This window comes from Gossypium hirsutum, chromosome D04, assembly GCF_007990345.1.
Source record: "Gossypium hirsutum isolate 1008001.06 chromosome D04, Gossypium_hirsutum_v2.1, whole genome shotgun sequence".
Classification (NCBI taxonomy): Eukaryota; Viridiplantae; Streptophyta; class Magnoliopsida; order Malvales; family Malvaceae; genus Gossypium; species Gossypium hirsutum.
In genome coordinates, this window is record NC_053440.1 from 49,949,068 (window position 1) to 50,021,156 (window position 72,089).

The 72,089-nt window shown below is 34.1% G+C and overlaps 1 protein-coding gene across 1 annotated transcript; it reads right to left on the bottom strand.

Moving 5' to 3' along the window:
• Window positions 1-12,400: 12,400 nt before the first annotated feature.
• LOC107899614 (acyl-acyl carrier protein thioesterase ATL3, chloroplastic) lies at window positions 12,401-15,213 on the bottom strand. The gene is made up of 5 exons (XM_016825379.2): window positions 14,842-15,213; window positions 14,467-14,567; window positions 13,653-13,762; window positions 12,960-13,055; window positions 12,401-12,874 (listed from the first exon to the last, which is right to left on the bottom strand). The coding sequence occupies exons 1-5, from the start codon at window positions 15,033-15,035 to the stop codon at window positions 12,755-12,757; spliced, it is 621 nt and encodes a 206-aa protein (XP_016680868.1). The 5' UTR covers window positions 15,036-15,213; the 3' UTR covers window positions 12,401-12,754.
• Between the last annotated feature and the right edge of the window lie 56,876 nt (window positions 15,214-72,089).

Below are 72,089 nucleotides of genomic sequence, written 5' to 3' on the forward strand. Positions count from 1 at the left end.
GATCTCCAATCTTCACCAAACAAAGGACAAGTATATAAGGGTTGTAAGTAAACTTAGTTCTGGTTTTGGTTCCCCAACCAAATAATCTCTTCCCCGGGAAAGCATCTGTAGCATATGCTAACCAAAAGATGCTCATATGGCTGAAAGGCAATACCAAAGGTTGAAGAGGGATTGAATACTTGATTTAGGGGAGATGATTTTTGTTAGAAATATATTTCAGCACTGTTTGAGAAATCTAAGTCCAAATGGTTACAGCCCAACTTTTTCACCAGCCAAAGAAACGACCTGTTAGTGCCATCTGCCTTCAAAGCTTGGTCATCCAACACAGACAGTGAAATGGCGCACATTTTGATAGCGCATCTGAGAGCCTCTATCTTACCTTTATCGTATATGTAATCTACACCTAGGAAATTAGATAATTATATCTTTAGATCTAGCTAATTCACCTATTAATGGTGCAAGATCTTCATCTCGTTCCCACCATTAAGACATGGACATTTCCTCAATTCTTAAAATGACCCGTGGCAATGAGAAGACCACTATTACTTCGCCATAAAAAATAACAACAAGGGAAAGAGCCAGATCAAATGAGGGTACTCAAGAATCTGATAGCAGTGAATGCCCTCCCTTAGTGAGGCATAAGCCAAACAAGGATCATGTTGCAATCATCACTCATTCTCCCCTAGTGCCTATTCTTCCCGAGATCCCTTCAGTGCCTGAAGGCTCCACCCCACCAATAGGCTCTCTTAGGCATTTTTCTGATCCCCCATATTAGACAACCCCTCAGAGATAATTCCTCCTATCTAGTCAACTATTCTTCCCTCTCAAGGACATGATGCTCCCCTAGCTAAACCAAGTAGCAACTTTCCTTGGCGTGGTCTTATAGAGCTAGTGCCATCTCCTTCACCTCTCAGTTCTATTTTTCAGCAACAACTAAGCTTGCTACCCCAATAGTTAAGAGAAGCCTTCACCTCTTACCTTGCATCCAATCTCTCAGAGGATCCTCTATCCCACATGGATCGAATCTCAGATATCTCGTCTTTTGAACATGGTCTTTGGAGCGGAGCTTTCAGAAAGGCTAGTAGGTATTACAACAACATACTAGTAGATATAGAGAAATCTATGGAATTTGGCGAATACGCTTTGGCTGTACTTCGCCAAAAATGTCAAGACTCATGTAGTTTGATCACAAGGTTGTCTACCCATATCACAACTTTAAAAAACAAGTATGGGTATGTTCAAACCAAAAATAATTAGCTGAAATACGATATCAACCACTTGAGGGGTGAAAAATCTATCTTCGAGGAGATCCCACGATGAGACCTTCAAGAAATATCAAAAGGATACTTAAAAGAATCTCATTGAGGCTCTACCAAAATGGAGATCGAATTTGATCCTTTGTACCCAGGTGGTTGCGGATCATCTTGATCTTAGCAAGGTAAACTTCGAGTATCTGAAGGACATCATCACAGAGTCACTTAACTTTGATGTCTACCATCCTATGGGCGAAGAGTGGGAAGCCTTTCAAGGGGAATGGAAACAATCAGTCACATTTTCCCTTCCTACCACGCCAAGAGCTAAAGATAACGAGGAGAACATAGAAGATGTAGACCAAAAACCTGAAGGTCATCCTAGGACAGATGAGGATTCTATTGAGCCTGTAGATCAACCCAACGAAGAGGATAATTAAGCATTCCTTTTCATTTTCCTTGTACCTCTCTTTCTTTTATTTATGTAACATTTTACCCATTTTCATAAATGAAGCATCATTTTGTTTTACCATTCTTATCTTAATATCTTTAAACATAACTAAACAAAATACATACAAGCACGAGTTTATGCACTTGAGAGACAAAGCCAAGTTCGCGTACTATGCATACAAGGCTTCCTTATCTTCGTAATCTTAGAATCGACTAAACTGAGCTCTGATACCAAACTTGTAATGCCCTAAACCCAATTCGATGAACCGAATTTGAATCTCAGGGGTTACCAATCAAACACATATGTAACTTAATTCTACTTATACAAATTACATTCAATTACAACTACTTAATTACAAAACTTCTTGACAAAGTACGTAACTGTAAACAATAGAGAACCAAAATTGTTATACCTAGAGAATTTAACCATAAATGAATTGAAGTCCTGGTCTAATAGTTATCCCATGTAAATGATTTCTATAAATCAACTCATATACGACCCCGCCAACAAAATTACTCTATATGCATGATAGCCCAATACGCCACTCCCTCAACATAGTCTTGGCGTCATCCATCCTGATGCAAATCTTTAAAAGCTTACTTGAAACATAATACACAGAGGTAAGTTTTAAAGAACTTGGTGAGGCAAACACCCATTACCTGAATTATACTTGTACATCGCATCAGACAGTTCAATAACTATCTTGTTGCTCTTATCTTCCAGTTTATCTCTGACGAATACTTCATTGAATTCTATTCTTTTACACATGTTCATTACCACACATTACTCTAAGACCATTTCCATCTCTTCGGTGCCTTTAAGACCTTACTTACGTTCTTCAATCATTAAGCCATAACGTCATTGAGTTTCAGAAAGAGACCTTTACATGGTAACTGATACATCCTTTCAAGCGTACAATGTTTATTTCCATTTTCAGTATATATTCTTATTATCTTGCCATCTCTCTTTAATTCCTTATTTCTATGCGAATCTTAGACAAGCAAAATACCTTTCCATAATATCCATATATGCATTTTACACTTGCTGATTTCACCATTTTAGTTTAGAAGCCATATGGAATGTGCTGAGCACTTAGCATAGAGTCTGTTGTAAGAGTGCCCTTCATGGTTCATCATTGAGAGCCTTCTAGAGCACACCATAAGAGCAGCACATCCTGAGTACGCCATAAAACTTTCCTTTTAGGATTCACCATAAAGGTTGTTCCTTTACAATCCGTCGTAAAGGCATTTCCTTTCGTATTTTATAATGAAAACTTGCGCTTCAGAGTTTTCCATACATACCGTTTCTTAAAAGTTCACCAAGAATTCCATTCCCTTAAAGTTCGCCATAGAGGCATTTCATTCATTTGGTTACAACAATGGCCATTCTTTAGAGCATGCCACGAAGGCATTCCTTACAGAGTTTGCCACAAAGGCATCTCCTTTTATCATGTGCCATAAGGGTTTTCCTTTCCTACGTGTTTATGGCATGTATTTTCCTAGACTTACTTTTCATGAGGTTTGTCCATCACCATCTTGGGACATGCAAGGAACCCCATTAGGTAATCACTTTCCTTTGGTTCTTTTTAGAAATTGTCATGGCCATGGGCTTTTCCTTTCAAAGATTGTGTTTAAAGTCCCAATGGACCCATTTAAACTCCATTGCGGTGTATAGACACAAACTTACTCGACAAACTCTTTAAACATTGCATCATTTCGTATTCAATACTCGATTCATATAGATACCCAAATTGTTTCACATAGCATCGCATATTTCTAGACATACCCATACAACCATGCTTTCACTATAGAATTTATACCATCCACTTAACTCATCGGATTTCATACATGCTATACATACAAGGACCACCAAACATACATACAATAGCAGTAGCATCATACCATACATTTTTAAGTTTAATTTCATAGTTTAATCACCTAACACAGAAGCTTTCACATGAATATTGTACAAGCAAGAGTCGACTTAGGGACTCACTTGATTCTCACCTTCTATATCTCCAAACTCCAAATCCAGGTTTTCGTCGTGCAAACAGTAACAACTACTGGTACAGGACATGGAAACTAATTAGGATCTATTTGATTGGAAATCCCCAAGCAGGGTCTTACATCTGTTACCTTATTGATTTACCAAATCTAATATATCGACTTTTTCCCACCATAAAATGCAGAGCCATAAATTTACTTTGACAAAGAGTAATCACCGGAAAAGATCCAGATCTACAATTAAAGCTCCAGTGAATGATGGAAATACTCTAGGTTCCTTAATATCTAGACATAAATATTTCTTGAAGAAGGAAGAAGAAAAGTTCCCCTTTCCTATCCTAAAACAACTTTTGTCCTTATGGAAAATTGACATACACCATAATCCTCTTTAATATGTCGTATAAGTGGTTTACAACTGTAAAGAAACATGTACAAAAATCTAATATTTTATATTTATATATATTTGGGTTAATTCCATTATTCGTTCCTAACCACCCTATTAGAACGTAACCAACACCGTAACTAACTAAACTTGGCGTACAATACTATTCAACAATAACTCAATTACCCAAAATTTCCTTAATACTTTACAAAGCTCCTCTTCTTGACAAATCCTCAAAATATTCCAAAGCTTGCTATGCACCCACTTCAACATGCCAAGAGCATTAGTTGGTACTATATTTATAATAAAGAGTAAAGCTGTCGGAGTTGGTGTCATCAACCCTACCATTTTTCTAGGTTCATAAATTTGTTAATTTTTACCTTTTCTTTTTATAGGTTTTAATTAGGCATTTAAGATTAAGAATGTAGCAAAATAAAAATGGCACTAAATTAAAAGAGATTGAATAAAAAATAGCTTTAATTTCTGGATATTTTCACATGTTCAAGTGATGAATATATGAGAATAGTTGACGAGAAAAAATAAATATATATTATAAAAAATTAAATATAAATTTTAAAAATTTTAAGAAGTAAATATAAATGTTTTAAAGATTTTTTCTAAATATATTTGATAATTTTTATAATTTTGTAAAGATTGAGAGCTAATTTTTTTAATTTTTAAATTTAAGATAAAATTAATAGAAATATAAATATTGGAGGTCTAAATTTATTCTTAGGCCAATAAGAAAACTCGCGTTAAACTTCTATTAATAAGTTCATGAAAAGAGTGACAAAAATATTTAGTTTCAAAAAGTTGAGTGACTAAATTAGAAAAGTTAATAGTTGGATGACCAAAATAGGATGAACTAGATAGTTAGGTGACTATTCTTGTTCTTTACCCTTTTTCTGTGACAAGTAAACAATAAATATCTAGTTACAAGACCCTAAGACCTTCCCCCAAATGGGGAAGTCTCAAACATACGCAACTCGTAACTTCTTTCATGAACCATTTTTACCAATCTATCAGCATCTTGATTATCTTCTCTATGTATGTGGCAAATAATCTAGTGACCAAGACATAACAACAGTTGATGAATTCTCTTGACCGGTGCAGAGTTAAATCCCTCCACGAAACCCTCTTGGATGTCCTTGATCGCCTCAAGACAATCAGACTGGATTATTACATTATCATAACCCAGATCAACTAGACAAGTCAACCCATCCAAATGCCCTATAATTCCGCGTCAAAAAAATGAACAACTTCTCAAATACCTATTAAAGCCAAATAACCACTTCCCATCATGATCCCGAACAATTCCTCCTACTGGAAAAAAGCCATTATCATGTCTAACTGAACCATCAGTATTCAAACAAACCCCATTCTTGCTCATAATTGAGCAAGGTGTCACTCCACACGCCTTGTGCACATGTCTTTTACTTTCTGATATATACTAATTAGCCCAACTGTAGGAAGCTTTAATGATGTCTCTGGTACTCCAAGATTTTTCTTGAAAAATGAAGTTTCGATTCTTCCAAATATACCGTGTAAAAATCCCGAAAAGATACTGTCAATCGACATCCCCTAGGCAATTAAACTGATAATTCTGTAAGATGACATTAAGCCATTCCTGCAAATTCCCACCATAGAACCAATCATGCTCTTCAACAGGATTTAACTAATTCCAAATATCCTGCATTGCAAGGCAATCTTGAATGGCATGAATTACATCTTTCGAAATATGTCCACAAACCCTACAAATCGAATTGTGTCCAAGGCCTTGAAGAACTCTCTCTATATTAGTAAGCAACCGCTGTTTGGAAACGAGCCAAAGAAAGAAACAAACTTGTTGGAGGCCTTTGATATTTCCATAGAAGATGCCACATCGCCTCATTCAGCTTCCAAGACCTTTCTCGAAGTTTTCTATAAGCACTCTTGACAGAGGAAGAGCCTGTCTAAGTACCACCCGAAATAACTCTATCAATCCCTATTGTCGTATGGGGAGGGGGAATCCCTACTATCCTTCTGATCAACTCCTCTGGAAGCCAAAGCGAAAAAGATCAATATTCCAATCTCCACCATCTGTAACCATATCATTAAGCAAACAGTCTAGATCAAGAAAAGAATGCCGAGGAATCAAATTGACTAGGGGACCTATATTTGGCACCCAAGGATCACGCCATCACTTGGTACTCCTCCTATTACCCACTGACCAAAGAAGGTTCTCCCGGATAAGCAACCAAGCTTTCGCTAGGGCTCTCCACAAAAAAGAGCATCTACCACGAGCAATTGCCTCTGGCAGACCACTAGCTCGTTTTTGGCATGAAGTACTTGGACCTAAAAAGCCTTAGAAACCAACACAAGATTAAAGCCCAGCTTCATCATGAAAAACGTATTATGATCCTGCAGCTTCCGAAAACCAAGACCACCATGCTCCCGAGGCTGACAAATATTCTCCTAGCTTAGTAGTTATCCCTTTAACACTATCTTCAAGGTTCGAACCAACCTAATTTTTTTATCATCTTTTCTAAATTTTTTAACTTTTATGAATTTTTAAAAAAAATTAAAAATATTTTTTTTAATGGTTGAACCTACAATGTAGCGACCTGATATTTGATAATGTCGTTAAATTCAATTTTGGATCGAATTTCTTAAACGGAGCCATTCTAAAAAGCTAAATCGAGAGGTTTCCGAGAATGATTACGATAGTAGATTAGGGTGCCATTAGTAAGTAATTAGTTATTAAATTGAATTATTAAGGGGTTAATTTAGAGACTTTAATAATTAAGGCTTATGGACAACATGGCAATGTTAGCAAAATTAAAGGGGTTAATATGTGAATATTAAAAAATATGATTTAGCACGTTAGAGATCCTTATCTAGCATTTGCTAGAAAAATACCCATTTTTGAATAAATGCAAGAGAGGGAACGGTTAAGGGGTGTTTTCCACGATCATTTTCCTTATTTCTTGCAAAATATCCTCTCTAGCTTTTCTTTCAAAAAATTTTATCTCTTTGGTTTCTTTAGAGTTTGGTAACTAATTTTCATGAAAACTTTTCATTTTAACAGGAATTCAAGAACAAATTTCAACATTTTTCATTGTCATACTAGCTCTCCTTGAAATTTTTGGAAGAGTAAAAGAGTTTAGTTTTCTTTAATTTCTTTGCTTCATTTTGATCTTTCCCGAAAGGTAGGTGTTTTTCAACCTTGAACTATGACTTGAAAATTAATTTTAGTTTCATTTTTCTAGTTTTTTTTTCCATGCTGGAAGCTTTCTTTTCTTTTCTTTTTGTTATTTTTAAGCTTAATTCTACTTAGAAATGAGTGTAGAACACAGTGGAATAATGATGAGCCCACGGATAAAAAAATCACTGGAAGAAATGTTTAAAAACAATTACAACTCAAAATAAATGAAAATGAAAAAAAAAAAGCCTGGCAGTCTTGGTTGATAAAGAAAGTCCGCCACAAACAATAACAAGTAAGTTTGATTCGCCACACTATTAAAAAAGGAAGAAGGTAAAGTGATAAAAATCGGAGTTGCTTGCCACTAAATAAGAAAACTTGCTTAGATAAGAGTGGATGAGAATTGCAATAAGCAAATTCTTAAATTTAGAATATTCAACATATCATGTTTCATTACTAAAAAGGATATTTATAGGAACTTGGGATATCCCCCAACATAAGTAACTTAAAGTCCAAGAACATGATTAATAATTACATTAATGACCAAATACATGCATTTAATCCTACCTGCATAATTACAAAATTCATACTTAATTAATGGCTTAAACAACAAAATGGTACCTAAATTATACTAGTTTTCTCAAATTGGTACCAAAACTTTTTTTTGGGTCTGAATTGGTACCTAAACTATTAAACCGTTATCCATTCTACCCCAACTGTTAGTTCCGTTAGAAAATAAATTCAGCCAAACATAATTTGCCACGTAGACTTCTATTTATTTTACTTATTTTCTTATATTTTCTTCTTATCAAACAATTTTTGTGAGATTTTCTTACATTTTCATATCAACCAAACACCCAAAAAATTTTGTTTGCTTCCTTGTGCAAAGCTTCCACCATTTTATCATCTTCCAGCTTCTACTGTTTCTACTATCTTCAAGCTTCCAGTTCCAATCTTTTTCTTTCTTCACCCGATTCTTTCCTTATACAATGATATGGAAAACTCAAAAGTCTTCAAGATTTCACTAAAAAAAATATAAAAAAAATTATCTAAGAAAATAGAGTTTGTATTGATAATCTATGTTGAAGGAATAAAAATATAAGAGCCAACAGAGGACTAAACAAAACTGGATAGAGGGAGGAGGATTAATAAGGAAGGATTTGAGGTAGAAAAGATAGCTGATATAAAACAGTGTAGGCATTGTTGGTTAATAGGCAAAAACATGGAGGAGGATCATTATAAAAAGAAAAGGAAATATTTAAGATTAGTTATTGAGTTTTCATAATAAAATCACACCAAAAATCAGAAAATCAGGAAGCTTTAGTCCTGGCACTTATTTCCTTATTTTCTTATTTTTTTCAATATTTTCTGGGTCTTCAATATAAACTTTATTTCCCTAGATAATTTTTTATATTTTTTTTAGAGTGAAATCTGAAAAATCTTTCTGGGTTTTTAATATCATTGTATAAGAAAAGAATCGGGTGAAGAAAGAAGAATATTGGAAGCTTGAAGATGATAAAATGGTGGAAGCTTTGCACAAGGAAGCAAACAATTTTATTGAGTGTTTGATTCATGAGAAAATGTACAAAAATCTGTTAAAAATTGTTTGATGAGAAGAAAATATAAGAAAATAAGTAAAATAAATAGGTACTAATTTGAGAAAACTAGTATAGTTTAGATACCATTTTATTATTTAATCCTACATGCATAATTACAAAATTCATACTTAATTAATTAAATACATGCAATTAATGTTCATTCATTCAAGCACAAACTTCCTAATCCATGGATTCTAATTTATTTACTGAAAGCATACTCTGAAGTCAATTAGGAAACTTTAGTGCCTTGCAAACTAGAAATAAAATGAACTCCAACTTGCTTTCAATGGGTTTCGATTCATTTTCTTTGGGCTTCTCTAACTGAGCTAAAAATTCTTGCAAATATAATGCAATTTCAACTTGCATTTGATAGGCCTTAGTACGAGTTATTAACCCAAAATTATTCACTTGAACTAGGACAATTTAGAGCCCTTTTGGATGGGTGTTTATTTCTAATGCGGTGCATTTAACTTTTTTTTTTGTCTTACACTACAATATTGCTATAGTATCTAGGGTCAATTTAGCATTATTTCTCAAAAGCACTTTTGAAATAAAAGCATTACAAACAAGATGCTTTTTAATTTTTCAAAAATGCTTTTGGGACAAAAAAATGCTTTAAAAAACACTTTTTTTTGCCAAAAGTTAGCAGAAGCAAAAAATTTTAACTTTCGCTCAAAAGTGCTTTTTGACCAAAAATACTTTTGAAAAGCATTGCTAAACTAGCCCCTAATCTCACTAGCACTATTATTTTCACACTAATTACAAGTAAACGCACCACCCATCAAAATGGCCCTTAGTCTACTTCGTGATTCTCATCATAAGATTTCCCCTCAAATTAAAGCTTCCTTGCTATCTTCCAAAAAAGTAGACAAGTCTCGGACGTTGAGAGTAGAGAAAACATTATAATCTTTAGGCAACTGAATTTTGAAAGCATTATCATTCACCTTTTCCAACACCTTGAAAGGGCCATCAGCTCTTGGCATAAGTTTAAACTTCCTTCTAATTGAAAATCGACCTTTACGAAGATGGATCCATACAACGTCATCTGGACCAAACTGGATCATCTTTTGCCCTTTGTTGGCTGCCTTTTTATACGCTTCATTTTTCTTCTCAATTTTGTTTAACTCGTTTGTGCAAAGACCTGATTCTTTTATCTTTCCTTTTTCCATCTAAGCAAACTCTCTCAATGGTAATTTATTATTATTAACTATTAAAAATTTTAAAAATATTTATAATTTCAAATAATTTTTAATTACTTTTAAATAACTTTTTTATAATTTTTAATAATTGTTTAAGAAACCACTTTAGACTGAACTTACGCAAACGTGTTCATGCTCATTTGAACCTAAACATCAGTTTACTTAAATTCATTTTGTACGCCATTTTAAATAATTTTAATATTTTCTTATAATATTTGATAATTTTTAAAAAAAATCTCATATTTATTTATAATTATTTAAAAACCACGTCCAATATGAACATGACAATTATTTGTTTTTGTTCATTTGAATTTGAATAACTATTTGTTCAAGTTCATCATTAACATGATTTTTAAATAATTATAAGATAATTTATTTTTTTAAGATTTTAAAATTTTAAAATATTTGTTAATGTGATAAAATGTCATGTCAACATTAAGTACATGTGGGACACCATGTGTTGCTTTATGGCTATTCTATCAGCCACAACATCAGTTCATAGTAGAAATTGATAGAATTTTTAATATAAGGACGAGTTTGTTTTTTGATCCAAAATAGAGAGACTAATTTATCAATGTCCTGAGTAAGATGAGCAAAATATAATCATACTCTATATAAATGACTCCATGGTGCTTTTACCCAATTCTGCTCATTGTTTTTATTTTTTGGGGGATGAGAAATTCAACTCATTCTTTAATTCCACATCACTTATATGATTTTTAAAAAAAAAAGCCAAAAATTACTTAACAACACAAATAGATAGAATTTTTAACAGAATGACCAATTTGCACTTTCTTCTAGCGTATAAGGTCTAATTTGTATTTTTTTTTTGTTGAAGAGACAAAAATGCAATCTAATTCCTAGTATAAGAGCTTTCGTAGTACTGTTATCAATAGTTTTATCATTATACTAATTTAGAAGTGTTCATGGTTGGACTATGTCAGGCCTAAGCATGATATTAACATATTTTATGCTTGCCTCAACCCAACTCAAAATATGGGCTTAAAATTTTACTCAAGCCAGCTTATATTTACAAAAAATTAACCTAAGTTCATTTTAAGTCCACCTATTTTTTAAAAAATATTAATATTATTTCAATTTAGTATTTAATAATTTTTTATATTTATTGAGTTTTTTTACATAATCATCTTAACATTATTGTTTAAAAGTATTATGAACTTAAAAACGGGTCAAACCAAGCTAGGCTCAAGCCTTGAATATTCAAACTCAAGCTTGACCCATATTTTAAATAGGCCTAATTTTTTTGTCCAAGCCTATTTTTCGGGCTTATGACATTTAACAACTCTCCCAAATTTCGAACAGGGCTAGGCAAGTAGCCCAGCCCACGACCAGTCTATTTGGTACCAATACCTTGCCTGTACTCTCTTGCATTCACCTTTGCGGTTTATGAGGCAGCACATTTTCATAAACAAGGCCTATGGACCTAGTTTCCAAGTAAACATCTTGTTATCTAACTCACAAAAAAAAAGTCAACATCTAATTAAACAATTAAAACTTGAAAACTCATATTGTCAGCCTCGGCCTCACTAACTTATCCTGTTGAAGAAAACTAACCTCTACTAGCTAAAAACTAAAATCCATATGTAATGTAGAAAGAGAAATGGAACCATAAACACTAGTACTCAAATTTAAGTATCCCACCATTGAATTAAATTAAATGTTGTCGTATCAAATCCTAACCAGCCCAGCACCATTTGGAGCATCCGCCAAAGGGCTCTCCAACACAAAGGTTCACCCAACTCAGAATCCACCCATATATTTCCTAAAGATCTATCCCATCACATCCATCATATCTCAAATGGCATGACTTGCTGCCATCAACCACCCACTGAATGACCTCTCTCATCCAATCACGCCGCCCAAAACCTTACACAAGAGGAAGGGCCCGCCTACAGAGTCCTCAAGGCCTTTTGCCTATAAAAAGACCCTCTTCCTGAGGAAGAGGGGATGAGCTATTCTTTTCTCTAAGACTCACGCATCAGGTCTCTCGGTACCTTAACCACAGTGTGAGCTGCCTTTAGCCACCAACTGCCAAACCATTTGTTGATGTGTATTTCAGCCCAACCAATTTACTCTAGCTACTATTCGCATACATCTAAAGATGCCATAACTTGTTAGAATCCGTCTACTTCTCAAACATAATTTCCTGTTTTTTCATTAGAACTGAATTCTGGATAAGCAATCATCAACTAGTATTGTATGCTATTAATCAACATTCAAATTTGTTGGCATATAGATCTCAAAAGATATTGTATGATGCTAGTTTCATATGTCATAAAGAAACAATAATTCAGGCATGCAGTATAGTTCAAGTGTTGGCTCAAGAAACACAATTATATTTTTAAGAACACATTTTGCCTTTCTACAATCCACTTGGCATTTGTCCCTTAATATTTGTAAATGAATGGTGTGTAAAATAGGCATAACACTTTAATCTGAAGTGGTATGTAAAAGACTGATTTTAAGGGATATGATCCTTCTCTTTCTTGCAATTCTGTAAGGGATAACTAAAATTAACTTCAATTTTTCTCTGTTTTAATCCCCCCCCCCAAGGATATCAATCAAACAAAAAGTTGTAAAAGAAATACCTACTCGATTTGGTTTCCAATCTAGAATCATATTCTTCATTCCTTGCCCAAATGAAAGAATATCCCATGTCCATGAACAACTCAACTAGGTTCCTCACAACGAAGGAATTGAACAAATTTTGATCTGAATTCTGGAGGGATACGAGCAGGACGATAATTTTTGTCAAGCCATACAGCTGTGGCCTTTGCCTCCAGAATAGGCTGCACATCAAATCATCAGGTTACTAACGAAAACACCAAATCCTTGACTTGAAGAAGAAGAGTTGCAGGTTCGATAATAACAAACCACTTCATTTGGCATCTTAAAGATGAAATGCTCAAAGTACAGGCGAGCCCCTGAGGAGTTGGAAACCCTCACCTTAACAACAAAATTGTCTCCACTCTGGTTTCCAGAATGTACATGAGAAGTAGACATAAGTAAGATTACTGAAGGGCTCAGCTCACATTGAGAAAAGCTAATCATGCTATAAAAAGTTGAAGCAGACATGCTGAACTGGCACAAGCTAACATTTCTAATGAAGTTTGCTGAGTTCAATTCTAGAATGATGCAAACATAACTGCATGTATGATATACCAACCTCCTCAAATTCAAATCCAATTTTAGTACTGTGTCAAGTATTTAGTTTCTAATCTTTTTAATAAAACTCAATTAACACTTTCAGAAAAGCAGTTCTGCATATCCTAGCACTGCATTTAGTTAAGTGTACAGAAGAGTCTTAAGTAGATTCATAGAAGATTATTAGATTGAACTATTTAATTTCTATAGCTGCTGGAAAAGAATTTAGAAGGACTTGTACTCTTATAGAACCCCAGCTAACATATCAATTGCTTTAGACTTAGAAGTATTATTAAGCTCTACCTTGCGCTTTTAAACTAAAGAAATTAAGAAACAAGAAATTCAAAAGATAGCAAGAACTTTCATCTCTTTTCACATAAGTTGTTAAACAGTCAGGTAAAGTGATTAAAGAAAGTGGCCTACCCTTAAAGGTCCAAGAAATTTGAGCGACAACTCTGACAGTGCTAATGAATCACCAGTGCGGGCAACTTCATCACAGCTGATACCAATACTTTCAAGTAGTTCATGGCGACCTAACTACCGAAGCAAGAGTATGGGTCTGAATCAACAAATTATGATATATATATATATATAGCAATCAGAACACAATGAACATGCAAGAGCTGAATCAACTGTCAGGGTAAACTGCAAGGAAAGCATCACTGTCAGAACCTCTATCATCCACTTCATCATCTGCGACTGCCAACGGAATAATTCTAGCAGCATGAAGTCCTTTTTCATTATAGTTTTAGACATGAAAGAGAACAAACCATTCAAAATAAAACCTCTCCCTGGTGATCCTAGACTCAATTCATGGACCTCCACCATTAGAAGTCCCAGCATTTTAGAAGGTTTTTGTTTCATAAATAAATTGGATGTGAATTACAGAGAACATACTTTATACTTCAGCAACTAGAGCAGTTAATGATCAAGTGCAGACTTCAATAAATAGAAATGCTAAAATGCATAGTCTGCCCTCTGAGTCTGGCCTATATAGGAATTGAACAGTGAGACCAAAAAGCTGAAATTTAAGGCATTCAACCAAGTAATAGTTCGTAATAGAATTAAATAGACCAGAAACTAAACTCTAAGGTTATGTTTAAATTCTAGCCAAAAAAGAAAGAAAGTCACATCAATGTTTGAGGGCTCAAGGCACCTCTAATGAGCTACAAGATTAAATTAAGCAATGATAAACAAATAGAAAATAAATAAAAGAACCAAACAATTTGTGACTCACCGTGTTGACAATAACTTGCATAAACAGCATTATTAACAACTCCATACTGATCCAGTTCGTAGTCACGGACTTTGAGCTCAACCTCATGGAACGAAGTCATTCTGCAATTAGGAAAACCAATAAAATTTTATTCACTTCTCCCTTTTAGCATACCACCATTCCCCAATTTTAAAAAGTGAACTCAAATTGACGAAAAAGTGATTCCTTTCAGCTCGAAGTTGTGCAAATGGGCTAATTCCGATCCTGGCTTTTTCTAATCCTTACCAAATACACAATATCCATAAGTATTCTGAACATAGATTACTTCAAATCTTCTCGATTTTATTGTAGTAAAGCAAAATTAACCAAAAGCAAATTATTAAGACTGGAAAGTACCCTTGGCCGCCTTTGAGATCAAAAAGTGCTCCGACAGTGAAGCTCCTTGAGGTGGAGAGCGTAGGGACACGCAGCGGCATCAACAGCGGAGAGATTGGAAAGGATGAAGATGGACGGTGAAGATTGAGAAAAGTAGCATTTGGACGAGGGGAAGGCAAGGCGGCGTGCGCCGGGAAAACCGAAGCCTGGAGCATCTGGTTGGATCTTGCTGCAAGGTTGCCCAAGAAAGTCTAATGATTTGAAGGTTTTCTCAGTATTGAATGGCGAGAGTTCCCAAGCACGCTGCTTAAGTAACACTGTCCTTTTGGCGACTAGGCTGTAAATGAATAATGAATTATTCATTAAAAAGTGGGTTTCGGTGAACAATATTTTGAAGATGGGTTTAACTTAAGTATTAATAAATTGACTTGATATTTGGATGATGAGTAAGACACACGGTTTTTTACACAAATAGGGTGAAAAAAAAAACTGAAATAAGATGATATAATTAAATATTTTTCAGGGTTAGTATATAACCCGTATAATACATAGTATTGGTGCCTATCTGGGAGGCGCCAATGGTGGTGCCTATCTGGGAGGCGCCATTATTGGTGCCATACTGAGAGGCGCCAATGGTCTGATTTTTCCCTATAAATACCCCCAGCACAGACATAAATTTTACTAGAGAAACGGAAGAAATAAGAAAGAAGGAAGCAAAAGAAAAGAAGGAAGGAAAAGAAGAAAAAAATAAGGTATTTTGGTTTATTTCTTTTTAAATAGAATGTAGAGTCTTGTTAGTAATTTTATTATTTGAAAGTTATTTTGTCAGGTTATTAATTTTGTTAGCTTCTGAATGAAAAATTCTGCATTAAAATTTTTATGTAATTTGTTTACATTTTGAAACTGTTTTAAGAAATTTAAAATTCTTTTTAACAGATCTAGTATTGAAAATGGAGAATCAGTTTTTTGTATGCGTTTATTTCAATGGAGAAATTTTGACAACAACTGTGGGATGTATATTTGAATGTCGCAAACAAGTAGCAATGAGATTTGATAGAAATATCTCGTTTGATGATATGAAGGAAAAAATTAGTGAAAAAATTTATAGACGTTGTGGGAGAAGGATATCAAAAGTTTTCTACAAGTTTCCAGTTTCAACAGATCCAATAAAATTTACCGAAATGGAACTTGTAGACGATGAAGACATGGAGACAATGGTCACTCTTTATTGTAGGACTCAGAGTAACAAAAATACACCGATTCAGTTATTTGCTGAGTTAGCTGGTGTGGAGGCAACTGAAGATCCCACTCCATTACGTAAAGAAGATGGAGTTGAAGAGCCATGTATGGTGATTCCGGTATCGTATGTTGATAGTCAATCAACTATACATGGGATAAATATTGATCTTAATGCTGCAGCCGAGAATGATGTAGTTGGATATGATGTATACTATAGTAGTGATCCTGTTGATTACGAAGTGGATAGTGAGAGTGATCCCGATGCGGACGAGGTCCCGGATGATATTGACGACGAAGGCGTGAATGAGGATGGAAACGTTAATGCGTCTTCAGTCGGAAACCAGATTCATTGTATTGTGATACACAATAATCCTGGGGCACACATGTCTCGGATAGACCCCGATGCGGCACGGGCAGCTGAGTTTCTGGAGTACCCTGAAATACCACATGCTAACCGAATGGGCGTATATTCTGATCCAGAGGAGTTATACGTGGGGCAGAGATTTGAAAGTAAGGAAGAATGCATGTTTGCCATTAAGCGGTATAGCATGAATATATCAGTAGATTACAAAGTCATCGAGTCTAAACCAACATTATATATTAGAGAGTGTTGGAGGTCGGAAGAAGGCTGCAATTGGCGGATACGAGCTGCATTTATGCAGAAGTCACAGATGTGAGAGATACGAAAATTTGTTGGGCCTCACACATGCACTTCAACATGTATGACAGAAGATCATCGAAAACTTGACTCCAAAACTATCTGTACATGTATCATGCCAATGGTGAAAGACATGCCGGCCATTAAAGTTTCAGTACTGATTGCCGAAATACAAGCACGATTCCAATATCAAGTATCATACCGAAAGGCATGGATAGCTAAACAGATGGCAATGGAGCAATTGTATGGAGATTTCGATGCATCGTACAATGAGTTACAGGGATGGATAACTGCCATGAGGAACACGTGCCGGGGACTGTAATTGAGTTGCAGACATGATCTTATTACAGGCCAAATGACCAACTAAAATCGAGAAAAAGAATTTTTCATCGGATGTTCTGGACGTTTGATCAATGTGTGCGCACATTTCCCCACTGCAAACCATTTGTGCAAGTAGATGGAACCTGGCTATATGGAAAATACACACAGATCTTACTTCTTACGGTTGCTCAAGACGGCAACAGGAACGTGCTTCCGATAGCATTTGCCATCATCGATAAGGAGAACATGGAATCGTGGGAGTTCTTTCTTACTAACCTGCGGAGATATGTTATTGGCAACGATAATATTTGTATCATCTCCGATAGAGGGAAAGGATTAATTGCAGCCATTAGGCATTCTGGTGTACCATGGAGATCTGTTTATTGCATCTGACACATCGCGGCTAACTTCCAACGAGATTATAAGAATGCAGACTGGAAGAGACAAGTTGTGAGAATGGGTAAAGAATTACCTTATCTTTTCAATATAAGTTTTAATGTTTTAGAGCAATACTGTAACTTAAATTTTTTTTAATACATATGCAGCATACAAGCGAGAGCCACACATTTTTCGCCAAAGAATGCCCCACTTGAGAGTGACATGGAGGGTCAAACCAACACATCTTTCCGGCAGTGGCTGGGTACCATGGAGCTGTAGCAATGGGCTCAAAGTTTTGACGAGGGCTATCGTTATGGTCAAATGACTACAAACTTAGTGGAGGGGATCAACGCCGTGTTATTAAAAACACAACATCTTCTAATTTCATCTGTCTTCTCGGCAACGTTCTACAGGTTGGCTACCTTGATGCCAAGAATGGGTCAGCAACAAGTGAACCAGATGGAGGCGGGACATGTCTTTGTTGAAAGCATTAAGGATGCAATGGTTGTAAACCGTCGAATGGCGAGGTCGATGACAGTAGAAGTATATTCACGACATAATGAAACGTTTCGAGTTACAGAGACCATCGGTTGTCGACCCAGTACACCACCTAGGTCTTATGGAGTTGATCTCCGAAATAGACGGTGCGATTGCAGGAGGTTTCAAACACTTCATTTTCCATGTGCACACGTCGTGGCAGCTTGTGCTAAAGTTGGGCTCAATGTAGAACAATTTATCGATGAAGTGTACAACATCGAACGCACGTTGCGTGTATGGGAAAACGAGTTCCCCGTGCTTCCTGGCCTATCTACTTGGGAGGTACCTCCGATGACCTTCGAGCTAGTCCCAGACAAAAGGTTGTGTAGAAACCTGAAAGGTCGTCCGCAATCATCCAGAATCCATAACGAAATGGACATTAAGGAGAAATCTGACGGGAATTTGTATGGCGTATGCAGATTAGCCGGTCATAATCGGAGTAAATGCCCTCTCCAAAACTACCATGTTAGACAATCGTCTCAATCGGGTAGAAATTGATATGTACTTCATTACATAAAGATAGTTTGAATCAAAAAATTGTCTACAATTTGTTGCAGTTATGGAGCAATTTGAAATTGTAAAATAAAAAAAAACATTATAATTTTATTTACATAAAAAACTAATTTTATTTACATAAAAAGAATCATTACATAAATATGAGGTTGTTTATTACAAAAACCCCTAAAATTGATGGTTTGATGGTGTGGTTCTAGGGGTATATTTTTGTAAAGCTCGACGCTCACGTTATGGGCGATTACGGTTATCAACGTTCTCCTAAACAGTATGTTGGGGTGTGTGAAACATAGATGAATAATCATATGTCTCAAATGCCATCGATGAACTTGATCCGGAAGGAGAGGAATACGACAACGGATATTGGCCGGACGGAGCAGAGTACTGAGGTGGATACGAGGCCGCAAAATAGTATCGCCCCCAATTCTGGATGATAAGAACTATCCTTAGAATGTGGTTCTGTCTCTGGCACTGGCACTGGCTTTGGCTCTGGCTCTGGTGCATGATGCAGATCTGGATGGGGTTGCATAATTCGTGTCGTATGCAGAGGGACTACAATCGACCGCCCACCAAACAAAAATGGTTTCCCTGTCTCACAGTACCACTGTATGTACTTTAACGAGGGCTGCAAATCTAGAGCACGATCCATCTGAGGTACCCTCCTGAACCGGTTGTTCCATATCGTAATATATTCTTCGTGCACTTCTCCCCAATTATCTCCATACCTCCCCCTCTTGCTCATCCCATGGATCTCCCCCAATTGTACTGGCAGTGTCGGGATATACTGTATGCAACCGAACTGCCGGAGTACTCAATTGCCATGATACCACTCCACTACGTTAAAATTGATAATGGGTGCGCTAATGCACCATAGGTTTGAGTGGACGTGGGCAGATTATGGCATAACTGCCATAATTTTTGGAGCAGAATACGACATCCAAATGAACTGCACAGTTAATAACGTTGTTATATTAACGCAGGTCCAGTGAGATAAAATAAAAAATTTAAGTTTATATTCGAAAAACTTACCCCCTCTCCAGCATGATTCTCAATCATTAGACGATATATCAAAACTGTCGGTGACCTCCCGATACCTAGATTAGTACTCCACCTACGAAAACAAATTGTTAGAATAATATAATTAAAAAAAGTCAACTAATTATTATAATGAGTAAAAATTCATCACCTATTAACGAGTGGAAATATATATGATTGATGACTAATGGATGCTAAGAATGGCATCCGGTAAAGTGCCCACGGCTGCAGCAGTATGAGGCATTCGCCTATGTCAACCGTAGAAGGATCTGTCGTCCGACAAAGTTCGCGATACAACAAGGCTAAAACTGCGGACCCCAACTGTATGAACGAGTGTTATGCAAATTGGATAATAGGGGTAAGTACATCAAGTGGACCTTACTGCCGTTTGCATTCGGCATGAGTACACCCCCTATAAGGTGCATAATGTAAGCTCGAACAGCCTGCATCACCTTCCATTCATTAGCATTACTTGGCAAATGCTCAAAATTGGCGTTTAGCCATGAAAATCTCAAATCGGTAAATTTCCCCTGACTTGGCGAGCGTCCAAGTAATTCATTGCAAAGGGTAGCCGGCCTAGAGATTGAACTTACGCCCGTGATCGCATTCCCGTCTATGGGAAGCCCGAGCTGTACTTCAACATCCTCTAGAGTGACAGTACACTCTCCTTACGGCAAATGAAATGTGTGGGTCTCCGGACGCCATCGCTCGACTAAAGCAGAAATCAAGTCGTATCGCAAATCAAAAGTCCGGATCAATGCCGCTGATCCAAACCCGGCTAACTCTAAGTATGGTATTAGGCGTTCATCTGGCTGAAACCCTACACTATTAACATGGCCCCTCAATACGTGGTACAGACCCTGACATTATTAAACTAGCAAAATAGTTAATACAATATAATTTAATTAAGCAAATAACATGAATATCAAATAAAAATTTATTACCATCTCATTAATAGTACTTGATATGTGATTATTATTATTATTAATTAGAGAACCCATTTCCTGCAAATCTGCAATCAAAAAAATGAATTCAGTTAATTTGTTTCAAAAAATCAATAATTACTGTTAAATAAATACAAACTCAAATTAAATTAAATTATATAAAAGTTACATTATATAAAATTAAATGAGTTAACAACAACTATATGATTAAAAAAGTCAGTTATAATTAAACTTTTAATAAAATGATTTTTAATTTTTTTATAATTAAACTTTTAATGAAATAATTTTAAATTTTTTTATAAACTTTATATGTTAAACTCACCAAATACTAAACTAAACACAACAACTTATAGCTTAATCCTAAATTACTAATAAATTAAATTTTAAAATATTACAAACACAAAAATTTATAACATAATCCCAAATTACTAACAAATTAATTATAAAATAATTACAATATTCATACAAAAAATTACTATATTACAATATATCCCGACATTACAATATTCATACAAAATTACAATATTACAATATTCATACAAAATTACAATATTACAATATTCATACAAAAAAAATTGCAATATTCATTCAAAATTATAATATTACAATATTCATACAAAAAAATTACAATATTCATACAAAATTACAATATTCATACAAAAAAATTACAATATTCATACAAAATTACAATATTCATACAAAAAATTACAATATTCATATAAAATACTAATCCAAAACTATAAATACAAATTTAATTATAAAATAATTACAATATTCATACAACATTAAAATATTCATAAAAAAATTAAAATATTCATACAAAAAAGTTAGAATATTCATACAAAATTCTAATCTAAACTATAAACACTAAATATAGATAATTTATAATTAATAATTAATAACAAAAAATTCACAATATCTTCTAAAATATCTTCTAAAAAATTCACAAACTATAAACTTTTTAAATTATAAACAAAATTATTTACTAAAAAAATACATTACCTTTTTTTTTTCATTCTTTCTTCTTCTTCTCTTCTTCTTCTTCTCCTTCTCTTCTCCTTTCTCTCTTTTTTTTCTCTACCGTGTGGCATGTTGGGACCATTTACATTTACTTATAGGCAAAAAAAAACATACATCAAGGGACAACACATGCTGTTGGTGCAGCGGTGCAGCAGTGGGCAGAAGGCCACCATTAGCACCTCTCTATGAGCCACCTTCATTGGCGCCTACCTAATAGGTGCCACCCGACCCGACCCGACCTGACCCGTTGACCGTATTTTGACCCGTATTTTTTTAAAAAAATTATTAAAAAAATATAAAAAATATTTTATTCAAAAAAAATTATTTTTTTTCATTGGCACCTATCTAATATGCTCCAATGAAAAAAGTAACCCATTTTGGTAAATACTTTTTTTGACACCCTATTTCAGTAGATTTTTTTTTCACCCTATTTGTGTAAAAAACCCGTAAGACACATCTCAAAGAGAGTAAATTCGAATAGAGATTATAGTTTTTTTTAGAAAGAGAAGTACTAAGTGATTACATCAAATCGATTAACCCATATTAAGGTATTGTTCTTGAATTATCACATTAAAGGTTTAATTGCATGAATCCTTTCTCCCATGCTATGCGCAACCCTTCAAACATGGCTCACGCTTCAACTTGAAAAATTATTTTCTTGTCAACCACCATTGAAAACTCATACAATCATCTCGCATCAGCATCTCTAAACATGCCTCCCACCGAAGCACTAGTGCTATTGGACGACACTACTCCATCTATGTTGAGTTTAATCTACCCTTTCTCCGGTGGTGACCATCATATAGTTAACACCGTAGGATTCAGTTTAGGCTAGTTTGAAGTCTATTTTGCAGAACTCCTCGCCCAAATAATACATGTATATACAAGTTCTTGTACACATTTATTACTATTAGCAAAAACATAAAGATTACGATTCTTCCATCAACCAACATAATACGGAGAGAAGGGAATACCATTCAAAATCCTCAGACCTCTAACTCCTTGAATTCATTAAGTTCCATAACAACCATTAACCAAGAAACAAGGAAAAGAATGCACTCAGAGCATGTTTTTGCACCACAGACTGTCATACCGCTCTTCAGAAAGTACAATCCCTAACAGCATGGAGTCCTAACTCCAACACCTCACTGCATATAGGACAGTGTCCCTCATTAGTCATGTGTCTCTTTTTTCGTTCACCATTCGTCAGCATCCTATCTTTCCAAAAAGCCTAAAGAAAGACACGCACTCTTTGAGGCACCTTAGATTTCCATATTAGCTTTCAGCAGTTAGAGAATTCGCTAAGAATAGGTTGGTGCATATTTCTATACGTTTCAACACTTGAAAAGTTGTCTTTAGAATCCTACATCAGTGAATGGTGGAACCATAGTTGCAACAAGCTTAACGACGTTATCAGGAAGTAAACTGTGTAATCAAGGCCAATCCTACCCCTACTACTATTTACCAAGTCACAGAAACGTAACGTATCATCTAGCTGGCCAACCCCTATGTAAAAATCCCTAAGTTGACCAACTTGATGAACCCACAAATCATTCTAGAAGTTCGTAAGTCGACCATCCCCTAAAGACTAGAACACATATCTGACCACACATTCATCAAAGATCTCTAAATAAAAGAGCAATTACTCCTTACTATGGACCCTTGTACATTATACTTTTTCTCAATAATTTCACCCCAAAGCTTATGTATTAGTGAGAATTTGGAACCCCAACTTGAATAAGAAAATTATGTTGTGATCAACTAGGCTTCTAAGTCTAAGACCCCTAGAATCGAAAAGTCGACAACATTCTCCCAAGACACTAATGTTGGTTTCCTAGAATCCAATGTCGTTCCTCATACGAAATTACTAGCTAAATTTTCAATTTCACTGCATATAGAAATAGGAATACGAACTGTGCTCATGAAATAGTTAGGAATAACAAGAAATACAAATCTTACCAACTTAATTCTTCTCGCCAAAGATAACTCCCTGCTTCCTATCCATTCAACTTATTCTGAACTTTGCTAACCACGAAATCAAATGTACTAGTCATAACTCTTTTGTGAAATAGTGGCATGCTAAGATAATTACAAAGATCATCAACACGCATGAAACTAATTTCATCAACACGCCTTAGATTGATGCTCACAGTGTGAAAAGAGAAGGCCATATAACAGTGATTTTAACAACCAAGTGACTTAAATGAAAACTTTCAAATAGTTCAAAAACCATTTTATAAATTTTTGAAGTTAAGTGACCAAAAATAATTTAGTGACTTTTGATGTAATTTACCCTTAATTTTTAACTACAGTTGTTCCTAATAATTCTACACCAGTTCAAAATTTGGCATTTTTTTCTCATTACATTTTTACAAAATTGAAGCTTTTTTTATTAATTTAAAGTTTTAATTCAATTGATAATAGTTGATGTAGCGTTGTACAGCTAATTTAAGTAAATATGTTGGAAAAAACATTTGAGAAACTACGTTGATTTTCAAAAAAGTTATTGATCTATATTGTTTTTGAAGAGAGAAAGGAAAACATGTCATACAGGGCATGTTTTCAGTTAGCTAAAAGTTGTTTTTTCTTTTTCTTTTTTTTTTGCGATTGGAAATTAAAAGTTTGTACATTTATTTTTGTTCGTGTTTGAGATAGACATGGTTACAGTTTTAAGGAATGTTTGAATTTACGGTGGAGTTAGGTGACCTACAAATTTCATATGCCATGTGGGTATGGAGCCATCACCCAAGAACTCAGATCACGTTGCAACTTAAGGTCCTAGCTGACAGTGATTATAGGTATCAAGTTGAATTGTAACTAGAGCTTCAAGTTTACAAAGGCTATGTTGTCAAGGGATGGAGCATAAATGGGGTCATATTTGATAGTGGTTATACGGGCACGACAACGAGTTCTTCTCATCAGAAGAGGATGCTTTATATAACTTAAACACAAATACGAGGAAGAAAAACGTAGTGTCGTTTCAATATAATCAAGTAATGCATCTTATCCATCACTACTAAAAGCGATGACCCCATTATTATAACCTGTGACAGAATTAAGGTGTTACAGGTTATACTAACAAGGTCACCATCTTTGGTGTAGATGGACAACACAAATTACTTAATTATAATGAAAGGCCCCTTGCATTTTTCTTCCTCGCACTTTTGTATGAGTTTTATGAAGCATGCTCTTTCGATGAGGAGAAACTCATTATGGTGTCTGCATTAGCACCGTCAACTACGACCCCGGTTATGCTCTATCCTTTGATAGCATAACCTTTGTAAACTTGAAGCCTTAATTACATTTCAACCTGAGACGGTATAATCACTGCCAACTTGGACCTTGAGTTGCAAAGCGATCCCGGCTTCTCAAGTGATGGCTTCATACTCACATGACAAGTGAAATTTGTAGGTTATTGAGCTCTACGACATCACCATGAACCCAAACACAACTTAAAATTATGACCATGTCTCACTTAAAATGAAAGACAAATAAATCTTTAAACCCGAAAATTTCAACACGCAAGAAAAAAACAATTTAAAGGATACTGAGATATGGTAAGTATGGGATAGGAACGTGCATTTATATAAGGGATGGGGTGGGGTAAAAAGGGAAAAAAATTATCCCAAGAATCCTTGGTTGCAATGTATGAAATTTATCTTGGGAATCCCGGTTTGCAGGGACTCAGAGGTAGAAGCAATCAAGTTGGCCTAGGGATTGAAATAGGCAGAGAGAAAATGCTCCATGCAATGGATGTTTTCATCTGACTTGTGGCTAGAAAAAGTGTCTTGCAAGAAGTGTTTTCATCTAAAATGACAGATGAAAACGCCACCTGCAAAGAGAATTTTCTCTTTAAGTGTTTCAACTATCAAATTTAATTACTTCTAAGCCCTTGCAACTCAAGATTCCCAGGATAAATTTCATGATTCTCGAAAAACACCGCTGCAGGGGTGTGTTTTCTCCCCTAAAAATTTCATGTGTGTCAAGGTAGGAGCTCTATAGAAAGAACTCAATACAATAGATTTTCCATACCGACCATTGAAGTAGATTGTTGATTTGAATGAAACTTGGCATTAGGAGTAATTGGCATTGTCGTGAAAACTTAAATTTCGTTCCTACATTGTTGTTGAAGCAAAGGTAATTTGTTAAAGTATGTGTAGGTTTAGGGTTTTGGGTGATGAAAACTATATTTTTTGCTATTTTCTTGATTTCAAATATATGGAACAGGCTATTTGATTGAAGAAAAACATACGAGTCTGAGATGTTATCCATTACAACGGTCAAATTTGTGAGACCGAAATTGACCCTATTTTTGTATCAGCATAATCTGAATATCTGACATTCAACTAGAGCATAATGTTAAAAGAGTTTAGGATAAGGGTTAGGTGCAATGTGTGGATCTGAAAAAGAATATTAATCCTTACATGTAAATATCTTTTGTAATTGGACCCCACTAGATATGTCATTTTTTAGATCACTAGGGACAGCGATTTGGAGCAGGTGGTTGAATCCCATTGCTCAAGTGGGAATGTTGTACTAGAGTCATATGTCGACTTCATCAAAGAGAACGAAAGTGGCCCGAGCTCGATTACACTGTGCTCCCAAAATTCCACACTAGATCAAGAAGTTGAAAGTTCCATGCCAAACCATCAACACGCACGAAACTAATATCTCTAAAAATTATTGTCAGCCTAACACAGTTTAGGATCACAAAAACCAATAAGCGTAATAGCTAAAGAATTCTGCTAATATTTTTTTGCAACAACTCTGAAAGAATTCGGGGATGACTAAGATGTTTTCTTAACTAACCTAAGAAGGCGTGTTGTACTGCAACCTAATGTATGCATAATTTCCAACATGACCACCGGAATACAGACTACATTCGATCAACGTTCAAGCCTATGGGATCGTGCACACCATGGGTATTGTTTGTGTCATATAAGGTCTAACTACATGGGCTGATACCATAAGGATGCAGAGTGTCGACATGTCATTAACATGGGTATGTTGTGCATAGAATTTCTTTCATGTATAACAGTTTAACATATACATTTAGGTTGCTTTTCTTGAATGCAATATTTATTGCCATCGACAGGGTACAAGCTTGTCCAACATCGATTCCATGAAATGTTGGAGAGACTATAGGTTGTAAATCAATTGGGTGCGGAGTACCTCGATGGGATACCGAAGGAGCAGTGGGCATAGTCGTATGACGCAGGACTAGAATACGAATACATGACCATGAACCTAGTGGAATGCATTAATTCTGTATTGAAGGGGACAACACCATTTGCTGGTAACCTCGGTGGTCAATGAAACATATTTCCGATTGGCAGCCTTGCTCCCAAAGTAGGCTGAAACATACGCGAGTAGGTGTTGAAAGATATTGAGGAAAATGTAGAAATCGTGAACTCAATGACTTCAGTATGTCACTCGTGACCAAATCTAGTATTTTAGGTTAAGCAGCCCCATAGACCCAAACGAGGAATTATCGGTGAAGTGTATTGCGTAAACCTGAGATAAATGACTTACGACTATGAGAGATTTCAAACACTTTGTTATTCACGTGTAGATTGCATGACCTACAGTGACGTAAAAAAATTAGGCCCACTTAAAATATGGGTTGGGCTTGGGCTTGAACATCTAAGGCCCAAGCCCAGCCCGACCCAACTTGACCCATTTTTAAGTTTATAATACTTTATATTATATTATTTTTATATATTATGTAATGTAGAACATGTTAAAAAAATAAACCTATACTAAATATATAATACTATTCTAATATAAATGTAAAATAATGTTAAGATGACAATATAAAAATTTTCCATAAATAAAAAATGTATAAAATTATTAAATATTAAAATAATATAACATAAAGATTTTTTTAAAAGATTTTAAAAATAATATGGGTGGACCTGAAATGGACTTGGGTTAGTCTTTTGTAAATATGGGAGGGTTTGGGCAAAATTTTAGGCACATATTTTGGGTCAGGCCGGGCTTGGACAAACATAAAGTATGTTAATATCATGCTTAGGCCTGGTCCGAACCCAACGCATGAGCACTTTTAGTCCCGGGTAAAAGGATGTGGCCGTCTACCTTGCACACTCCTTTCGAGTTGGTACCCGATAAGAACTCACGGCGCAACTCGAAAGGTTGGCCGAGCTCAACTCAAATATGAGACAATATGGATATTTAGGAGTGAGGAGACACATCAAGATTATGTGGTTACTGTAGGAACCCAGGGCATATGAAGCCAACATGTCCACACAACCCGGGAGCATCAAGGAGAAGAGCTAATTAAAACACTAAATCATGTAGTGAAAACATTAACTTATTTGTTTATTCATTAATTTTTTCTGTAAAGTTTAAGTTAATTTTAATTATTGAAGTAAGATATAATACAATATGTAAGCTAAAGTTTTAATCTTTTTTCGAACCTTCTGAGCAACTCTTTGCTTTATCAAAATACTGTACTTAACAAATGGATGGAGAAAAACTTAAATGAAAAAGTAACATAAATAATTCTAAATTTTAAACACACAATATATGGTACAAAGGGAACCAATTTAATAGATTTGTTTCATAAATTGTAAATAAGTGTACATTTGGGATGTAAAACAAGGTATACAATTTGGGAAAATTACAAATAACATAACCATCGGTGTCCTGAATGTGTGCCACAACCTGGTGGGCGTCGGGCACTCCTAGGGTTCCATCGCACTATTTAGGTTGGCAGCTCCTCATCGGCTTTGTCTTCATCTTCACGTACACGTCGGGGTTGGCTGTTGAAATCCTTTTAGCCGTTGGAAAAGTTACCACTGGAATAGTAAAGAAAACGGGTCCTGTAAGACACATTTTCCTTTCTCTATCCAAAAACAACGTAAATCGGTAAATTTTAAAATTTTCAACCTACTTTCTCAAATGTTTTTTTTTCAGCATATGTATAAAAATTAGCCGGAGTTGTACTTACATGATTAATCGATAAATTAATAGTGAGTTTGAATCTTTTTAGAAATAAAGTAACTTTTTAGGTAAAGAACAAAAATAGTCACCTACTTATTCAGTTTGTTTTGTTTTAGTCACCCAAATATTTTTTTTTGTTTGTCACTCAAGTTTCTAAATTAAATATTTTAGTCACTCTTCCGTTAATTGTCTAACTGAAGTCTAACGTGGGCTTTGTTCTATTGGTCTAGTAATAAATTTATCCCTCCAATGTTATACAATTGATGTCCTCAAAACTAATTAAAAATTCGACAAAGGCAAGTGCACCTATCAATTAATAGTATAGCTACGGTGAACACATATATTGTTCTCACAAAGACTAAAATTATTAGTAATTACCGTCTTTCTATTATTTAACTGAAAATTTGGAATGATTGATTTAAAAGTAAAATTAACTAATTAAATTAACTAAAGAACCCAAAAAAAAGGAAAATAATCGAGAAAACAATCAACAAGCGAAACAATACCTAATAGAGAATTCACCTAGACTTCATCTGTCACTATCAATCTGAATTAAACAATTTCTTCACTTAGCTTCTTAATCCATAAAAATCCCTAAATTATTTTAATATCTCTTTCGAGAGGAAGAGCAACTGACTTTGGGTTGATTAATTGAAATTTCTTTCTAATTAAAACCCCTATTGTTGATTAACTCAATCTATGGATCCCTCTATTAGATTTAACTCTAATTCGATAGATTTATGTAGTCCTATTTCTAAGATTGCATGCAACTCCACTCAATTATGTTAGATCTACTCTTAAACAGGAATTTTTCCTCCTCTACTCAAGCACATCAAACATGGATTAATAGTTCGAAAATATTAAACAAAGAATTAAGCACACAAAATTGAAAACAAGATCCAAATATTTATTGTGTAAAATAGAAATAAAAAGACAGAATTCATCATAGGATTCATCTCCCGTAGGTATTTAGAAGATTAGTTCATAATCGCAAATAAAAACATCTCAAAGACAGTATAACCATAAGAAACAAGAAAACCCATAATAAACTTCAAAGAAATCAAAAGGAGATCTTCAATCTTGATGGAAATCTACTTCAGAGTCAGCTTCAATGGTGTTTTTTCTAGTCGTCTTCTTAAGTATTCTCTGACGGCTTGCTTCCTTTTCTTATATTTGGTATATATAGGTTTTAGAATGCCCGAAAAACCTAAAAATTGTGTTTGTCTGCATTTTTGGAGTGCAGTTTGTGAAATCCACACGATCTGGCACATGACCATGTGGCAGCTCGTGTGGCTCACACGACCATGTGTCCAGCCCGTGTGGCTCCTAAAACTTGCTCTGGTTTTCCGATTTTCGCTCGTTTATCGTTTCTTTTATCCCCAAATGCTCTCCTAAATATAGAAACATGAATTTAAAGGATTAGGAAAATAAAATTCGCCGTTTTAAATTGAATAATCATCCAAAAACGCATTAAGAATGAGGCTAAAACATGTTACTTTTAGCATTTATCAACAATCTACCAATTTGATCCTAAATCTAAAAAATTGAACAAATTCGACCCTTAATTTTTACAAGATTTTTCATTTTAGTTCTAATTATTAAAAAACAATTTGAAAATCTTAAAATTTTGAAAAATTAAATATAAAAATAAATTTAAGATTTTTGTACTGAAAGTGACTTTCAGCAGTATCTTCCACTTTGTTTTTTTCTCTCCTTCAATTGATGACGTTGAAAATATCAAACGTTATGTCCTTCACTTACAATCTCTCTCTAATTCTTGAGTTAGAAATGACAAAGACACAAGAATACTAGAACTTGAAAACTGGTATTATCTTTATAGCAAAGAGTAAAGCTGTTGAAGTTGGTGTCATCAACCCAACCATTTTTTTGGGTTCATAAATTTGTTAATTTTTAGTTTTTCTTTTTCTAGGTTTTGACTAGGCATTTAAGATGAAGAATGTAGCAAAACAAAAAGGGCACTAAATTAAAAGAGATTGAATAAAAAAATAGCTTTAATTTATGGGTTTTTCACATGTTTGATCGATCAAAATATGAGAATGGTTGATGAGAAAAATAAATAAATATTATAAAATTAAATATAAAATTTAAAAAGTAAAAATAAATGCTTTAAAGAGTTTTTCAAAATGTATTTGATAATTTTTATAATTTTGTAAATATTGAGAGCCAAATTTTTTAAATTTTTTATATTTAAAATCAAATTAATAGAAAAATAAATATTAGAGTGCTAAAATTATTATTAGGCCAATAAAAAAACCCACATTCTTAATAAGTTAACAAAAAGAATGAAAAATATATTTAGTTTCAAAAGGTTGAATGACTAAATCCATTAATAAGCTATTCATTTCTTTGAGACTCACGCATCAGGTCTCTTGGTACCTTAACCACGGTGTGAACGGCCTTTAAACGGCAACTGCCAAACCATATGTTAATGTGTTTTTGAGCCCAACCATTCTACTCTAAAGATGCTATAACTTGTTAGAATCCGTCTACTTCTCAAACATAATTTCCTTTTTTTTCATTAGAACTGAATTCTGGATAAGCAATTATTGACTAGTCTTGTATGCTATTAATCTCAACATTCAAATTTGTTGGCAAATAGATCTCAAAAGATATTGTATGATGCTGGTTTCATATGTCATAAAGATATTGTATGATGCTGGTCTTCATTCCTTGCCCAAATGAAGGAATCTCCCATGTCCACCAACAACTCAATTAGGTTCCTTACAACGAAGGAATTGAACAAATTTTGATCTGAATTCTGGAGGAATACGAGCAGGACGATAATTTTTGTCAAGCAATACAGCTGTGGCCTTTGCCTCCAGAATAGGCTGCACATCAAATCATCAGGTTACTAACGAAAACACCAAATCCTTGACTTGAAGAAGAAGAGTTGCAGGTTTGATCATAACAAACCTCTTCATTTGGCATCTTAAAGATGAAACACGCAAAGTACAGGCGAGCCCCTGAGGAGTTGGAAATTCTCGCCTTAACAACAAATTTGTCTCCACTCTGGTTTCCAGAATGTACATGAGAAGTAGACATAAGTATACGAATATAATCCAAGTTCGATTGATGTTTCTTAAATTAAAATTTCATACCTAACTAATTAAATTCTGAACATAGTGTTCTCTATAAGCAATAGCATAAAATATATCAAATTGACTAACTTATATAGAGTTCACCAAGGTTGCTGCGAAGTAATAGGATTGGCGAACTGTGCAAAAGTGCAAACCCAAACATGTGGCAAATTAGTATTTGTGAACCTTTAACAAATTTTGACATATTGAATAGTAGAAACCCTGCGAAATGTGTTCACAAATCCTAAGTACATAATGGCTGATACATGCATGGATGGGGTGAAATTTATTAAATTCCATTCACCAAAGCTGCCAATTTTCAAGCTTGGGAAATCAATAGACTTGTGATGACTTTTTGGTTGGAATATTGGCATTTTTGGGTTGACATGTATCATAGGGTTTGAAGATCTATCTCTTAGCTTCAAAACGCACTTTGAATCACTCAATTTTGTGTTTGAGAGCTCAAGTTATGACCGTTTTAGTGAAGACTACACGAGGAGAATTTCTGGACGGGATTATGACTGGAATTACAAGTTTTGGGCTTTTAATTCGAGTTTAAATCATATTAGGTTCGGGTTTCAGACTTAATTTTTCTTTAATTTTTCTTATATATGAGCCCAATATTGTATTTATTATCTATTATGATTTTATTATTTCGAATTTTGAATAGTTATTAAGTAGTTTAAGTTATTTAGAAGTTTTATGTCAGTAAGAAAGCTTAGTTTAAAACGACTTTTTGTTTAGATTAATTAGAGTTCTAGTATACTTAAGAGTTTTATTAGATTTATTTAGCTAGCCTATATATAAGCCTTTGCATTGTACACAAATCACACAATTGATTATTATTCAAGTTCTCTTTGAGTTTTCTTTCAAGAATTATTCTTGAGTTTCTTTTAGAAGAGTTTCTAATAATCTTTTTAGATTGTAGGGATCATCTTCAAACTTTTTTCTTGCCAAGGTTTAGTTTGGAGGGGAAATTAGAGTCGCTTGAAGGGGGTTGGGAATTCTTCGTGTTTCGAAGACTTTTTAGGACTTCTATATATCATGTTTTATCTTTTCCATCTATCTTCTTATTTTCTTCTTTATTGTTCCAATCTTTGATTTATTGTGCTAATTATTTATCTTATTTATTTATTTTATTTGACTTGGATTTGAGTGTTTCTGATTGTATCAAAATCCAAGTTTCTTTCCGAACTTCTAGAGCTCTAAGTCAAATTTGCGACTTGAACAAACTTTGCGATTTGCTTCTGCATTCATCCACACTCATTCGTATCAAGGGTAGTTTGTGAGACTTACCCTATATAAGGAAACTTACTCTTTGAAATCTTAGAGTGTGAACCCCAATACCAAATAGTTGAATTGTTATATATTTTTTGCGAAAACTTAGGCTTCGTATGTTTTCAATTCCCTTCTTCAAATATTTGTGACTTTAGCAAAGAGTAGTTAAGTTCTTACAAGTGAAGTAGGTTCACATATGACTTTCGTTGCGTATCATGAAGCAAGTCAAGTGTGTGTTCGCAAGCTTGTGCTTTCCCAATTTTTATGTATGCTTTTTTTCTAACTTGTGATGAGCTGGAGGTTAGGTTAGGTGTTAATAGAGAGTCACTTAGGTGGCTAATGTGGCATTCCATAGCTTGGGTTCGACGACGGGATCGGGTATAGGGTGTTACATTTAATGGTATCAGAGGTCGCCATGTTGGTTGAAATAATTAATTAGGTTTGCCAGGTTTGTTTACTAATTGAATTGATAAATATGATTGCTTGTTGTTGTTGGGGTGGGATTGGGAAAATACATTGCCTTGGTTCGGTTGTTTCTTTTGCAGGATTATGCTTCGAATCAATTTTCGCTATTCACCTACCTAGTTGTTGTACTCACAGACATGCTTGGTGAGCAATGCTTGCAATGTGTTTTGGCGAATCGTGTTCGCAGATGAGATTGGCAAAATAAGTTCACAAATGTGTTTGTCAAGCTTAGGATGCATAACGGAACATGTTTATGATCTCTTTCTTAAGCTTGTGTCTTATGTACATTTAGAGCTAGTAAAATGCCTCGTAGAAGAGTAATTGCGAATATGAGCCTAGTTAATAGAGCTACAGACCCTCCTAAAGGTGACAGGACTTTGGTGTCACTTGTGTGACCTCGCAATGAAAATGTTTTGGTTGAGAGTGTCGAATCGTGCGAACAAGAGTTCGTGGGCAAGATAGGATGCAAGCTCAGAACTAAACCCCCACACCAGTGCGAACAAGAGTTCGCGAGCGAGGTTGAGATAGTGGTGGTGACATAAGACAGGCTAGATAGCGAACCTTAGCGCACACTGTTGCCACCTAAGGTGGAACAGGAAGGCTTACACGAATCTATGCTGTAAAGGAACCACAATACCAGGGAGTGACTGACGTCATCACAGGTACCTTCACTCTGCGAACTATTTCGTAGTTTTTTTTATTGATTTTGGTTCCAACACTCATACATTTTGAGTGAATTGACCTGTGAGTTAGGTATTCCAATAGGACACATTAATAAGGGTATAACTATTACTAGTTCATTTGGTGAGAGTGTTCTAGTCAATAAAGTGTATTTTAGGTGCCCTTTAATGATCCAAGGACATGTTTTCTTTGGGATTTGATAGAATTACCCTTTTATGGGTTCGACATAATTCTAGGAATGGATTGGCTAACTAAGCATAAAGCCAAGATAGACTTTGAGCTGAAAGGTGAAAATTATTGTGGTTGGAGAGTGAACCCAATTTTTGTCCAATTAGGTCTTGACAATAAGAGCAAAGAAGATGATAGGGAAAGGTTGCGAAGCCTACCTCACTTATGTGATGGGTTTACAGGATATAACGATATGGGTTTGTGATATACATACTATAAAAAAATTTCCAAATGTATTTCCAGACGAGCTACCAGGTTTACCACCAGATTGTGAACTGGTGTTCGACATCAATTCTAGTGTACTCGCAAACTGAAGAAGGGCATGATGCTCACCTGCGAACTGTGTTACAATTTCTGTGATAGAATCAACATTTTGTGAAGCTCAGAAAATGTGAAATTTTGCTGAAAAAGGTAGTATTCTTGGGTCATGTGGTTTCGGCAGAAGGAGTTTGCATAGACACAAAGAAGATCTAGGCAATTATAAAGTGGAGATCACCGAGGAGTATTACTGAAGTGCAAAGCTTTTTGGGGTTAGTAGGATATTATTGTAGGTTTGTTGAAGGGTTTGCCATCATAGCGGCACCTTTAACAAAGCTGCTGCAAAAAGATGTGGAGTTTGTATAGACAGAGGAAATATAGAAAAGCTTTGAAGAACTTAAGGTAATACTCACCAAAGCACCTATACTGATTCAACCAAAATCTGGAAAGGACTTTGTAGTCTACAGCGATGCCTCACACATGGGAATTGGTTGCGTGCTAATGCAAAAATGAAGGGTGGTGGCTTATGCTTCGAGACAGTTGAAGCCTCATAAGCGAAACTGCCCAACTTATGATCTGGAGTTAGCAGTAGTGGTTCTCGCATTTAAGGTTTGGCAACACTACTTATATGGCGAGCGATTTTCCATCTATATAGACCATAAGAGCCTTAAGTACCTTCTCACGCAGAAAAACCTGAACTTGTAACAAAAAATGTTGATAAAATTGCTGAAGGACTATGATTGCATGATAGAACATCATCCTAGAAAGGCAAACGTGGTCACAAATACCTTAAGTAGGAAGTCAATGAGTGAACTGTGAGCTCTGTTCACATGTTTGAGTGTGACAAGTGATGGTAGACTACTCGTATAACTGCAAGAAAACCAACCCTCTCACAACAAATAAAGAAGATGCAGGGCACCTATAAAGACTTGGCGAGGTGGGTTCGCCAAGTGGAACAAGAGATTCAGGGGGGCTTCACATTGAATAAGAAAAGGGTACTCTATTTTCAAGGGAGATTCTGCGTACCATGTAATGAAGAGCTTCACCATGCGATCCTTACTGAAGCTCACAACAACCCTTACACAATGCATCGAAGGAGCAATAAGATGTATCGTGACCTCCACGAACTATATTAGTGGCTGGGGTTAAAATGAAATGTCACAGACTTTGTGGCGAAGTGCCTAGTCTGTCAGAATGTGAAACCAGAGCATCAATTTCCCTTAGGATTGTTACAACCATTCAAAATTCCATAATGGAAGTAGGAAAGGATCACCATGGACTTTGTTCTAGACTTGACCCTAACTTCGAGAAAAAAAGATGCGATATAGGTGATTGTGGATCGCCTTACAAATAGGTTACACTTTTTCCCAGTTCGCACAAATTACACATTGCAAAAACTCACAGAATTGTAAATCGTAAAGATAGTATGACTCCACCGCGTACCAGTTTCCATTACCTTTGATTGAGATCCTCAATTCACCTCAAGATTCTGTAAAAGTCTACAAGAAGCTTTGAGTTCAAAACTTAACTTCAGTACTACTTATCATCTACAAACAGATGCTCAATCAGAGAGGGTGATCCAAGTATTGGATGACATGTTGTAAAGTTGTGTGTTAGAGTTAGTAGGATGCTGGGAACGTTATTTACCTTTAGCAGAGTTCACATACAACAATAGCTAACAAGTAAGAATCCAAATGGAACCCTTTGAGGCATTGTATAAAAGGAAGTGTAGGACTCCCTTGTGTTGGGCAGAACTTGATGAAAAGTGGATAGTTGGACTAGAGTTGGTTCATTAAACAGAGGAAAAAATAAAAATGATATGCGAATGACTGAAAACTACTTCAGAAAGACAAAAATCCTTTGTTGATTTAAAATGATGAAAAATTGAGTACCAAGTGGGAGAGTGAGTGATCTTAAATGTCTCGCCATGAAAAAAGGTTTTAAGGTTTAGACAAAAAGGAAAATTAAGTCTAAGGTTTATCGGTCCATATGAAATGGTTGAAAGGATTGGCCTGTGGTCTATGAACTCAAGTTGACACCAGAACTTGGGTTAATCCATGATGTATTCCATATATCCATGTTACGGAAATATCATGCGGACCCATCCCATGTTGTGCGAGTACAAGAAAATTAGGTGCAATCTGGTCCTACTTTTGATGAGGAACCATTTGAAATTGTAGCTCGCAAGGAAAACTTGTTGTGAAACAAGAGAATTCCCTTAGTCAAAGTGTTGTGGCGAAACCACAAGATCAGCGAAGCCTCTTAGGAAACTAAGGAAGCAATGAAGCGTTAATATCCTCATATGTTCTAACATAGGTGATTTCAAGGATGAAATTTTTTGAGAGAGAGAGAGTTGTAACATTCCAAAATAGGGCCTAGGAGTTTGAGGCCTAGTGAGCTGTGATTGGCAGTGGATTTAGCAAACTATGATCGTCACTAGGATTGGTGAAGCAGGAATCGCTAGTGGCCTGACGAGCTGTGATTGTTGTTTTGAGCCGAGATTCAAAAGTAGACGTAGTCAAGGGATAATTATACCAAAATTCAGAAGCCAACTCACTTTTCTCTTTGTAACACTATCCATGCACATAACTTTTTCCTACTTCTACTACGACTAGGGTTTGCTAAGAACATCGAAATATTTAATGTCTATAAATTAAACCCTTTCAATAGAAAATTCATATTCTTTTGAAAAAGGCAAAACTCTCTCAAATTTCTTCATTGATAATCCTGTTGTCAAGAATGCATAACTTAGCTATTAGGATTTAAGCTAAAACTCTATTTTTTTAGAAGTAATTAAGAAAATATCGTAACAAAGAAAACTAGGTTCATCAAAAGACTAGCATGTGTGAACCGAGGTTTGCTTTTGTTTATATATGAGTTTTAATGTGCTTTGTCTATTAGTGACTTGTGTATGTTTATGAAATTGTGAAACTAACAGAACCGTCTAAAAGCAAAGACAAGAGAAAAATGAATTTTGTTTAAAGCTTTCAATAAATTTCTGAGTGTTCAGGGATCACCACATGTATGTGCGAACCATAGTGTTAACTAGGAGCTTAGGATTTTTATCCTAAGTTCCGAGAGTAAGTCTTTTCTAAACTCTGTTTTGTGACTATGTTAAATATGTGTTTTTATGAACAATGATATGCGAGCTTTATATTGCGAGCTAATTATGAAAAGTGCTTTGCGAGCTCCTCATGATTTGCGAGCTCTATGTTTAAGAAAATGTTTTTGACACTATAATCTTTAGAAATCGTTGGATATACATGTCATATGATTGTGAATACTTACCTTTATGTTTTGTGTTTTGGGTGAGAGGCCTTGAGACAAGTTGGAGAAATAAGGGAATGTTGAGTTAAGCTCTATTCAATAGGACATGTTGGTGTGTTTGGAGAGTGCTTAGCTTTAAACTACACTTTTGGGACATGTTAGAATTTTTGAGTCAAAGTGAGGTGTTATAAGGAGATCCACTTATCCAATAGGAAATAACATGTGAATAAGATTGTGCTTTATGAAATATTACGTTTTACTATTTTTAATCTAAGTGACAATTTGTAACAACAAACCAAGACTTTGCGTAAGTATGGCGAACCTAGTTCGCAGTTTAGTGACTTTGCCAAAGATCTTGTTTAACTTATAATTTGTGCGTTCTATGTGGTAATTTTTTCCTGTATATTTACTGAGTTCGCAAGAGCTCACACACTCCTTTCTAAACACTACAGATAGTTAGATCGCACAAGGGGAGGCGGCAAAGCGAGTGATCCAAACGAAGCATAAACATTAGAAATGTAGTACAAGCGAACTCTGGATACAAAGGCAATGTGGAATATTATGCTTGGGCTTGGAAATATTTTTTTGTTGACTTCACCAATTGTTCTAGGACTTAATTATTTGTACAATTTCTTATGTTTTTCTTTTTGTTTTATTTGTGAACCTATAATACTTTATAAACACATTTGAATTTTAAGTATACGAATATAGTCCAAGTTTGATTGATGTTTCTTAAATTACAAATTCATACCTAAATAATTAATTTCTAAACATAGTGTTCACTACAAGCAATAGACTAAAATATATCAAATTGACTAACTTATATAGAGTTCACCAAGGTTGCTGCGAAATAACAAGATTGGCGAACTATGCAAAAGTGCGAACCCAAACATGTGGTAAACTAATATCTACTAACCCTTAATAAATTTTGACATACTGATTAGGAGAAACCTTGCAAAACTGTTCTTAGAACCGAAGCACATAGGGGTAGTTCGCGAGACTTACCTTGTATAAGGAAACTTACTCTGCGAAGTCTTAGAGTTCGAACCCCAATATCATATGGTTGGACTGTTGTATATTGTTTTGCAAAAACTTAGGCTTTGCATGTTCTTAATTCTTTTCTTCAAATATTTGTGACTTCGGAAAAGAGTAGTTAATTTCTTACAAGCGAAGTAGTTTCGTATATTATTGTCGCTGCGTATCATGAAGGAAGCGAAGTGTGTGTTTGCGAGCTTGTGCTTTCCCAAATTTTATATATGTTTTATGTTCTAACCTATGATGTGGTAGAGATTAGGTTGAGTGTTAATGGAGAATAATTTATGTGGCTAATGTGGCGTTCCATAGCTTGAGTTCAACGACCGAACCAAGTATGAGGTGTTATTAGATTAGTTAATGACTAAGTATAGACTTTCATAAATGGAAATGCTAAAGTTCATAGTCTGCCCTCTGAGTCTGACTTTTATACTAGCATTGCAAACAATGAGACCAAAAAGCTGAAATTTAAGGCATTCAACCAAGTAATAGTTCGTAATAGAATTAAATAGACTAGAAATTAAACTCTAAGGTTATTTTCAAATTCTAGCCAAAAAAAGAAAGAAAACTCACATCGATGTTTGAGGGCTCAAGGCACCTCTAATGAGCTACAAGATTAAATTAAGCAATGATAAACAAATAGAAAATAAATAAAAGAACCAAACAATTTTGTGACTCACCGTGTTGACAATAACTTGCATAAACAACATTATTAACAACTCCATACTGATCCAGTTCGTAGTCACGGACTTTGAGCTCAACCTCATGGAACGAAGTCATTCTGCAATTAGGAAAACCAATAAAATTTTATTCACTTCTCCCTTTTAGCATACCACCATTCCCCAATTTTAAAAAGTGAACTCAAATTGATGAAAAATTGATTCCTTTCAGCTCGAAGTTGTGCAAATGGGCTAATTCCGATTCTGGCTTTTTCTAATCCTTACCAAATACACAATATCCATAAGTATTCTGAACATAGATTATTTCAAATCTTCTCGATTTTATTGTAGTAAAGCAAATTTAGCCAAAAGCAAATTAATAAGACTGGAAAGTACCCTTGGCCGCCTTTGAGATCAAAATGTGCTTCGATAGTGAAGCTCCTTAAGGTGGAGAGCGTAGGGACATGCAGCGGCATCAACAGCGGAGAGATTGGAAAGGATGAGGATGGACGGTGAAGATTGAGAAAAGTAGCATTGGGACGAGGGGAAGGCAAGGCGGCGTGCGCCAGGAAAACCGAAGCATTGAGCATCTGGTTGGATCTTGCTGCAAGGTTGCCCAGGAAAGCTATGGTTATTTGAAGGTGTTCTCAGTACTGATTGGTGGGAGTTTCCATGCACGCTGCTTAACTAACACTGTCCTTTTGGAGAATAGGCTGTAAATGAAATTTGCGTAGGCCGAATTATTCATTATAAAGTGGGTTTCGGTGAACAATATTTTGAAGATGGGTTTAACTTAAGTATTAATAAATTGACTTGATATTTGGATAATGATTAAGACACATCTCAAAGATTGAAAGTAATTTCGAATATTAGAGATTAAAGATACATCTCAAAGATTGAAAGTAAATTTGAGTATTAGAGATTACTTTTTTTTTTTGGTAGAAAAAAGAAACAATATTAAGTGATTACATTAAATCAATTAATTACGTGTAAAAGCAATACTCTGAACTCTAAAATCTCTTGTACTGAATTCGGTGGATCCACAAATAACAACATATTCAGTATACCATTATTCACGTACTTGGCTATTTGATTAGCAGTCGCATTCTGAGACCTTGGAATATGACGAAATCTTTTCTCTCACTTTCGTCTGAAAAGAAAATTGACTAAACTTAAGACGACCAAACTACTATTGGCAGCTCCACCAGCTAGTAGAGTCTCCACTAGAAGTGCATTATCGCATTCTAGTTCTAACTGTCTGAATCCTTTCTCTCATGCTATGTGCAATCCTTCAAACATAGCTTCTGCTTCAACTCGGAAAATTGTTTCCTTGCTAACCGCAGTTGAAAACCCACACAACATGATGATCGCATCCGCATCTCTAAACATGCCTCCCATTGAAGCACTAATGCTATTGGACGACACTACTCCATTCATGTTGAGTTTAATCCATACTTTCTCTGATGGTGACCATCATATAGTTGGCACCATAGGATTCGGTAGTTTGAAGTCTATTTTGCATAACTCCTCGCCTAAATAATACTTAAATCTACAAGTTCTTGTACACAATTACTACTATTAGCAATAACATAAAGTTTACAATTCTTCCATAACAACCAACATAACATGGAGAAAAGAGACTACCACTCAAACTCCTCATATCTCCAACTCCTTGAATTCATAAGTTCCATAACAACCATTCACCAAGAGACAAGGAAAAGAATGCACTCTAATCATGTTTTGGCACTAGAGATTGTCATACCGCTCTTCAGAAAGAATAATTCCTAACAACATGTTTTAAAGATTTTTTCTAAATGTATTTGATATTTTTTATAATTTTGTAAACATTGAGAGCTAATGTTTTTTTTGAATTTTTTAGATTTAAGATCAAATTAAAAGAAATATAAATATTGGACGTGTAAATTTCTTATTAGGCCAATAAAAAAATTCACGTTAACTTCCGTTAATAAGTTAACAAAAAGAGTGAAAAAAATATTTAATTTCAAAAAGTTGAGTGACTAAATCAAAAAAACTAATAGTTGGATAACCAAAATAGAATGAACTTGATAATTAGGTGATTGTTCTTGTACTTTACCCTTTTTTTTACTTTGATCCTCCTATCTACAAATATCAATTCTTTCAAGCTTAGTAGTTATCCCTTTAACACTATCTTCAATATTTGAACCAACCCAAATTTTTATCATCTTTTCTAAATTTTTTTAACTTTTATGAATTTGTAAAAAGAATTTTTAAAAAAATTATTTTGTAATGGTTGAACCTATGATGTAGTGACCCAATATTTGATAATGTCGAAAAATTCAATTTTGGACCGAATTTCTTAAATGGAGGGAGAATTCACTTTGCCTTTGAAGTGACTACTCCCTAGATATGCACATCATGATTTTTTTAATTGATTCAATTTAAAAAAGACCTAAAGTTAGGGATTTATCAATCGGTAATGTTGCTCCAATACCCAACCAAAGGGCTACTGCAGTACCAATCAAAAAAACGGTTGTCATTACTAGAGGACAAAATGGATTTTGGAATCTATTAACATTTTCCAAAAATGGTACTGTTAATAATCCCGCAGGTACTGCAACCATTAAAAGAATACCCAATAACTTGTTAGGTACTGTACAAAGTATTTGAAATACAGGAAAGAAATACTATTCAGGTAATATTTCTAAAGGAGTTGCAAATGGATCTATGGGTTCACCAATCATTGAAGGTTCTAGAACCGCTAAGCCCACGTTACAAGCAATAGTACTGAGAATTACTACTGGAAAAATATATAAAAGATCATTGGGCCATGAGGGTTCCCCATAATAATTATGACTCATACCTTTACCTAATTTAGCTCTAAATACAGGATCGTTCAAGTCAGTTATTTTTGTTATTAGGATAGGTGAATTTTTCTAGATCCATCCCCGAAGGAACTGGACATGATAATTTTTCATCATATGGCTCAAGCAAAAGTCAATCAAAGCAAATGGATACAAACGAATACTTATAAAATAAATCTATATTCAATATGTTTAAAGTAAATCTATATGTTATCCCCACATATATGAATGGTTCCATATGTAAGAAAAAAGTTACCTGATTCCATTTTACAGAGTTGCAATTATACATTCCAAGGAATTTCATTTTTACAGGTAAATGCTCAATACTCAAGTAGGAGTACAAAGTTGATCGTGATGGAGCCATTCTAAGAAGCTAAATCGAGAGGTTTCCAGGAATGATTACAATAGTAGATTAGGGTGCCATTAGTAAGTAATTAGTTATTAAATTGAATTATTAAGGGGATAATTTTGAGAAGTTAATAATTAAGGCTTATGGACAAAATGGCAATGTTAGCAAAATTAAAGGGGTTAAAATGTGAATATTAAAAATTATGGTTTAGCACGTTAGCTTTTCTTAGCGAAAATACCCATTTTTGAAAAAATGCAAGAGAGGGAACGGTTAAGGGGTGGTTTCCACGATCATTTTCCTTACTTCTTGCAAAATATCCTCTCTACCTTTTCTTTCAAAATTTTTTATTTCTTTGGTTTCTTTAGAATTTGGTAACTAATTTTCATGAAAACTTTTCATTTTAACAAGAATTCAAGAACAAATTTCAACATTTTTCATTGTCATGATAGCTCTCCTTGAAATTTTTGGAAGAGTAAAAGGGTTTAGTTTTCTTTAATTTCTTTGCTTCATTTTGATCTTTCCTGCAAGTTAGGTTTTTTTTAAACCTTGATCTACGACTTAAACTGGATTTTAATTTCATTTTTCTAGATTTTTTTTCCATATTGGAAGCTTTCATGTTTTTTTTTTGTTATTTTTAAGCTTAATTCTAATTTAAAATGGGTTTAGAACAGAGTGGAATAATGATGAGCCCATGGATAAAAAAAATCACTGGAAGAAATTTTTGAAGACAATTACAACTCAAAATAAAGGAAAACAAAAAAAAAAGAAAAGAAAAGAAAGAACACCTAGCAGCCTTGGCTGATAAAGAAAATCCTCCGCCCCAAACAATAACAACTAGATTTGATTTGCCACAATCTTAAAAAAGAAAGGAGGAAAAGTGATAAAATTCGAAGTTACTTAAATAAGAGTGGATGAGAATTACAATAAGAAAAATTTATAAAATTTAAAATATTCAATATATCAAGTTTCATTACTAATTTATAGCAACTTGGGACATCCTCCAACCTAACTCAAAGGCTAAGTACATGATTAATAATTACATTAATAACCAAATAAATGCATTTAATCTTACATACATAATTTCAAAATTCATACTTACTTACTTAAATACATGTAATCAATATTCATTTATGTAACTGAAAGGCTAAGTACATGATTAATAATTACATTAATGACTAAATAAATGCATTTAATCTTACATGCATAATTTCAAAATTCATACTTAATTAATTAAATACATGCAATTAATATTCATTCATGCACTAACCGTTTAATCCATGCATTCTAATTTATTTAATGAAAGCATATAATTAAATAAACTATAAAGTCAATTAGGAAACTTTCATGTCCTTGCAAACTAGAAATAAAATGAACTTTTACTTGTCTTTAATGAGTTTGGATTCATTTTCTTTGAGTTTCTCTATTTGAGCCGAAAATTCTTGCAAGTACAATGCCATTTCAAATTGCATTTGTTAGGCCTTAGAGTTATTATCCCAAAATTATTCACTTGAACTAGGACAATTCAAGGGATGGACGTTTATTTTTAGTGCGGTGCGTTTAATTTTCTTTTTGTTTCATGCTACAGCATCGCTATAGTATCTAGGGTCAGCTTAGTATTGCTCCTCATAAATACTTTTAAAATAAAAACATTGCTAAACAAGATACTTTTGAATTTTTCAAAAGTGATTTTGGGACAAAATTTACTTTGAAAGAGAACTTTTTTTGGCCAAAAGAAGAAGTAAAAAAATTAAATTTTGTTCAAAAGAGCTTTTAGCCCAAAAGCACTTTTGAAAAACATTGTTAAACTAACCCCTAATCTCACCGCTACTGCTATTTTAATAGTAACTATAAGTAAACACACTACCCATCTAAAGGGCCCTTTATTTACTTCATGATTCTTATCAATTTCCCCCCAAATCAAAGCTCCTTGCTATCTTCCAAAAAAGTAGACAAGTCTCGAACGTTGAGGTAGAGAAAACATTGTAATCTTTAGGCAACTCAATTTTGTAAGCATTACCATTCACCTTCTTCAACACATTTAGTTCTTGGCATAAGTTTAAACTTCCTTTTCTTTAGAAATCGACCTTTACGAAGATGGATCCATACGACGTCATCTGGACCAAAATGGATCATCTTTTGCCCTTTGTTGGCTGCCTTTTTTATACGCTTAATTTTTCTTCTGAATTTGTTGTTTCACTCATTCATGCAAGCACCTGATTATTTTAGCTTTCTTTTTTCCATCTAAGCAAACTCTCTCAATGGTAATTTTTTATTTTTATTAAATTTCAAAATTTAAAAAAATATTTATAATTTCTTATAATTTTTAAATAATTTTCTATAATTTTTAATAATTATTTAAAAAGCCACTTTAAATTGAACCTACACAAACGTGTCCATGATCGTTTGAACCTAGACAACGATTTACCTAAATTCATTTTATACGGGATTTTAAATAAATTTAATAACTTCTAAAAAAAATATCATATTTATTTATAATTATTTAAAAACCACATCCAAGATGAGCACGACAATCATTTGTTTTTGCTCATTTGAACCTGAATAGCTATTTGTTCAAGTTCATCCTTAACATGATTTTTAAATAATTATAAAAAATAATTTATTTTTTTAGGATTTTAAATTTTTAAAAATATTTTTTAATGTGATAAAATGTTATGTAAATATGAGATACATGTAACACACCATGTGTTGCTCTATGGCTACTCTATCAGCCATGACATCACTTCATAGTAGAAATTGATAGAATTTTTAATACAAGGATCAATTTGTTCTTTGATCCCAAAATATAGAGATTAATTTGTCCATGTCTTGAGTAAAAGGGGCAAAATACAATCAGACTCCTTATACAAAGGCCTCCATGGTGTTTTTACCCAATCCTACTCATTCTTTAATTCCACATCACTTATATGATTTTTTTTAAAAAGTCAAAACATCACTTAACAATATAAATAGATAGAATTTTTAACATAATGACCAATTTGCACTTTCTTCTAACGTACAAGGTCTAATTTGCATATTTTTTTTGTGTAGAAGAAGCAAAACGCAATTTGACTCTTCTTGTCACAAGACTAGAACTTTAGTTTCGCAATCTGTACTACCTTAAACGATTCTATTGTTTTAAACACACTTTGAAAGAGCCATCAGCTCTTGGCATAAGTTTAAACTTCCTTTTATTTAGAAATCAACCTTTACGAAGATGGATCCATACAACGTCATCTGGACTAAAATGGATCATATTTTGCCCTTGTTGGTTGCCTTTTTATACGCTTCATTTTTCTTCTCAATTTGTTGTCTCACTCATTCATGCAAGGACCTAATTCTTTTAGCTTTCCATTTTCCATCTAGGCAAACTCTCTGCATGGTAATTTTTATTATTATTAAATTTTAAAAAATTTAAAAAAATTATAATTTCTTATAATTATTAATCATTTTAAATAACTTTTCTATAAATTTTAATAATTAATTAAGAAACCATTTTAGATTAAACCTACGCAAACATGTCCGTGCTTATTTGAACCTAGACAACAATTTACCTAAATTAATTTTGTAGGCCATTTTAAATAATTTTAATAATTTCTTATAATGTTTAATAACTTTTAAAAAAATATCATATTTATTTATAATTATTTAAAAATGACATCCAATATGAACATGACAACCATTTGTTTCTGTTCATTTGAACTATATAACTATTTATCCAAGTTCATCCTTAACATGTTTTTTAAATAATTATAAGAAATGATTTATTTTTTTAAGATTTTAAGTCTTTAAAATATTTGTTAATGTGGCGAAATATAGAGACTAATTTATCCATGTCTTGAGTAAAATGGGCAAAATACAATTATACTCTTGATACAAATGCCTCCATGATGCTTTTACACAATTTTGCTCATTGTTTTTTTTTGGTGAGAAATTCTATTCACTCTTTAATTCCACATCACTTATATGATTTTTAAAAAAGAAGCCAAAACATCACTGTAATGCCCAATTATTTCTCGGGCTCAGTTGAATAAATAAAATTCAATATTTAAAGTCCAAATACATAGGCCCAACGTGGCCCAAATTGTTTTAACCTACCAAACCTATACCCATTACACCGGTCCAAATAACTAAAGCCCAAACCAACTAAAACTCGAATCAGCCCAAAGCTAAGAAAACAAGAAACCCTAGGGTTTCTGGAGATCCCAGCGCCGCAGCATTCAGCCTCCAGCGCCGCAATCAAGCTCTACCCTCGCACGTGCGCCACTGCTGTACGCCAGCTGGCCTATGTACCTGCAAAGGACAAGCAAACGCAGCAGAGACAAAGAAAAAAGAAAAAAATTGTATTTGGGGGATTTCATTTTTATTTTTCTTTTCTTTTTCTTTGTTCGGCTATAAAAGAGCCTTTCAAAAAACCTATAAAGGGGGAGAAAAAAAAGGGGAAAAACACGAACATTGTATCAAAAATTTTGAAAAGCAATAGAAAAAAAACAATTTCTTCAAGGTGATTCGAGTTATTTTCGCTGCTTTTTTCGTTTTATTTTCTTTGATCGATTGATAGTAAAAAGGGGAGATAAAAGGGGGATTTACCTTCACGTTGACGCCGGTTTAGTCCTCGATTGCTTCGTCGGGATTAGAGCTCGAGCGAGGACGGTGGGGCGAGGACTGACGGAGCCCCCTGACCGGCGCGAAAGCTAGGGCTAGAAACCCTAGCAGAGAGCTTAAGCCTTTTTTTCTTTTATTTTTTTTGGTTATGCAAATGTTTTTTTAACAAAAAATTAGTTTAAATAGAAACGCAATACGACGCCGTTTAGAGGCTCGTGGCCCGCGCGGTGACCCGACCCGGGGAGGATCCGCGCATTCTGACTTATTGATTTATTTGCGCTGAGAGTCCCTTTATGTTTTGGTCAGTTTCAATCGGATTTCTTTCTATTTTTCTTAATTTGTATCGCATATTTAACCTTATTTTCATTTAAATCCATGGTCAAACGGTGTCATTTCTGCGATTGATTTGGATAATCTCAAAGTTTGCGTATAATTGCTAATTTGGTCTTACATTTTTAAAATAAAATTTTAATTTAATGCTAATTTAGTTTTCTTTCTCAAAATTCAACGTTATTTTTTTATTCTATTTTTTATATTATAGTATTTAATATTCTTTATAATAATTATTTTGGTAGTGTTTAAGTTTACTATTATTATAGTCTAAATTATAATGAATTATTATTTTAGTTTGCTTTTTTATATTTTCAAAACCATTATATATCAATATTTTGAATCTATTGTATATCATTTAATTTTGTTTTCTTGTTATTATTATTTTATTTTCATTTGAAACTTTGGTTTTAAAATTTATAGATTATTATTTTCAATTTCAAAAATGTTTTCTTCATATTTTATTTTGCTTTCAAAGTTTTTTTGAATAAATCTGTTATTATATTCATATATTTTTTTCATGATTTTTACTATTGGCTTAATATTATTTTCAAACCTATTAATAGTATGATTTCTAAGATATGATACACTATTCTTTTAAAATTATTATCAATATGTTTTAAATTTACAAACTTTTAAATTTTTTTTATATATACTTTTATTTTTTTCCAATTTGATACATTATTATTTATTTTATCACACTTAATATATTTTAAGAATTTGATATGTTACTTTATATTTCTCAATAATGTATTTTAGAATATAGTTACAAATTTTATTTTCACCATGATATCTCGTGACTATTATATCTATATGTATAATTTATATGGAATTGTTGGTGTATATGAATAAATGTAAAGTATAATAGATTTCAACTTATAAAATTTTATACGCATTTCATACATAAGTATCTTATTTCTTAAAGGAAGTTATTTATTTTGCTTGCTTTAGTTTAATTATTTATTATTAAATTTTTTCTAAATATCTTTTTTCAAAAATATCTTTATGAGATTGATTATTGATTTATTAGATACTTAATCATTAATGTTGATGTATTATTTGTTTGGTTGCTGCATATTGTAAACTTGGTTTGTTATTCATCATCTGCTTTATATATTGCTATTCAAATTATGTTGTTTGCAAAAATTGCATTTCTTTAAAGCATTACAATCGTTTTATTTCAAATTCCTAAAAAGGGCTTAGTGTTTATGAGTTCTCGAGAGAATTGTACCCTAACTTACTGGGCTTCAATTCTTCTCAATGAATTTATATCATCAAGTATCCATTTTATTAAAACCATACAATTGTTAAAATAAAGCTCTTAAGATTACAAAATGTTGGATCCTAACTTACTGGATGTGGCATTTTGTTGTCTCGATTTTCAAAAATAAAGGCAATATTTGAGGTTTAAGAATTTCGAGAAATTGAATCCTAACTCACTGGATTTTGATTTCTCGATTGACTTAAACAATCAAGTAACCTTCTTTAAACTCATGATTTTCATAAAAAAGGAACACATTTAATTTCGAAGATAGAATTGTAACACCTTAACTCATTGGGTGTGATAATTTATTTCTTCGAAATAAATGCGTCTTATCATTTAAGCTAGATCATCCAAGTTTTCTCATCAAGGATCGTATTTTCAAAATCTTTTCAAAAATTCAACAATAAAACATTGAACAATCAAATCGGTACCAATTTTGGGCGTTACGAGGGTGCTAACCCTTCCTCGTGCGTAACCGACCCCCGAACCTATTTTCTCAAATCTCGTAGACCAAAATCATTTTAAGGTGAGCCGATCACACCCCAGTAAAAGATCGGTGGCGACTCCCATTTACTTCAAAAAGTCGATTCCTTTTTTTTCAAATTTAAGAATGGTTTCGACAGCTTGGTGACTCCACTAGGGATTATAGAGAGTCAAGCCGTAAAATTGATTGTTTTCTGTCTTATTATTGAAAATTGAAAATCTGATTTGAAAATTACGATCCTCTTATTGCAGTTGCTTGTGATTTATTACTATGGATTGAACTCTATATTTTGGCATCATATTGCATAAAGGCTATTTTGGTCTTACCCTTTTAAGTGGGAGTGAGAAGCTACTCATTCGTGAGGTTTTCACCTCCGTGCAGGATAGTGAATCACTTTCAGGATACATCCATACCTATGTCTTCGTGAGATTTTCATCTTCATGCAGCCATAGGGAAATGTATTCCCCTGAACCGAACTCGGTCTCTATGAGCCTATAATGAGTGAGGATCGAGGAATCTGCTGGTTCAGGTACCTCAACTTTAGAGCCAAACTGCATGTAGGAGACCTTAGGAACTCATCTTAGGTAGAGCCACTCCAAACCCCTAGTGGTACCCGACTAGGTACTTTTGTTTTCCTTATTTGCTTCTGTTTTGTACTAACCTATCTTGTTTTGTTTCGATTATGATTGCATTTCATTTGCATCTTAGGAAAGAGATATTGATTCAAATCCAATTACTAAATTAGAAAGCTTGTCATGAAATATGAATTCCTTGATAAAGTGGAAAACAATACGGCTGTCTGAATATATCTTGAGAAACACAAGAAGAGCGGTAGAAGAGCTCGTGACCTTTACTTCGTGGCCCGAAGATTCAAGATGACTATTTAAGAGCCTTCGACATTCCAACTCCCTTAAAGAAGCTGACGAGCCTTATGAAGATGGGCAGATGATGGATCGCGACCAAGATCAAGAAAAGGAGCTAGCAGTGGCATCTATCGGCGAGATTATCTCAAGTATGCGGATGAAGAAAAAGATCGATGTTGTCTTTTGGAATATAAGGGAGAGGCCGTACATTCATCTGCTTTATGTAAAGGAATTTGCTTTCTAATAAAGTTTTGTAAATGTAATTGAATCAAAATTAACATTTTTTTAGGCATTCATTTCATGCATCTGCATTACATGACATCATTAAAATCCATTAAAAGAGTCTAATTGAGTAAATTTATTTTAGCTAATCTGGAAAACCAACCAACCAAACACCTTTACGGTATCCAAGCAAAGATTAGAGAAATGGAACAAAGGTTGGAAAAATTAGAGTGAATGCAGATACAGATGCAGGAGTAATTGACCAAATTTCAACAGGAAATGAGAGAACAAATGCTAGAATTGCAGAGAACTATGATGAGCCAGTTCAACCGATTGCTAGCTGGAGAGTTAGAAGAAGTGAAAGACCCAATGTGGTCAACTTTGGGGTTAATTCTGACGATCTTGCCTATTCCCTAGATTGTACTCCGATAAGTGCACAGATCCAACCAGATGGGCGTTCACACGGGGTACTCCTTACCATCAGATCACAACAATATCAGACTGGTACATCGATACCAGTGAGTTGCTTGACAGGCCCAAGATCCAATTTGAGGAACAATTTTCCTGATAACCCGACAGAAATAATACAGTCGAGGGTGGAGTATCTAGATACTACAAAGGCCTCAAGGAGGAAGGGGAATAATGAGGATAATAGAAGGTCAGTCCCAAAGAAAAATGAGAATGAAGTGAACCAAGTGAGTACACATAACAAGTCAATTACAGTAAACCAACCAAGGAAGGTGGTTGCTAATCAACAAGGCTCATTGAGACAAGAATCTGGAGTGAAACCAGGTACTGAGAAGCTCCAGTTCACACCAATTCCGATGTCATATGAAGAGCTATATCAAAGCCTATTTAATGCAATTGTGGTGTCCCCCTTCTACTTAAAACCCATGCAACCTCCGTATCCCAAATGGTATGACGCGAACGCACAATGCGACTACCATGCGGGAATTACGGGGCATTCAATAGAGAATTGCATTGCCTTCAAGAAACTGGTTGAAAAACTCATTAACATGGGTGTTGTCAGATTTGATGACTCGTCTAGTGCAGAAAATCCACTACCTGATCATGATGATAATGGGGTAGACGTGAGAGCAGGAAGGGGATTAGTTATTTCTTATTCAAGAGGAAACCATGGAAAGACAATGAACTATTGTAAGTTCCATCACGAGAAGGGGTACGAGACCTAGGAGAGCGTGAAATTCAAGGCCTTGGGCGTGATGGACGACAAGGAGATGAAGCTTTGTAAGGAAATTAAGGAGGAGAAAAACATACACACAATGTTGGGAAACATTCACATCAATGACGTGTATGAAGATACAAATGAAAAGGGACCTTGTTAGATGCTCGCCCTTATAAATTTGGAAGCGTTCCAAGCAATTGGACTGCAGAAGAAATACTTGTAGTTTTTGTTACCTATTTAGAGTAATGTTCAGAACATTTTTATTATTTTTAGCCTAAAAGTGATAGAAATTCCTTTGTGAAATAGGCTAATGTCTAAATGTCATTATTCTAATAAAATACATCTTTGCATTCATTTTTGAGCCAATATTCTTTCATTCTTTTTGAATAATTACTCATTTATTCTTTTAAATTGTCTACCACATCATTCTTTCATTCATAATCATATGGTACAAATAATTATTCACACATTCTTTTGTATATTCTTTGGTACTTACTATAGGTCCTCAGATATCAATAACATGAATGACACCGCTGCAGACTTAGAATCTCCTTTTGAGCGAGACATGTTTTAGAGGGATCTCATGACTTTGAAAATGACATAGATCGTAGCTTATCTACGAACTTGTCAAGGATGGTAGAACAAGAGGATAAACAAATCCTACCTCTCAAGGAATCATTAGAATTTATGAGCTTGGTAAAGATTAGAATTGACCTGACTGCAAAGACGAAGCAATACCTTGCTGAGTTACCTCTAGAGCTCAAAGATGTCTTTGTATGGTCATACCAGGATATGGCAGGGTTAATCGCTGATAATGAAATCTGTACAACATCGCGATGTCAAAAATTTGTAGTATGAATAATGCAATTCTTTTCTGGGGCAATGCCTCTCTCGTTCACTCAGCATAGCTTTGGCCATTTGAAGTCGAGTTTCCATCCCTTCAAGATGTTGTTGGATTTTACTTCGATTAAAGAGCAAAATCCAAAGTTTTTTGTCGTAGTTGCGGCCCAAAAGGCTCTATGAAAGAAATCTGATACCAAAGAAGGTTTTCGCATACAAGATGAAAGTGAGAGATCTTATGTGGGAGACTTTATCAAGAAAAATATTGGTTCTGGTCAAAAGGGATAATAAGGACTTACCTAATCCTATGAGTTCAGATCCAATTCAAAAAAAAGGAAAAAAATCAAAATCAAAATCAAAATCGAAAACAAAAAGAAGAAAAAGAAAAATCAAAATCAAATTCAAATTCAAAATGAAAATGAAAAAAGAGAGAAGAAAAAAAGGAAAAAAGGAAAAAAGAAAAGGAGAGGCCAAGGCGAAAACCCGCAAAGGGCGCTTTGTGACCAAAGGTGGTTTTGAGTTGAAAACCCGAAAAGGACGACTCAAATTTTGAGCAAAATGGGGCATGGACATTACCATTATCGAAGACTTCTAATGGGCATTGCTTCACTATTGATATCATTAATTACTTCATCAAATGGATAGAGGCTACTGCATGCGTCAATGTCATCATATGCCGATGGTATTGGAAAATGCATTGAACTTGAATTATAACGAGATAGCTGAGAGCTGTAATCAATTCAAAATTAGACACCACGGTTTGTCACTATATTGCAAGACAATGAATTGCAAAAATGACTGAGACTTACAAGGACTGGCATGAGAAATCACCATTTGCCCTCCTTGCTTGCCGAACATCTACCAAGATTTCTATTAGAGCAATGTTGTTCTCTTTGGTTTATAGGATTGAGGTAGTTTTACCTATTGAAATCTCCTCTCTCTGGGTATTAGAATTGGAAGAATCCAATCGTCATGTGATCAGTTGGACCTAGGAAAAGGGTTAAAAGCTATTCATCAGGGTCGGATGTACCAAAAACAAATGATACGAGCCCATAATAAATAGGGTCGTCTTAGAGAATTCCATAAGAGGGCTGGATGTTGAAAAAGATCCTTCCTCAACAAAAGGATTCTAGAGGGAAATGAATGCCAAACCGTGAATGTCCGTATGTTGTAAAGAAGACCTTTTTCAGAGGAGCACTGATCCTGAGTGAGATTGCTAGTCCTATAAACTCAGATCCAGTTAAGAAATACTTCGTTTAAAGAAGAAGAAAGGACCAAGGTGAAAACCCGCAAAGGGCACTTTGAGTCAAAAAAATGAAAAAAGAAAATAAAAAAAATGAACAATGAAAAGTAAAAATGGAGAGGCTAAGGGGAAAACCCGCAAAAGTCACCTCAGACCAAAGAGGATTTGAGTTGAAAACCCAAAAAGGGTGGCTCAAATATTGATTAGAATGGGGCATGAAGGGATTAGAGCAACTCGAATCTTCGGGCATATGGTAATCTTGTTACACCTGAATCAACAGGAAATGGTAGGCGACATCTTGGGGCATCGACAAAGCATTGTAGATCTCCTAAACACATGTCAAACTCAGAAAGGTCTTTAGAAAGTTTGTACAAAGAAGTTCAAGCTGGGATATCTAGGGCACCCAATTCTCATATTATTTATATTGAATTTGTTGTTCTTGGAATACTTTTTTCTTTTTCAAGATACATATTCCCAATCAATTTCTTTATTATCCTTCTTTACTATTTTTGATAATTTATTCCTTTCGAGCTATGCTCAGAACCAACTTTATTCTTATCCATTGTCATGACCCTTTTTGCAAGCATGTTGCATTGGAATAATGATCAATGGATTAATAAAAATTTCACAAAGGAAGTTTTGCATATTACTTTGAAAAGTTTCTAAATAATATAGGAACCTGAAACAGGACTATTGTTTAGAGCACACCAAATTTAAAGGTTGGAAATTTAAGAAGGAAGAGTCTAAATTTGGACTTTCTCTTTGGATTTTGTTGTCAAATGCATTGTTGAACAAAATGATAAGATGACGGGTTAATGACAAAGCTTAAATAAACAAGAAAACAATAATCATCAGACAGGAGGAAGAGTTACCTCGAAAAAGAGAGCCTTCATCTGCGCATAAGTCTTTGGTACGACACCTTGGGAATGGTGTAAGGAACTAGAACGATTTAGATCATGTATCCTTGAGTTGTGACAGAAAGATTGAGGAAAAGCCACATATTTCTACACTTAGATTACAGTGGGAGAATAATGGTACAAATTTTGGGCCCCAATGGATTAAACTTTAAGGTTTACAATGGGTTGCAGCCTGGCTAAATATTTCTTCAGAAAAGCCGGTCAAGCGAGAAGGCGTTGTAGCACATCAGTGTCAAAGCCTTAATAAACTTCAAGTAATGACAACCTAAGCGGGATCATCCTCAAAAAAATAAAACTCTGCATTCATGCAAACATTATTCACATGTCTAGTTAGGAGCATTGGATTCATTTTGATCATGTCATCTTAATCATTAGGCATAATTAGGTTCATTATACAGGTCATGTTCCCCAGAGAACAGATCAGTGAAGATAGCGGATCTTGTCTTCCTGCATCGACAACAAAGCAGATCGAAAATACCAATTTTACTTCCCAGGCGATGCAGTGGAACAGATTAAAGACACATCGGTGAATCTTGCTTCCCCGACATTGCAGTTAAAAAGATTAAAGCTACAACAGCGAATCTTATTTTCCTAGCGGTGTAGTGGAACAGATTAAAGCCACAATGGCGAACCTTGCTTCCCTGACATTGCAGTTAAAAAGATTAAAGCTACAACAGCGAATCTTACTCCCTAGGTGATGCAGTGGAACAGATTAACGCCACAATTGCGAACCTTGCTTTCCCGACATTGTAGTTAAAAAGATTAAAGCTACAACATCGAATTTTACTTCCCTAGCAGTGCAGTGGAACAGATTAAAGCCACATCGGTGAATCTTGCTTCCCCAACATTAAAGCTACAACAGCGAATCTTACTTCTCAAGCGGTGCAGTGGAACAGATTAAAGCCACATCGGTGAATCTTGCTTTCCCGACATTGCAGTTAAAAAGATTAAAGCTACAACAGCGAATCTTACTTCCCTAGCGGTGCAGTGGAACAGATTAAAGCCACATTGGTGAATCTTGCTTCCCCTACATTAAAGCTACAACAGCGAATCTTACTTCTCAAGCAGTGCAGTGGAACAGATTAACGCCACAATGGCGAACCTTGCTTCCCCAACATTGTAGTTAAAAAGATTAAAGCTACCACAGTGAATCTTACTTCTCAAGTAGTTCAGTAGAATAGATTAACGCCACAACGGCGAATCTTGCTTCCCCGACATTGCAGTTAAAAAGATTAAAGCTACAACAGCGAATGTTACTTCCCAGGCGGTGTAGTGGAACAGACTGAAGCTACAACAGCGAATCTTGCTTCCTCGACATCACATTTAAACAGATTAAAGTTACGAGTTACAAATCCTATCTCCCCGACGTTGCGGTAGAGTGGATCGAAGCACCAATCCCTATGCCACTGAAGATGCAGTAGGATGGGATGAGGCTACTTGAAGAAGAAAAGTACCAAAGTCTAGCACGACCGGGCAAAATTGGTCATTTTAGAGTATTGGCTCCGTTCCTGTTACACGATAGCGAGCAAAGAGGGGCAGTTGTAATGCCCAATTATTGCCCGGGCTCAGTTGAATAAATAAAATTCAATATTTAAAGTCCAAATACATAGGCCCGACGTGGCCCAAATTGTTTTAACCTACCAAACCTATACCCATTACACCGGTCCAAATAACTAAAGCCCAAACCAACTAAAACCCGAATCAGCCCAAAGCTAAGAAAACAAGAAACCCTAGGGTTTTTGGAGATCCTAGCGCCGCAGCATTTAGCCTCCAGCGCCGTAATCAAGCTCTGCCCTCGCACGTGCGCCACTACCGTACGCCAACTGGCCCATGTACCTGCAAAGGACAAACAAATGCAGCAGAGACAAAGAAAAAAGAAAAAAATTGTATTTGGGGGATTTCATTTTTATTTTTCTTTTCTTTTTCTTTGTTCGGCTATAAAAGAACCTTTCAAAACACCTGTAAAGGGGGAGAAAAGAAGGGGAAAAACACGAACATTGTATCAAAAATTCTGAAAAGCAATAGAAAAAAACAATTTCTTAAAGGTGATTCGAGTTATTTTCGCTGCTTTTTTTGTTTTATTTTCTTTAATCGTTTGATAGTAAAAAGGGGAGATAAAAGGGGGATTTACCTTTACGTTGATGCCGGTTTAGTCCTCGAACGCTTCATTGGGATCGGAGCTCGAGCGAGGACGGTGGGGCGAGGACTGACGGAGCCCTTTAAGCGGTGTGAAATCTAGGGCCAGAAACCCTAGCAGAGAGCTTAAGCCTTTTTTCTTTTATTTTTTTTGGTTACGCAAATGTGTTTTTAACGAAAACTTAGTTTAAATAGCAACGCAATACGACGCCGTTTAGAGGCTCGTGACCCGACCCAGGGAGGATCCGCGCATTCTGACTTATTGGTTTATTTGCGCTGAGAGTCCCTTTATGTTTTGCTCAGTTTCAATCGGATTTCTTTCTATTTTTCTTAATTTGTATCACATATTTAACCTTATTTTCATTTAAATCCATGGTCAAACGGTGTCGTTTTTGCGATTGATTTGGATAATCTCAAAGTTTGCGTATAATTACTGATTTGGTCCTTCATTTTTAAAATAAATTTTTAATTTAATACTAATTTAGTTTTCTTTCTCAAAATTCAACGTTGTTTTTTTATTCTATTTTTTATATTATAGTATTTAATATTATTTATAATATTTATTTTGATAGTGTTTAAGTTTACTATTATTATAGTCTAAATTATAATGAATTATTATTTTAGTTTGCTTTTTTATATTTTCAAAACCATTATATATCAATATATTGAATCTATTGTATATCATTTAATTTTGTTTTCTTGTTATTATTATTTTATTTTCATTTGGAACTTTGGTTTTAAAATTTATAGATTATTATTTTCAATTTCAAAAACGTTTTCTTCATATTTTATTTTGCTTTCAAAGTTTTTTTGAATAAATCTGTTATTATATTCATATATATTTTTCATTTTTTTTACTATTGGCTTAATATTATTTTCAAACCTACTAATAGTATGATTCCTAAGATATGATACACTATTCTTTTAAAATTATTATCAATATCTTTTAAATTTACAAACCTTTTAAATTTATTTTTATATATACTTTTATTTTTTCCAATTTGATACATTATTATTTATCACACTTAATATATTTTAAGAATTTGATATGTTACTTTATATTTCTCAATAATGTATTTTAGAATATAGTTCCAAATTTTATTTTCACCATGATATCTCGTGACTATTATATCTATATGTATAATTTATATGGAATTGTTGGTGTATATAAATAAATGTAAAGTATAATAGATTTCAACTTATAAAATTTTATACGCATTTCATACATAAGTATCTTATTTTTTAAAGGAAGTTATTTATTTTTCTTGCTTTAGTTTAATTATTTATTATGAAATTTTTTCTAAATATCTTTTTTCAAAAATATCTTTATGAGATTGATTATTGATTTATTAGATACTTAATCATTAATGTTGATGTATTATATGTTTGGTTGCTGCATATTATAAACTTGGTTTGTTATTTATCATCTGCTTTATATATTGCTATTCAAATTATGTTGTTTGCAAAAATTGCGTTTCTTTAAAGCATTACAATCGTTCTATTTCAAATTCCTAAAAAGGGCTTGCTGTTTATGAGTTCTCGAGAGAATTGTGCCCTAACTTACTGGGCTTCAATTCTTCTCAATGAATTTATATCATCAAGTATCCATTTTATTAAAACCATACAATTGTTAAAATAAAGCTCTTAAGATTACAAAATGTTGGATCCTAACTTACTGGATGTGGCATTTTGTTGTCTCGATTTTCAAAAATAAAGGCAATATTTGAGGTTTAAGAATTTCGAGAAATTGAATCCTAACTCACTGGATTCTGATTTCTCGATTGACTTAAACAATCAAGTAACCTTCTTTAAACTCATGATTTTCATAAAAAAGGACACATTTAATTTCGAAGATAGAATTGTAACACCCTAACTCACTGGGTGTGATAATTTATTTCTTCGAAATAAGTGCGTCTTATCATTTAAGCTAGTTCATCCAAGTTTTCTCATCAAGGATCGTATTTTTAAAATCTTTTCAAAAATTCGACAATAAAACATTGAACAATCAAATCGGTACCAATTTTAGGCGTTACGAAGGTGCTAACCCTTCCTCGTACGTAACCGACCCTCGAACCTATTTTCTCAAATCTCGTAGACCAAAATTGTTTTAAGGTGAGCCAATCACACCCCAATAAAAGATTAGTGGTGACTCCATTTATTTCAAAAAGTCTATTCCTTTTTTTTCAAATTTAAGAATGGTTTCAACAATCACTTAACAACACAAATAGATAGAATTTTAACAGAATGATCAATTTGCACTTTCTTCTAACGTACAAGGTCTAATTTGCACTTTTTTTTATGTAGAAGAGGCAAAATGCAATCTGACTCCTAGTACAAAAGTCTCCATAGTACTTTTATCCGTAGTTTTATCATTATACTAAATTATAATTTTATATTTTTCCAAAAAACCCTTACAAACAATTTTACTATTCTGAGACTAGAGGTGTTCATGGATTAGACCATGTTAGGCCTAAGCAGGATATTAGCATACTTTATGCTTGCTTCAACCCGATCCAAAATATGAGCTTAAAATTTTATCCAAGCCCACCCATATTAGCAAAAGACTAACCTAAGCCCATTTTATGCCCATCCATATTTAAAAAATATATATTTATATTATTTCAATTTAATATTTAATATTTTTTATTTATTGAAAATTTATATAGTTATCTTAACATTATATTAATGTTTACATTAGAGTAGTATTACATATTTAGTATATATTTAATTTTATGTTATAAATTACATAATATATAAAAATAACATAATAAAAAGTATTATAAACTTAAAAACAGGTTGGGTCGAGTTAAGCTCAAGTCTTGAATGTTCAATCGGAGCTCGATCCATATTTTAAATAGACATAATTTTTTGTCTAAACTCATTTTTTAAGTTTAATATATTTACTCAAACCCTCCTAAATTTCGAGTGGGCCTAGGCAAATAGCCCCGTCCATGACCGGGCTATTTGGGACAAATACCTTTCTTACATTCTTTTGCATTCACCTTTGCAGTTTATGAGGCAACACATTTTCATAAACAAGGCCTGTGGATCTAGTTTCCAAGTAAACATATTATTATAAAAAAAATAGTAAACATCTAATTAAACAATTAGAACTAGAAAACTCATATTGTCAGCCTCAGCCACACTTTCCTTATTATAGAAAACTAACATCTATTAGCTAAAAGCTAAAATTCATATGTAATGTAGAGAGAAACGGAACCATAAATGCTAGTACTAAAATTTAAGTATCCCACCATTGAATTAAATTAAGGTTGTGTTTGATAGGGGCAAAATATTTTTCGGAATTGGTTTTACACATTTTGCAGTGTTTGATAGGAGAAAAATATTTTCCTTTTGTAAAACCAATACCGCAACACGGGAAAACCAATTACAAATTTGGGGAAAATGTCTTACGCCCTTAATTTCGGTAAGATATTTTTTGTTTTCTCTCCTACCTTCTAATACCTTCATTCCTTCATTTCCTTCCATTTCCACACCCTCACAAGATCCGTCGACTGATTTTCCACTAACCCCCACAAGAACTCCTTCATTCCTTCATTTCCTCGTTTCCCAGTGGCAGATTATCGCAGTTTTCTTTCATTTCCTCGGTTCCCTCTTTTTCGACTGATTCAGTTACCGATCCAAACGTTCTTCTGACCATCATTTATTTTTGCTATCTCCACTCCAATTTCCGTCAGATCTGTGGGAAATTTCAGGTAACCTTATTATTGTAGACATTATTTGATTTTTTATGGTTTTATTTTCAATGTCGAAAAAGACTTGTTGGGTTTGTATTTTCTGTTTCTATGTTATGCATTGTTCACTAATTGTAAAAGGGTTTTAGGTTTTTATGCACGAAATTGGGTAATGCAAGGTAAATAATAAATATGCAGATCAGTAATGTCTGATCCTGCAAATTTTTGTATTTTTGGTAAATAATAAACTGTTGCTAGTTGTTGTTTTTGTATTTGGAATACTTGTAAAGTGCCAGTCTTTGGCTTTTTGAACTGCATGTGTAGTTAAACTGTTATTGGTTGTTTTTGTTGGATTGTTTGTGCTACATTGTTGGTTTTGACCTGTTTCTGATATTAAACTGTTGTTTTTGTTTTTTCTTTGGACTGCTTAAGTAATTAGGATGAGCATTTTGCCTATCTTTTCACTACTATTGGTGTTAGCTCTGAACTATTTACTAAAATGATTAAAATTGGTTCATGACACTCTTTTCCTATGCCATTGAATTGTTCTAAGTATGAGTGCAATCATACTCATAGTAGCTTTTATTATTTTTCATCTTCAATATGTACAGAATGGATGGAAGCTTTCATGCTTAATCATACATGTGTCTAAGCTCTTTTTATTGCTAGGATTGAGAATTTATTGTTTGTTAGAAATGGAAGGGGTCCTAAACCATGATAGTATTTTTCTTTTTTTTTATGGACAAATTTTTTGATTTTTCTGTAATTCACGTTTGTAAATGGACAAATCAAGTTGTTGTTGTAATATTGTAGATTTTAGCATTATACAGTTATTGGTTGTTAGCACCCTCTAGGGATTAGAGCCAAGAGGGATGCTTTTGGGTTACAAAGTTTATTTGATGAGTATAATTCACTGAATGCACTTCACAATTGCTATTTTTGGTCATATTTTTTTACCAGTTTTGGACTGTTTGTATTAAACCATGTGAATAAACCTAATCGAACTGATGAAGTTCAGTTCGGTTATTTTGGCAAATAATAAACATGCAGTTCAAAACTCGGCACCAGCTACTACAAAAAATAAACGGAAAAACAAAATGCCTAAGCTAGATCCCAATTCTTTCTAGATGAAAATGAAACCCCCTATAATCTCTTTACTTTCTATTACATTAAGCAGTAGCATGCAGGGATTTTGATTATGTTTATTAGGTTTTGGGTTTGAGCGAATCAGACTTATTGATGATGGCAAGACTGATGTTGTCTTAGCTTCTATTTTTTATTGCTCCTAACGGTTCTAATTTCTTTCTATGCTTGACCTCCAGCTGTATAGTTCTTGCTGTCCTAGCCTCTACCTCAACATTCTTACTCCTATTGGTGGCCTTGGTCGATATTTTCATAACAGGTTTGTGGTGTGCTTGATTTATGATTTGGTATAATATACATTTGTGGTTGTTATAATTCGGTTCAAGTGAATTAAATAGTTGTTGGATGTGTTTGGGTATGGTTTATTATTGATTTACATTTTTCTGTAATTTGTTTACGGGTTACTTGGGAAATGGCAGTAATGAGCTGTTATATTTGGTTGATGGTAGATGTTATAGATTTAAATATATGTAGTAATATAGAGTTTATGGTAAGGAATTATGCTTTTTTCTTTAAAATATAAGGAAATTTTGTTTAAATATTACACATTGATATCAATTTGCATGAAAGAGATTGTAGTGAATATACAGTATGAACAGGAGGGAAAGAATTCATGCACCCCACCATTTTTTTCACAGTTCAAAGACTCAGAATTAAAGAAAATATGAAGTTAGAAATGGGAGAGTCTCAAAACTTTTGCAAATGACGGATGAACCAAAATCAAATTTGTTTTTAACTTTTCAAGTAGATTTTGATTTAAGAAATCAGGAAGCTAGTAATAACTCATCTATATAGGCTTGTTGGATATTGAAATTATTGACAATGACAATTATTTAATGTAGAATGGGTAAGGGCAACAAAGAAGGGACCTCCAAGCAATTCAGGTGGACAAAACCGATGGAACATGTTTTCCTTGAAATTCTAGCAGAGGAGGCTTGAAAAGGAAATAAGCCTTCTAATACTTTCAAAGTAGTTTCTATTAATTGAGTTGTCGATGCCATTTCTGAAAGATTCCAAGTCCAATGTGATGCGAAGCATGTGGAAAATCATTTGAGGACAGTAAAAAACCAGTGACAGATTATATGCAAAATTCGAGGTGAAAGTGGTTTTGGATGGGATGATAACATGAAAATGATCACATGTGATAGAGCGACATATGATGCAGCAGTGATGGTAATATATGTATATATATGTTAAGTATATTTCAATTGCTTTTTACTTGTTATTCTAATTGTGTATAATATCCAACAGGCACACAAGAAGTATGAGCCATTTTTGAATAAAAGCATTGATCATTAAGATGAAATGGCTTTGGTGTTGGCAAAGATATGGCAACAAGGAGTTTTGCCAGAACATTTGCTGACATAGATTTAGATGATGGTAATCAAAATTCAATGCCTGTAGATTGCGACAATGAAGAGACTGAAGAGGTAAGAACAAATGTATCTTCATCTGGCACATCCAAACGTAAAAGAAAATGTGGTCAAGAAAGTCTCGTTGATGAACAAATTAAATTTGTGGGTGAACAACTTGGCAAAATTGCTAATGCTTTGGAACAATTTACTGCTGATAAGACATCACAGCTTTACGAACAATTGATGTCGATGGAGGAAGAAGGATTTGATGATGACTTCTTGTGTTCTGTGTTTGATTATCTAGTGAGTCATGAATCCGAGACCAAAGTTTTTTTAGTTAAAAGTAAGAAGCATAAAAAAATTTGGCTTCAAAAATTTTCTCAGGGTTAGAGATATTAATACTTTTATGTGGTGTAATATTATGCACTTGGACAATGTTGTTACTATGTGGTGTACTACTAATTATGTATTTGGACAATGTTGTTACTATGTGGTGTACTACTAATTATGTATTTGGATAATATTATTTCTAGTACTCATTGTGGTTTCGAAGCAATTTATAATTATTCAATACTTGTTTTTTTAACACTTACAAATAATTTATTTGATATTAGTTTTTTTGAATTTCTAACGATTAATATTGTAGCTTAATAATTGAGTATTATTATAAATAAATCATTGCAATATATGTAAAAACAATTTAAAATATAAAAATTTATTAATATATATGTAAAAACAATTTAATATATGTAAAAACAACTTTTCCGGAAAATATTTTCAGGAAATCTGTCAAACAGCAGAAAACATTTTACACAGATTCAATCAAACACCAGAAAATATTTTTCAGTAAATCATTTTATAGAAAAGTAAAACATTTTCCAAAAATCATTTTTCGGAAAACATTTTACTGCCAATCAAACAGACCCTAAATGTTTTCGTACCAATACCTCACCAGCCCATTGCCATTTGGAGCATCCGCCAAAAGGCTCTCCAGCATAAAGGTTCACCCAACTCAGAATCCTCCCATACATTGCCCAAAGATCTATTCCATCACATCCATCATATCTCAAATGGCATGACTTCCTGAAATCAACCACCCACTGAGTGACCTCTCTCATCCAATCACGCCGCCCAAAACCTTACAAAACAGGAAGGGCCATTGTTAGTTAGGGCCCGCCTACAGAATCCTCAAGGCCTTTTGCCTATAAAAACACCCTCTTCCTCAGGAAGAGGGGAGGAGCTATTCTTTTCTCTAAGACTCACGCATCAGGTCTCTTGGTACCTAAACCACGGTGTGAACTGCCTTTAGCCGCCAACTGTCAAACCATTTGTTGATGTTCTACTCTACCCACTATTCGCATACATCTAAAGATGCCATAACTTGTTAGAATACGTCTACTTCTCAAACATAATTTCCTTTTGTTTCATTAGAACTGAAATCTGGATAAGCAATCATTGACTAGTATTGTATGCTATTAATCTCAACATCCAAATTTGTTGGCATATAGATCTCAAAAGGTATTGCATGATGCTAGTTTCATATGTCATAAATAAACAAGAATTCAGGCATGCAGTATAGTTGAAGTGTTGGCTCAAGAAACACAATTATATTTATAAGAACATATTTTACCTTTCTAGAATCCAATTGGCATTTATTCCTTAATATTTGTAAATGAATGGTGTGTTCAAGAATCATATTTTTCATTCCTTGCCCAAATGAAAGAATCTCCCATGTCCACCAACAACTCAATTAGGTTCCTCACAACGAAGGAATTGAACAAATTTTGATTTGAATTCTGGATGAATACGAGCAGGATGATAATTTTTGTCAAGCCATACAACTGTGGCCTTTGCCTCCAGAATAAGCTGCACATCAAATCATCAGGTTACTGACGAAAACACCAAATCCTTGACTTGAAGAAGAAGAGTTGCAGGTTTGATCATAACAAACCTCTTCATTTTCCATCTTAAAGATGAAATACTCAAAGTACAGGCGATCCCCTAAGGAGTTGGAAATTCTCGCCTTAACAGCAAATTTGTCTCCACTCTGGTTTCTAGAATGTACATGAGAAGTAGACATAAGTAAGATTACTGAAGGGCTCAGCTAACATGGAGAAAAGCTAATCATTCTATAAAAAGTTTCAGCAGACATGCTGAACTGGCACAAGCTAACATTTCTAATGAAGTTTCCTGAGTTCAATTCTAGAATGATGCAAACATAACTGCATGTATGATATACCAACCTCCCCAAATTCAAATCCAATTTTAGTACTGTGTCAAGCATTTATTTTCTAATCTTTTTAATAAAACTCAATTAACACTTTCAGAAAAGCAGTTCTGCATATCCTAGCACTACATTTAGTTAAGTGTACAGGAGAGTCTCAAGTAGATTGCATAGAAGATTATTAGATTGAACTATTTAATTTCTATAGCTGCTGGAATAGAATTTAGAAGGAATCGTACTCTTATAGAACCTCGACTAACATATCAATTGCTTTAGACTTAGAAGTATTCTTAAGCTTTACCTTGCGCTTTTAAACTAAAGAAATTAAAAAACAAGAAATTCAAAAGATAGCAAGAACTTTAATCTCTTTTAACATAAGTTGTTAAACATATAGGTAAAGTGATTAAACAAATTGACCTACCCTTAAAGGTCTAAGAATTTTGAGTGACAACTTTGACAGTGTTAATGAATCACCAGCGCGGGCAACTTCATCACAGCTAATACCAATCCTTCCAAGTAGTTTTTGGAAACCTAATTATCCAAGAAAGAGAATGAGTCTGAATCAACAAAATATGATATATATATTTATATATAGCAATCAAAACACAATGAGCATGCAAGAGCTGAATCAATTGCCAGGGTAAACTACAAGGAAAACATTATTGCTAGAACCTCTATCATCCACTTCATCATCTGCGATTGCCAATGGAATAATTCCAGCAGCATGAAATCCTTTTTAATCATAATTTTAGACATGAAAGAGAACAAACCGTTCAAAATAAAACCTCTCCTTGGTGATCCTAAATTCAATTCATGGACCTCTATCTTTAGAAGTCCCAACATTTTAGAAAGTTTTTATTTCATAAATAAATTGAATGTGAATTACATAGAATATACTTTATACTTCAGCACCTAGTGTAACATCTCAGTATAGGGCTTTGGAGTTTGAAGCCTAACGAGCTGGTGTTCGCCAGTAGGCCTGAAGAGCTATGTTCGCCAATGGATTTAGCGAACTATGATTATTAGTGGGCTTAGAGAATGATCGGATGTGCAATAATGTGCAAGCATACACTGTCGATGCAAGTATAATTGACAGATATGAGTTTCTCAGATATCGATCCTACAAGGATGGTTGTCTTTTGTCTATCAATGTCAGTGCATTAAATGGATAGTCACGAAATAAATTGTGGGAGTAGTTGTCGAAGCAATAACTTGAAAACAATAAGACAAAATATTATATTGATAAACTAGGATCCCCAATGTGAATATTCAACAGAATACTAAGTGCTTACAAGGTATAAAAGGATAGGTGATTATCGGTGCATTAAATTGCAATGAATATCGTACCAAACTTAAATTTTATATTTAATTTAAGACTTAAAAATGCACATTAACCACACCTTCCAATGATGGCAATGGAACACTATTAAGAACAAGTGAATTAAATTCCTCTAATCCTCAAGCAACTTTCGTTGTCATGCTTGTTAGCTTTAACTGTCATTGCACCTTCCAGTGTCAGTGACTGCAATAACATTTCCATGCTAAAAAATTCAAACTTAAAGATTAAACAATAGAAGCAAGATTGAATAAAATAACATTTAACCCAGAAATCATGTGTACTTCCATACTAACATGAAATAGAAAAGTAATAAACAACGTTTAGAAAAGAAAGATAAAAGAAACAAGTGGACAATACTATTCCTAGATAACTCGACTTGAATCTCTCTACTCCCTCTCGTGTCACACACAGGGCTCCTTGTCAAGAGCTAAGTTGCATCTTTTTTATGTTGGTTCACCCGTAGGAGCTTAAGCCGCCATAGCCGAAAGCTTCAAGGGATAGGTTGAAGAAGATGATCTAAAAAGCTCATTTTTTTTCTTTTTATGTCAATATATATTTTTTCTCAAACAACACAAGTGTCCTTTCATCAGAATAATGCTGCCTCTGTATGTACAAGTTAGTTGTACCAGACTAGATAGCTCATGTATTTTTGTTCTTATCCGGACAACTATCAAGTGCGATGACAATTTTTGGTGCAATCTGGAAATACTCATGCAGCAACACCAGTACCAAAACATGACAAAATTAAGGATAAATAAGCTAAGATCCACTGAGTTATAAAATGTAAATTACTGAACTGAAAATGCTAAAATATATGCTAAAGATAACTAAATGGAGACAAATTAACCAATAGTAGGGAGAAAACATATGTTCTTTCAAGTACTATCACACCCCCAAACTTGAGTTTTTACTTGTCATCAAGTAAAACAGAAACTAGCAAGGCTACACAAGAATTTACTAAGGCAAATGATCATTTTTACAACTTGAATCACCTACGATTCCAATGAATAAGTCACATTCAGATGATAGAATATTGCATCGACAATACATAAGTATGAATCAATAAGATTGCAACTTCATCAAAACTAGCATCATGCATTAAATCCTAAATTCTATCTTCCAATACAACATTTATTGTACAACATACGTCTCTTTTTTGTTTTTGTTTTTGTGAATAAGGGATATCGTTGCATTACTGTACCCGAAATTAGCTTTGCAATAATATAAAAGAAGGAAAATAAAAGAAGTAAACCTAAAGCTTAGTAAGTTTACAAGCAAATAAATAACAACATTTAACATAAATAAATATACTCAAATGTCATGATCTCTAATTTCCTCTTTACTTAATCTCTTACTCGTTCACTTACTTGTTTACTTAGATAACTCATGATTATAACTTACTATTCTCTTGCTGAAATGTTGGTTCTCAATTGATAACATAATATGTTCTTAACTCTTATAACTCACCTGAATTTGCTATTTATGCTTTTACCTGAACTTTCATGGAACATAATTTGTTTACTAGCCCGTTGAGCCACATTGGAATAATAAGGATACTTGAGTCTCTTTTCTGATAATAACATGCTAAAGCCATGTCCCAGACATGGTCTTACATGGGATGTTTTCTGTACTGCCAATGCCATATCCCAGATATGGTCTTACGGGGGACCTCTCATCTCGGTGCCCATGCCATGTCCCAGACATGGTCTTACGGGGGACCTCTCATCTTGGTGCCAACGCCATGTCCCAGACATGGTCTTACATGGGACCTATTATCTCGGTGCCAATGCCATGTCCCAGACATGGTCTTACATGGGACTTTTTTACCCAAATGGCGTGACATTTATATCTGATACATTCCTTATGTTTCAACGGGACTTTTTAACACTGATTCTCTGTCATCTCATACTCGAGTCAACATTAAATAAATTAATGAAATAAATATATAATTTCTGGAAAATAAAAAAATTAATAATAATTATTAAAATATTACATTTATTTACCGTAAACTTACCTCGGTACAAAATATGGCCAAATCTATCAACTTAGTCTTCAACCTTTTTCTTTCCTCGGTCCAACTCCGAATTTCATTCTTCTTGATCTATAATAGCAAATTTATCTTATTTAATGCTCACATTCATCAAAACAATCCTTGACTTTAACTTTGGAAAAATTACAATTTTACCCCTAAGTTTTGCATAATTACACTTTTTACCCAAAGCTCGAAAATTAAACTTCATCCATTATTCTTATGTTTTATGACATGCTGAATATATTTTCCTTCTATGGCAACATCAAATTCCCACTCTAACACTTACTTATGAACATTAGGTATTTTTACCGATTATGTCGTTTTACTTGTTTTCACTTAAAATTGCTTAGCAAAAGTTGTTTAACATAATTCCAAGCTTCATATTCTACCGTTAAACATCAAAATAAACACATTTCACCTATGTTTATTTTTCCAAATATGAACCCTAGGTTAAATTATTGCTAGAATAAGCTAAATTAAGTTACCAGGGCTTAAAAAACGTAAAAAAACATTAAAAACGGGGCTTGGAATCACTTACTATGGATCTTGGAAGCGTGAAAACCTTAACTATGGCTTCCCCCCTTGATAGTTTCAGCCAAATGAAGAAGATGGCAACAATTTGCCATATTTTTCCCTTTTAATTCATTTTAATTACCAAATTACCAAAATGCCCCTAACTTAAAAATTTCCTATTTCACTTATCTCATGTCCATTTTTGTCCATAACTTAACCAATGGTCTAATTTCCATATAAAGACCTCCAATTTAAAATTTCATAACAATTGGACACCTTTAACATGTAGAACTCAACTTTTGCACTTTTTACAATTTAGTCCTTTTGACTAAATTGAGTGCCCAAACGTCGAAATTTTTGAACGAAATATTCACGAAATCATTCTGTGAAATTGTAGGCCTTAAAAATATAGTAAAAATAAATTTTTTCTCATCAGATTTGTGGCCTCGAAACCACTGTTCTGACTAGGCCCAAAATCAGGATGTTACATTTCTCCCCCTTTAGGGATTTTCGTCCTCGAAAATCTTACCTGTGAAGAGATTTCGGTACTGTTTTCGCATAGCCTCTTCGGGCTCCCATGTAGCCTCATGAACCCCATGCCTATTCCATAACACTTTCACAAGTGCAATACTCTTGTTCCTTAGTTGCTTAATCTTTCTATCTAGAATTTTTACCAGTTCTTCAACATAAGTCATGTCTGGCTGAATCTCAACCTCTGTCGATGAGATCACATGTGACGGATCGGAATGGTAACGACGTAACATAGACACATGGAATACATTATGAATCTTCTCTAACTCAGTTGGCAAAGCTAACTGATATGTTAAGGGTTCAATTCTTTCAGTCACCTCGAATGGTCCAATGAAACATGGACGTAGTTTGCCTTTCTTGTCAAATCTGAAAATTTTCTTCCACAAGGATACTTTCAAAAACACTTTGTCACCAACTTGATACTCGATCTCTTTTCTTTTTAAATTAGTATAAGACTTCTATCTATTTGAAGCTACTTTTAAACAATCTCTGATAACTTTTACTTTCTCTTACGTTTCTTTGACTAAATCAACGCCATAAATCTAATTTTCCTTAAGCTCTGTCCAATACAAAGGTGTACGACACTTACGTCCATACAAAGCTTCATAAGGAGCCATGTTCAAACTCGACTGATAACTATTATTATAGGTAAACTCTACCAACGGCAAATATTTCTCCCAACTGCCTTGAAATTCTAAAACACAACATCTGAGCATATCTTCAAGTAGTTGAATAACTCTTTCTGACTAACCATCAGTTTGAGGATGGAAAGCTGTACTGAAGTTCAACTTTGTACCCAAAGGTTCCTGCAATTTCCTCCAAAATCGAGAAGTAAACCTCGGATCTCTGTCTGAGATAATTGATAACGGTACCCCATGTAGTCTGACTATCTCTGAAACATACAATTCAGCCAACTTGTCAAGTGAATAATCCTTACGAACTGGAATAAAATGAGCTGACTTCGTTAACTTATCAATCACAACCCATACTGCATCTTTCTTTTTCGGTGTCGACGGCAACCCTGCTACAAAATCCATGGTAACTCGGTCCCATTTCCACTTATGAACTAACACAGGTTGCAATAAACCTGAAGGTACCTAATGCTCGGCCTTTACCTGTTGACAGATCAAGCATCTAGAAACAAATTCTGAAATATCTCTTTTCATTCCTACCCACCAGTACATTTTCTTTAAATCGTTATACATCTTTGTACTACCTAGATGAATAGGCAAAGAACTGCTAGGTGCTTCTTGTAAGATCTTCGAAATAAGCTCATCATTCTTTGGTACACATACTCTATCTCTGAACATCAAACAACAATCAGAACCGATCTAAAAATCAGACTCTATTCTCGACTCGCATTGAGCTCTTTTAGCTTGCAACTCACTGTCATTTTTCTGAGCTTCATAGATTTCTTCGAGAAATATTAGTTTAGCCATCAACTCAGCTAAAATGGAACCATCATCAGATAAAGCCAAACTGGTATTCAAAGCTCTCAATGCAAATAAAGATTTTCTACTCAAGGCATCAGCAACAACATTTGCCTTACCGGGGTGGTAATCGATCACTAACTCATAATCTTTAATCATCTCTAGCCATCTTCTTTGCCTTAAGTTCAAATATTTCTGAGTCATCAAGTACTTCAAGCTTCTATTGTCAGTAAATATTCGACACTTCTCACCGTACAAGTATTGTCTCCAGATCTTCAATGCAAATACAATGACAGCCAGCTCTAAGTCGTGCGTCGGATAGTTTTTCTCATGTGGCTTTAACTGTCTGGAAGTATATGCGATGACTTTATCTTCTTGCATAAGTACACAACCCAATCCGTTCACGGATGCATCACTGTAAATCAAAAATTGTTTACCCTATTCTAGTTGTACTAAAACAGGAGCTTCAGTCAACAATGCCTTTAACTTGTCAAAACTCTGCTAACACTTTTCAGTCCATTCAAACTTGACATCTTTCTACAACAACCTTGTCAAAGGGGTAGCTATCATGGAAAATCCCTTTACAAATCGTCTGTAATAACTAGCTCATCCAAGAAAGCTTCTAACCTCTGATACATTTCTAAGAGCCTTCCAATTAACAATTGTTGAAATTTTACTCAAATCAACTTTAATACCATAACCTGAGACAATGTGTCTAAGGAATCTAATTTCCCGAAGCCAAAACTCACTTTTACTAAACTTGGCATAAAGCTTATTATCTCTCAAAATCTGTAAAACGGTTCTCAAATGCTCGGCATGTTCAATCTCATTACGAGAATAAATCAGAATATCATCAATGAACACAACTACAAACTTATCCAAGTAAGGTCTGAAAATTCAGTTCATTAGGTCTATGAAAACAGCAGGAGCATTAGTCAAGCCAAATGGCATCACAAGAAACTCATAGTGGCCATACCTAGTCCGCAAAGCAGTCTTTGGAACATCTGATTCTTTAACCCTCAACTGATAATAACCAGATCTCAAATCTATCTTGGAAAACACAGTAGCTCCCTTCAATTGGTCAAACAGATCATCAATTCTAGGCAATGGATATTTGTTCTTTATAGTTACTTTGTTAAGCTGCTGATAATCTA

Excerpts from the sequence above, each read along its gene's own strand:
- LOC107899614 (XM_016825379.2), bottom strand. The coding sequence starts at position 15,035 with ATGCTCCAGGCTTCGGTTTTCCCGGCGCACGCCGCCTTGCCTTCCCCT. Across the intron at positions 13,763-14,466 it reads TGCAAGTTATTGTCAACACG|GTCGCCATGAACTACTTGAA; the intron begins GTGAGTCACAAA and ends TTCGGTAGTTAG. Across the intron at positions 12,875-12,959 it reads TTAAGATGCCAAATGAAGTG|CCTATTCTGGAGGCAAAGGC; the intron begins GTTTGTTATTAT and ends TTTGATGTGCAG.